The 72,089-nt window shown below is 41.2% G+C and overlaps 1 protein-coding gene and 1 pseudogene across 1 annotated transcript; both read right to left on the bottom strand.

Moving 5' to 3' along the window:
• Positions 1-1,881: 1,881 nt before the first annotated feature.
• On the bottom strand, positions 1,882-3,217 carry LOC144324598 (alcohol dehydrogenase class-3 pseudogene; annotated as a pseudogene).
• Positions 3,218-31,034: 27,817 nt separating this feature from the next.
• Positions 31,035-44,788, bottom strand: LOC144324809 (uncharacterized). Its single transcript, XM_077916205.1, has 3 exons — positions 44,736-44,788; positions 43,567-43,726; positions 31,035-42,795 (listed from the first exon to the last, which is right to left on the bottom strand). The coding sequence occupies exons 2-3, from the start codon at positions 43,702-43,704 to the stop codon at positions 31,618-31,620; spliced, it is 11,316 nt and encodes a 3,771-aa protein (XP_077772331.1). The 5' UTR covers positions 43,705-43,726; positions 44,736-44,788; the 3' UTR covers positions 31,035-31,617.
• Between the last annotated feature and the right edge of the window lie 27,301 nt (positions 44,789-72,089).

The following is a 72,089-nucleotide window of genomic DNA, read 5'->3' as shown; positions in this document are numbered from 1 at the left end:
ATTCTGCGTATGGATGTCCAATTTTCCCAGCTCCATTTATTGAAGGGCTTGTTTTAAGTGCAGCATGTGTTCTTAGAAAACTTTAAGGAAAGAATACATGTAGAAGTTGAGGAGTTCGGATATTTATTTCCTTAAGCCTTCTGGATCTGCTCTGGACACTCAACAATACCTGAATAGGCACTTCCTTCCTGGTCCTTACACTACCTTATCTCCCCTGCCAGTCTGCCAACCCTAGCAGGGCTTCTCCGGTGGGCCTGGTCTCTAACTCCCTTTCCTGCCTTCAGTCTTGCCTGGCCCAGCCCAGATCCCTGTAGCGTGGAGATGCCCTGCGGCCCTTGGGTCAGGTTCTGCTCTTCTGTGGGACCTGATATTTTTCAGATCTTTGCTATTAAAGTAATAAACCAAAAAAAAAAAAAACTCTATCCAGGGATCTAAGTGAATGAAACCAGCTTCAGGGCAGGGAGACACTCAACAATGATGGGAACTCTCATGAACTGACTCGCATGTGTCCAGTCCAGAACGAGATGACAACTATTCAGATCTGGCTGACCCAGGGTTTAGGGATATTGGGCTTGAAAGAAAACAGGAATCCAGGTACTGTATTTGGGTTATCACCTCCTGATTCCTAAAAAATTTTAACTAATATATATTTTCAATAGTGTGAACCAGTGGTTGGTGTGCAGGCCAAATGCACATACCAGTACACCTGCTAGTCAATTTTGAACTTCTGGTTTCTATATGTGACCAGTGACCTGACCTAAATTTAATACCAATCAAGTTTACTCTTTCTTCTTTTTTTCATTTTTTTACTAATAAATTTATTTTTTATTGGTGTTCAATTTGCCAACATACAGAATAACACCCAGTGCTCATCCCGTCAAGTGCCCACCTCAGCGCCCGTCACCCATTCACCCCCACCCCGCCCTCCTCCTCTTCCACCACCCCTAGTTCATTTCCCAGAGTTAGGAGTCTCTCATGTTCTGTCTCCCCTTCTGACATTTCCTACCCATTTCTTCTCTTTTCCCTAATATTCCCTTTCACTATTATTTATATTCCCCAAATGAATGAGAACATGTAATGTTTGTCCTTCTCCGATTGACTTATTTCACTCAGCATAATACCCTCCAGTTCCATCCACGTTGAAGCAAATGGTGGGTATTTGTCGTTTCTAATGGCTGAATAATATTCCATTGTATACAAAAACCACATCTTCTTTATCCATTCATCTTTCGATAGACACCGAGGCTCCTCCACTGTTTGGCTATCATGGACATTGCTGCTATAAACATCGGGGTGCAGGTGTTTACTCTTTCATCAAAGTCTCTCTCTCTCCCTCTCTCATTTCACTTCCTATACTTGTTATCTCTACTTGGTAACTCAAGCCAGACATGTAGACACCTTTGTCTCATTCAATCACTGTATAACATCTAGACCCAAATCTTTTCAGAAATATGTTCTGTATCCAGCCCCTCTTATGGACCCCAGGTAAACTCTGTCATCTTTTACCTGAATTACTATAGTAGTTTCCAAACTGGTCCTCATGCTTCCAGTCTTTCTCCACTGCCACAAAAAAAATCTTTCCAAAATGAGTATATGATCATGTGATTTTGATAATTCATTGCCTTGCAAGGCATATAAGGTTTGTTTTGACTCAGCCTCTGTCTATCCTTCTGGCATAATTTCTTGCCATGCTACCATTTACAACCTGTGTCTTAGCTATGTGGAATTATTTTCAGATTGCCTGAGCTGACCATGGTCTTTCTTACTTTAAAACCTTACACATACATCATATTATTTTTATGCAGAAATTACTTTTATTATGTTAGAATATTCCTTAATGTTTTGGCAATTATTCATGTGAAGGAGAGTTCAGAAAACAGATTTATGACTGTATTAGCCTTGTCCTTGATTAGAGATTTATGAATTATACAAAAAATATTATTCCCTAGAGAAGGTTACTCTAAAAGTAGTAGTAGAAAAGATCTAAGAGACTGTGAACTTAGAAGAGCATCTCCCTGCTTGTCTGGCTGTTCCAGGTGGACCACAAGACTTCAGTACAAGGATGGACATGTTTTCTTTGTTGAATTTAAAGCTTTACAACAGTTCGAATGCTCTTTCTTGCATGCAATAGGTCAAAGGCTTCATTAATTTGGTCAAAAGACAGACTGTGAGTCACAAATTCATCAACTTTTACCTTTTTGGACATATATTCAGACACCAACTTTGGGACACTTTCTACACTCTTCCATCCTCCAAAGGCAGTGCCTTTCCATACGCACCCTGTTACCAGCTGAAATGGATGAGTGGCGATTTCTTCACCTGAAGCAGCTACTCAGCTATGACGCTGACACCCCAGCCTTTGTGGCAGGCCTCTAGTGCTGCTCTTATGACTTTCAAGTTACCAATACACTCAAAGGAATAGTCCACTCTCCCATCAGTCATTTCAATGAGCACTTCCTGGATGGATTTACTGAAGTCCTGGGGGTTAACACATTCAGAGGCTCCAAACTCCTTGGCCCTTGAGAATTTATCTTTATTGATGTCCACACCAATGATCTGGGATGCACCAGCCACCTTACAGCCCATGATAGTCACCAATCCAACTCCTCCTAGGCCAAAGACGGCACAAGTAGAGCCAGGCTCCACCTTGGCAGTGTTCAGAGCAGCACCATAACCAGTTGAAATGTCACAACCGAGAAGGCAGACTTTATCCAAAGTTGCTAAAGGATCTATTTTAGCAACAGAGATATCAGCCACAACTGTCTATTCAGAAAATGTGCTGGTTCCCATATAATGTAAAATTGTCTTTCCTTTGCAAGTAAATCTGCTAGTACCATCTGGTATTAATCCTTTCCCCTGTGTAACTCTTATCTTCTGGCAAAGGTTTGTTTTAGGATTTAGACAAAATTTGCATTCTCCACACTGTGGGATGTAAAGTGGGATGACAGTGTCACCTGCCTTCAGTTTAGTAACTCCTTCGCCAACACTTTCCACAATTCCAGCACCTTCATGTCCCAGGATCACTGGAAAACTCCCTTCAGGATCAGCCCCACTCAGGGTGCAGGCATCGGTGTGGCAAACTGCAGTGGCCATAATCTTAATTCGAACTTCATGAGCCTTTGGGGGTGCCACCTCTACCTCTTCTATAGAGAGAGGCTTTCCTGCCTCCCAGGCAACTGCAGCCTTGCACTTGATAAGCTGGTTCGCCATGTCCTCTGCTTCCCACATACTTCATATTTATATATGCCTAGAGTAGTCTTCCCAAGTAACCCTGGATCACTCCTGCCCATTTCTCTTCTTAAGAATTATTTGAATCCTTCACTTTCAATCAGCCAGCTAATCACTTCACTGCACACATAGTCTCTTGGTCATGTGTATTACAGCACTTTCCATGACATTCATATCCGTTGCTTTCTCATATATTAGTCTCCCTGATGAACATGTAAACCCCTAAAGGACAGGGACAGTGTCTTTCTCATATTTGTAACTTTAGTACCAAGTAGAGTATCTGTAAGTAGTTATTAACTACTTTCCAATGAATGAATGAGTGAATGAATGACCCTGATGTTGCATTGACAACACCCACATTATCTGGATCATCTGGATTCTCTCATCAAACTAATCAGAGAGGAATTGCAGATTAGACTATCCCATGTTCTCAGATTACTTGTTGAGGGAGAGCTGTGGAAATGTATTTTGTCACACATAGGTGGGGCACAACCATTTTCCCCACAGGCTGGGGTGGCTGAGTCTGACGAAACTTGTCAGGAAAGATGTTAGGTGCAGTGGGACAAGATTTGGAAGAAAAGAGCAATAGGAACTAGACAATAATGTTACTGGAAAGGAAAGGCTCTCATCCCCGTACTAATCCAAATACTCAAATCTAGAGTTTATGTGTGTGCTTTCGGAGATGACATAACCCTCCTCCAGCCCCTGGAATTGCACCAATTGGATACAATTACAGGTTCTATGCATTTTTCTTTGTACATAACCATTACTTTCATCTTTGAATTCACTTTCTTGGTTTTGTCAGTGTAAACCTAAATAAAATATATCTCTATTTTTTTAAATAAATATATTTTTATTGGTGTTCAATTTGCCAACATATAGAATAACACCCAGTGCTAATCCCATCAAGTGCCCCCCTCAGTGCCCATCACCCCCACCCCCTGACCACCTCCCCTTCCACTACCCCTAGTTAGTTTCCCAGAGTTAGGAGTCTCTCATGTTCTGTCTCCCTCCCTGATATTTACCACTCATTTTTCTCCTTTCCCCTTTATTCCCTTTCAGTATTTTTTATATTCCCCAAATGAATGAGACCATATAATGTTTGTCCTTCTCTGATTGACTTTTTTCACTCAGCATAATACACTCCAATTCCATCCACATCAAAGCAAATGGTGGGTATTTGTCATTTCTAAAGGCTGAGTAATATTCCAGAAGTCAGTGGCATTTCTATACACTAACAATGAGACTGAAGAAAGAGAAATTAAGGAGTCAATCCCATTTAGAATTGCACCCAAAAGCATAAGATACCTAGGAATAAACCTAACCAAAGAAGTAAAGGATCTATACCCTAAAAACTATAGAACACCTCTGAAAGAAATGGAGAAAGACACAAAAGATGGAAAAATATTCCATGCTCATGGATTGGAAAAATTAATATTGTGAAAATGTCAATGTTACCCAGGGCAATTTACACGTTTAATGCAATCCCTATCTATGCATTTTTTTAGTGCTACCTGGAATAAATTAATTTGAATGAGGTGTGATTTGTTTATTGGTTGATTGCTTTTTAAGATACCCAGTCAGAGGAGCAATTCAACAATATCAGAGCTGATAAAATTCATCTTGAGAATTTGAGGAAGAAGATGCTTGAATGGTCTTATTAAAGTCCTCTTTACAAAAAAGAAAGATACTGCTTAGTGAGGTATTGAGAAGATGTTCATATTTTACAAATCCGAAAACTGCAAAAAAAGAACTATTGGGACTTCATCAAGATAAGAAGCTTTTGCACAGCAAAGGATACAGTCAACAAAACTAAAAGACAACCAACAGAATGGGAGAGATATTTGAAAATGACGTATCAGATAAAGGGCTAGTTTCCAGGATCTATAAGGAACTTATTAAACTCAACACCAAAGAAACAAACAATCCAATCATGAAATGGGCAAAAGACATGAACAGAAATCTCACAGAGGAAGACCTAGACATGGCCAACATGCACATGAGAAAATGCTCTGCATCACTTGCCATCAGGGAAATACAAATCAAAACCACAATGAGATACCACCTCACACCAGTGAGAATGGGGACAATTAACAAGGCAAGAAACCACAAATGTTGGAGAGGATGAGGAGAAAAGGGAACCCTCTTACACTGTTGGTGGGAATGTGAACTGGTGCAGCCACTCTGGAAAACTGTGTGGAGTTTCCTCAAAGAGTTAAAAATAGACCTGCCCTACGACCCAGCAATTGCACTGCTGGGGATTTACCCCAAAGATTCAGATGCAATGAAACACCGGGACACCTGCACCCCGATGTTTATAGCAGCAATGTCCACAATAGCCAAACTGTGGAAGGAGCCTCGGTGTCCATCGAAAGATGAATGGATAAAGAAGATGTGGTTTATGTATACAATGGAATATTCCTCCGCCATTAGAAACGACAAATACCCACCATTTGCTTCGACGTGGATCGAACTGGAGGGTATTATGCTGAGTGAAGTAAGTCAATTGGAGAAGGACAAACGTATATTCTCATTCATTTGGGGAATATAAATAATAGTGAAAGGGAATAGAAGGGAAGGGAGAAGAAATGTGTGGGAAATATCAGAAAGGGAGACAGAACATAAAGACTCCTAACTCTGGGAAATGAACTAGGGGGGGTGGAAGGGGAGGAGGGCGGGGGTGGGGGTGAATGGGTGACGGGCACTGAGGGGGGCACTTGGCGGGATGAGCACTGGGTGTTATTCTGTATGTTGGCAAATTGAACACCAATAAAAAATAAATTTATTAAAAAAATAAAATAATAAAAAATAAAAAAATCCAAAAACTATCATTTATCTATCAATTATCTATTATCTATCTACCTACCTATCTATTATCTATCTATCTATCTATCTATCTATCTATCTATCTATCTATCATCTATCTATCTATCTATCATCTATCTATCTATCATCTATCTATGTCATCTATGAATCATATATCAATCAACTATCTATCACCTACCTGCTTACCTATTTAACTAAGTGACATGAACTAACTTTTACAGGAAGGAAGGTAAGGGAAACCAACGCTGGATGTGTGCTTTCTGAGTGTCAGAGTTCTGTATTGTGTAGCCCAAGGGATAGATGATACCTGGGTTTTGGGGGCCGGCCGGTGGGGGGGTTGATCTGTCTTCGAATATTGCCTTGCTGCTTACGAGCTACATGGAATAAGTTTTTTGTTTTGTTTTTAACTTCCCTAAATCTCATTTTCTATAAGGTATGGATAATTTTTTAATACCTTTATTTTTTATTGGTGTTCAATTAGCCAACATATAGAATAACACCTAGTGCTCATCCCATCAAGTGCCCTCCTCAGTGCCCGTCACCCAGTCACCCCCAACCCCACCCACCTCCCCTTCTACCACCCCTAGTTCGTTTCCCAGAGTTAGGAGTCTCTCATGTTCTGTCTCCCCTTCGGACATTTCCCATCCATTTCTTCTCCCCTCCCCTCCATTCCGTTCACTATTATCTATATTCCCCAAATGAATGAGAACATATAATGTTTGTCCTTCTCCGATTGACTTATTTCACTCAGCATAATACCCTCCAGTTCCATCCACGTCGAAGCAAATGGTTGGTATTTGTCGTTTCTAATGGCTGAGCAATATTCCATTGTATACATAAACCACATCTTCTTTATCCATTCATCTTTCGATGGGCACCGAGGCTCCTTCCACAGTTTGGCTATTGTGGACATTGCTGCTATAAACATCGGGGTGCAGGTGTCCCGGCGTTTCATTGCATCTGAATCTTTGGGGTAAATCCCCAGCAGTGCAATTGCTGGGTCGTAGGGCAGGTCTATTTTTAACTCTTTGAGGAACCTCCACACAGTTTTCCAGAGTGGCTGCACCAGTTCACATTCCCACCAACAGTGCAAGAAGGTTCCCTTTTCTCCGCATCCTCTCCAACATTTGTGGTTTCCTGCCTTGTTAATTGTCCCCATTCTCACTGGTGTGAGGTGGTATCTCATTGTGGTTTTGATTTGTATTTCCCTGATGGCAAGTGATGCAGAGCATTTTCTCATGTGCATGTTGGCCATGTCTATGTCTTCCTCTGTGAGATTTCTCTTCATGTCTTTTTCCCATTTCATGATTGGATTGTTTGTTTCTTTGCAGTTGGTTTTAACAAATTCTTTATAGGTCTTAGAGACTGGCCCTTTATCTGATACGTCATTTGCAAATCTTATAGTTTTGTTGATTGTTTTCTTTACTGTGCAGAATCTTTTTATCTTGAAGAAGTCCCAATAGTTCATTTTTGCTTTTGTTTCTCTTGGCTTCATAGATGTATCTTGCAAGAAGTTACCATGGCCAAGTTCAAAAAGGGTGTTGCCTGTGTTCTCCTCTAGGATTTTGATGGATTCTTGTCTCACATTTAGATCTTTCATCCATTTTCAGTTTATCTTTGTGTATGGTGTAAGAGAATGGTCTAGTTTTATTCTGCTGCATGTGGCTGTCCAATTTCCGTGGCACCATTTATGGTGGCACCATTTATTCTCTCAGAAGAGACTGTCATTTTTCCAGTGGATTGTCTTTCCTGCCTTGTCAAATATTAGTTCACCTTAGAGTTGAGGGCCCATTTCTGGATTCTCTATTCTGTTCCATTGATTTATGTGTCTGTTTTTGTGCCAGTACCACACTGTCTTGATGATCACAGCTTTGTTGTACAACTTGGAGTTTGGCATTGTGATACCCCTGGCATTGGTTTTCTTTTTCAATATTACCCTGGCTATTTGGGGTCTTTTCTGATTCCGCACAAATTTTAAGATGAATTGTTCAAACTCTCTGAAGCAAGTCCATGGTATTTTGATAGGGATGGCATTAAATGTGTAAATTGCCCTGGGTAGGATGGACATTTTCACAATATTAATTCTTCCAATCCATGAGCATGGAATATTTTTCCATCTGTCTTCCTAGATTTCTTTCAGAAGTGTTCTGTTGTTTTTAGGGTATAGATCCTTTACCTCTTTGGTTAGGTTTATTCCTAGGTATCTTATGTTTTTGGGTGCAATTGTAAATGGGATTGACTCCTTAATTTCTCTTTCTTCAGTCTCATTGTTAGTGTATAGAAATGCCACTGACTTCTGGGCATTGATTTCGTATCCTGCCACCCTGCCAAATTGCTGTATGAGTTCTATCAATCGTGGGGTGGAGTCTTTTGGGTTTTCTATGTAGAGTATCATGTCATCGGCGAAGAGGGAGAGTTTGACTTCTTCTTTGCCAGTTTAAATGCCTTTTATTTCTTTTTGTTGTCTGATTGCTGAGGCTAGGACTTCCAGTACTGTGTTGAATAGCAGTGGTGAGAGTGGACATCCCTGTCTTGTTCCTGATCTTAGGGGAAAGGCTCCCAGTGCTTTCCCATTGAGAATGATATTTTCTGTGGGCTTTTTGTAGATGGCTTTTAAGATGTTGAGGAATGTTCTCTCTATCCCTACACTCTGAAGAGTTTTGATCAGGAATGGATGCTGTATTTTGTCAAATGCTTTCTCTGCATCTACTGAGAGGGTCATATGTTTCTTGGTTTTTCTCTTGCTGATATGATCAATCACATTGATTGCTTTATGAATGTTTAACCAGCCTTGCATCCCGGGGATAAATCCTACTTGGTCACGGCGAATAATCTTCTTAATGTATTGTTGGATCCTATTGGCTAGTATCTTGTTGAGAATTTTTGCATCCATGTTCATCAGGGATATTAGTCTGTAATTCTCCTTCTTGGTGGGGTCTTTGTCTGGTTTTGGAATTAAGTTGATGCTGGCCTCATAGAACGAGTTTGGAAGTACTCCATCTCTTTCTATCTTTCCGAACAGCTTTAGTAGAATAGGTATGGTTTCTTCTTTAAACATTTGATAGAATTCCCCTGGGAAGCCATCTGGCCCTGGACCTTTGTGGTTTGGGAGATTTTTGATGACTGCTTCAATTTCTTCCCTGGTTAGTGGCCTGTTCAGGTTTTCTCTTTCTTCCTGTTCCAGTTTTGGTAGTTTGTGGTTTTCCAGAAATGCGTCCATTTCTTCTTGGTTGCCTAATTTATTGGTGTATAGCTGATCATAATATGTTTTTAAAATCGTTTGTATTTCCTTGGCATTGGTGGCAATGTCTCATTTTATTAATTTGAGTCTTCTCTCTCTTCTTTTTAAGAAGACTGGCTAATGGTTTATCTATCTTATTCTTTCAAAGAACCAACTCCTGGTTTTGTTAGTCTGTTCCACAGTTCTTCTGCTCTCTATTTCATTGAGTCCTGCTTGAATCTTTATGAACTCTCTTCTTCTTCTGGGTGTAGGATCTATTTGCTGTTTTTTCTCCAGCTCCTTTGGGTGCAAGGTTAGCTTTTGTATTTGAGTTCTTTCCAGTTTTTGGATGGATGCTTGTATTGTGATGTATTTCCCCCTCAGGACTGCTTTTGCTGCATCCCAAAGATTTTGAACAGTTGTATCTTCATTCTCATTAGTTTCCATGAATCTTTTTAATTCTCCCCTAATTTCCTGGATGACTCATCTTTTAGCAGGATAGCAGGATGGTCCTTATCCTCCACGTGTTTGAAATCCTTCCAAACCTCTTGTTATTCTAATTTCAAAGCATTGTGGTCTGAAAATATGCAGGGGGACGATCCCAATCTTTTGATATCAGTTAAGACCTGATTTATGACCCAGTATGTGGTCTATTCTGGAGAAAGTTCCATGTGCACTTGAGAAGAATGTGTATTCAGTTGTGTTTGGATGTAAAGTTCTGTAAATATCTGTGAAATCCATCTGGTTAGTGTATCACTTAAAGCTCTTGGTTGTTTGGAGATGTGCTTAGAAGACCTGTCGATTGTAAAACGCGCTACTTTCAAGTCACCAAGTATAAGTATATTATTATCTAAGTATGTCTTAATTTTGGTTATTATTTGATTGATATACTTGGTAGCTCCCACATTCGGGGCATAAATATTGATTGTTAAGTCCTCTTGTTGGATAGATCCTATAAGTATGATATAGTCAAAATGGATGAAAGATCTAAATGTGAGACAAGGTTCCATCAAAATTCTAGAGGAGAACACAGGCAACACCCTTTTTGAACTAGGCCACAGTAACTTCTTGCAAGATACATCCACAAAGGCAAAAGAAACAAAAGCAAAAATGAACTATTGGGTCTTCATCAAGATAAGAAGCTTTTGCACAGCAAAGGATACAGTCAGCAAAACTAAAAGACAACCTACAGAATGGGAGAAGATATTTGCAAATGATATATCAGATAAAGGGCTAATATCCAAGATCTATAAAGAAGTTATTAAACTCAACAGCAAAGAAACAATCCAGTCATGAAATGGGCAAAAGACATGAACAGTAATCTCACAGAGAAAGACATAGACATGGTATGAATAATTTTTTATGTGCAAGATTGTTGTAGGGAAAGTGTATGAAACATAGCAAGTAGGCATTCAATAAATTTTAGTTTTCTTCTTTTAATCCACAGTGGAATGAATAACCCAAATGTTGATTGTTTTGTATTACATCAAATAATAGCAGTAGAGTAGAACTCAGTTTTTTCATTTCTAGCCCTAGTAGAATCTTGGAAGTAACGACTTTAAGCTGGCAGTAATTTGCTTACAATGGTATCTGAATTCTTGAGCTCCCTAGATCCTGTTTTTCTTTTTTTTTTCAGCCCAAGCATACCCATCTCATTTGCATATTTCAGTCTCTCTCTCTTTCTCTATTTCCTCTTTTCTAACAGCTGTACTATGGGAAATTGCTTCTTCTACCCTTCATATCTATGTTCTAATGAAGGACTTATAACCAGTTAACTCTTAAAGCTTTCATTCTAAAGAAAGGTGGTAAAGCCAGAGACAAATCTAAGCCATTTGGAACCATAGGGTGACTCTCCATTTCATTTTCTTTCTAATTTCTATACTTTATGGCAGACAGAGGACACAGGTTTTTTGTCAATGTACCTCATGAAGAAATGAGAAAATCAGCAATAGAAGAGACTTCTTAAGAGTTCTAAATAACCTTTTAAAAATGGCCAGTTGATGGCATGAGCACTGGGTGTTATGCTACATGTTGGCAAATTGAACTCCAATAAAAAATAAATTTAAAAAATAAAAAAATAAAAATGGACACATTTCCTTTGCAAATTCCATACTTCCTTGTGATAGATGGCTTTATAAAACAAAGAGAATACATGTAAACTTCTATGGTAACTCTATGTGCCTATAGGTAGAGCTTCACTCACCTTCACTTACCATGCTTACCAAAGTTTAGGTAAGATGTTGCTTAAAGTGGATTTCAGAATTCAGGTTAGTGGCCTTTTATTTTTATTTTTTTAAAAGTTTTATTTATTTATTCATGGGAGACACAGAGCAAGAGAGAAAGGGAGAGGCAGAGTCACAGGCAGAGGGAGAAGCAGGCTCCATGCAAGAAGAAGCCTGATGTGGGACTCGATCCTAGATCTCCAGGATCACAACCTGGGCTGAAGGTGGCGCTAAACCACTGAGCCTCCCCCGCTGCCCGGTTAGTGGCTTTTTAATAATGCCAAGTTGTTTATTGTCAGAGAGGGATCTACCCTCTGCTTGCTGGGTTGATTTATTTCCAGTTGAATCCAGAGTTGTCTCAGTTTTCATCCTTTCTCTTACTCAGCTTTGATCACATAGAATGCCCAACAGAGATTGCATTCAGCTTATAGTATTTTATTAGGAGGTCCTTTCTGGTTAACAAAATTCCTAAAAAACAAAACAAAACACAATTCCTATAACCAGGACTTACATTCCAACAAAGCAACCAGTGCATGTGGTGTGTCTGGTACAAACTGACCTCCAATTACCCACATCCAAAGGTTTCTTTACCTAGGAAGTTTGGAGGAAGAAGACTTTTGTCTTTGTTTCTCCTAATTTAGCCACTCAGAATTCCTCCTTGGTGCCCTGTTCTCCTCCATAACAGTACAGTCATTCTGTGAGGAATGCATTGATATTACTTGGTGCTCTTTGGCACAGAGATACTTTATCTATAGGACGCTGGCACTCAGATGGTGGAAGAGGGGAAATCTCTAGCTATACATTAACCTATGATGCTTCTTTTCCCAATGTGATTGCATCAAAGAAATTTCAACTGTTCACAGGGTTTCCACATGTGGGCACCCAGTTTCTTTTTGTTTGTTTGTTTTTTTTGTTTTTTTTTTATTTTTTTTTATTGGTGTTCAATTTACTAACATACAGAATAACACCCAGTGCCCGTCACCCATTCACTCCACCCCCCGCCCTCCTCCCCTTCTACCACCCCTAGTTCGTTTCCCAGAGTTAGCAGTCTTTACGTTCTGTCTCCCTTTCTGATATTTCCCACACATTTCTTCTCCCTTCCCTTATATTCCCTTTCACTATTATTTATATTCCCCAAATGAATGAGAACATATAATGTTTGTCCTTCTCCGACTGACTTACTTCATTCAGCATAATACCCTCCAGTTCCATCCACGTTGAAGCAAATGGTGGGTATTTGTCATTTCTAATAGCTGAGTAATATTCCATTGTATACATAAACCACATCTTCTTTATCCATTCATCTTTCGTTGGACACCGAGGCTCCTTCCACAGTTTGGCTATCGTGGCCATTGCTGCTAGAAACATCGGGGTGCAGGTGTCCCGGCGTTTCATTGCATTTGTACCTTTTGGGTAAATCCCCAACAGTGCAATTGCTGGGTCGTAGGGCAGGTCTATTTTTAACTGTTTGAGGAACCTCCACACAGTTTTCCAGAGTGGCTGCACCAGTTCACATTCCCACCAACAGTGTAAGAGGGTTCCCTTTTCTCCGCATCCTCTCCAACATTTGTTGTTTCCTGCCTTGTTAATTTTCCCCATTTTCACTGGTGTGAGGTGGTATCTCATTGTAGTTTTGATTTGTATTTCCCTGATGGCAAGTGATGCAGAACATTTTCTCATATGCATGTTGGCCATGTCTATGTCTTCCTCTGTGAGATTTCTGTTCATGTCTTTTGCCCATTTCATGATTGGATTGTTTGTTTTTTTGGTGTTGAGTTTAATAAGTTCTTTATAGATCTTGGAAACTAGCCCTTTATCTGATATGTCATTTGCAAATATCTTCTCCCATTCTGTAGGTTGTCTTTGAGTTTTGTTGACTGTATCCTTTGCTGTGCAAAAGCTTCTTATCTTGATGAAGTCCCAATAGTTCATTTTTGCTTTTGTTTCTTTTGCCTTCGTGGATGTATCTTGCAAGAAGTTACTATGGCCGAGTTCAAAAAGGGTGTTGCCTGTGTTCTTCTCTAGGATTTTGATGGAATCTTGTCTCACATTTAGATCTTTCATCCATTTTGAGTTTATCTTTGTGTATGGTGAAAGAGAGTGGCAAAGAAGAAGTCAAACTCTCCCTCTTCGCCGATGACATGGTACTCTACATAGAAAACCCAAAAGTCTCCACCCCAAGATTGCTAGAACTCATACAGCAATTCGGTAGTGTGGCAGGATACAAAATCAATGCCCAGAAGTCAGTGGCATTTCTATACACTAACAATGAGATTGAAGAAAGAGAAATTAAGGAGTCAATCCCATTTACAATTGCACCCAAAAGCATAAGATACCTAGGAATAAACCTCACCAAAGAGGTAAAGGATCTATATCCTCAAAACTATAGAACACTTCTGAAAGAAATTGAGGAAGACACAAAGAGATGGAAAAATATTCCATGCTCATGGATTGGCAGAATTAATATTGTGAAAATGTCAATGTTACCCAGGGCAATATACACGTTTAATGCAATCCCTATCAAAATACCATGGACTTTCTTCAGAGAGTTAGAACAAATTATTTTAAGATTTGTGTGGAATCAGAAAAGACCCCGAATAGCCAGGGGAATTTTAAAAAAGAAAACCATAGCTGGGGGCATCACAATGCCAGATTTCAGGTTGTACTACAAAGCTGTGGTCATCAAGACAGTGTGGTACTGGCACAAAAACAGACACATAGATCAGTGGAACAGAATAGAGAATCCAGAAGTGGACCCTGAACTTTATGGGCAACTAATATTCGATAAAGGAGGAAAGACTATCCATTGGAAGAAAGACAGTCTCTTCAATAAATGGTGCTGGGAAAATTGGACATCCACATGCAGAAGAATGAAACTAGACCACTCTCTTTCACCATACACAAAGATAGGCACCCTGTTTCTAACCTTTTTTCCTTGTAGACCACATCTGCTGCTTCACTCTATCTTTTCTTTCATCTTAGAAGTGGAATATGTGGGGATGCCTGGGTGGCTCCGTGGTTGAGCATCTGCCTTTGGCTCAGGGCGTGATCTTGGAGTCCCGAGATTGAGTCCCATGGCGGGCTCTCTGCATGGAGTCTGCTTCTCCCTCTGTCTTTCTCTCTCTGTGTCTCTCATTAATAAATAAATAAAATCTTTTAAAAAAAGAGGTAGGGCAGCCCAGGTGGCTCAGAGGTTTAGTGCCGCCTTCAGCCGGAGGCGGGATCCTGGAGACCCGGGATTGAGTCCCACGTCGGGCTCCCTGCGTGGAGCCTGCTTCTCCCTCTGCCTGTTTCTCTGCCTCTATCTCTCTCTGTGTGTCTCTTGTGAATAAATAAATAAAAACTTAAAAACTTAAAAAATAAAAAAGATGTAGAATATGTGGGAATATATATATATATATATATATATATATATATATATATATATACTCAGCTGTCAGAAAAGATGAATATTTATCATTTGCATTGATGTGAATGGAACTGGAGGGTATTATGCTGAATGAAATAAGTCAATTAAAGAAAGACAATTATATGGTTTTATTCATATGTGGAATATAGAAAACAGCACAGAGGATCATAGGGGAAGGGAAGGAAAATTGAGGGGGAAGTCATCAGAGAGGGAGAAAAACCATGGGAGTCTAAACTATAGGAAACAATGGGAGTTGCTGGAGGGGAGATGGGTGGGGGGGATGGGGTAATTGGGAATTAAGGACCTCCACGGGTGGTATCATTAATAAAATGGTTGGCCGTGTTGGGGACACCCCATGCATAGGATCTGGCGGTTATGCTGACAATGACATTGGCGCCATTTCAACAACGGGGCACGGGGAGAGCATCCTGAAGGTGAATCTGGCCAGACTCACTCTCTTCCAGGTAGAACAAGGAAAGACCCTGGAAGAGGCAGCCGACCTGTCATTGGGTTATATGAAGTCAAAGCTGAAGGGTTTAGGTGGTGTAACCTTGGTCAGCAAAGCAGGAGACTGGGCGGTGAGGTGGACCTCTGCTTCCATGCCCTGGGCGGCCGCCAAGGATGGCAAGTTGCACTCCGGAATTGATCTTGAGGAGACCAGTATCACTGACCTGCCCTAGGGCCCTGAAAATTGTATCCTAGATGCTAGCTTGGAAGGAAAGTCCAGTTTCCTGGTGTGGAGACTTGGCTTAATCAATTAGATCTAGAAGTGGAAAAAAATTAATTAATTAAGGACATTAAATAGGGCACGTGAGGTGATGAGCCCTGGGTGTTATACACCACGAATAAACTGTTGAACACTACATCTGAGATGAATGATGTACTATATGTTGGCTAATTGAATTTAAATTTTAAAAAGTAGAATATGTCACTCAATTGTTTTAGGATACTTTGGTATAACTTAAAGGAACAATTGCCTTCAGATTGACTAAAACAAATTATTGAGGGTATTAGCAATCTGGACTATAACATTTTTTGCATTACATTTAAGCTTCAAATGAATGTGGAGTCATTTCATTCAATTCAAAGGATTTTTGGAATCATTCATAAATATTTGATCTATATACATATACACATGTATAAACACTCAAACATATACAGTAAAGGTGAATTTAATTAGTTCAGTAGACTGGCAAGATTTCAGACACTCCTAAATTTATACTTGGAGATGAAAGAATGTAGTATTACAAATGTATGAACAGGCCCCCAGGCAGAGTGGAAAGAGGTTTGAGAATCAGAAACCAATACCCTGGTTGCAGCAGCACTTCTAATTAGGTGCATGATATGAACAAGTTAATCTTTTGAGAGTCATATACTTTACCTACAATGGAAATGGTTTGGATGAGATTAAACATTATTAAATTTATTTTCTTCTTTTTTTGTTTCAAGTTTTTATTTAAATTCTACTGCATTAACATATAGTGCAATATTAGTTTTAGGAGTAGAATTCAGTGATTCATCGCTTACATATAACACACAGTGCTTATGACAATGAGAGCCTTCCTTAATACCATCACCTTTTAACCCATTCCCCGCCCATCTCCCATCCATCAACCTTCAGTTTGTTCTCTATACTTAAGAATCTCTTATGGTTTATATCTCTATCTTGTTTTCCTTCTTCTATGTTCATCTGTTTAGTTTCTTAAATTCCACATATGAATGAAATCATATGGTATTTGTCTTTCTTGACTGACTTATTTCATTAGCAAATACACTCTAGTTCCATCCATGTCATTGCAAATGATCTCATTCTTTCGATGGCTGAGTAATATTCCATTAAATATTCCATTAATATATATTATATAGATAATATTCCATTATATATATCACACATTATATATATATATATATATATATATATATATATATATATATATATATCATAACTTCTTTATCCATTCCTCAATCAATGGACATTTGGGCTCTTTCCATAATTTGGCCATTGTTGATAATGGCTGATGTTGCTATAAACATTGGGGTTCATGTTCCCCTTCAAATAAGTAATTTTGTATCCTTTTGGTAAATATCTGGTATTGCGATTGCTGGGTCATAAGATAGTTCTATTTTTAACTTTTTGAGGATCGATACTGTTTTCCAGAGAGTCTACACCAGTCTGCATTCCTACCAACAGTATAATAGGATTCCTCTTTTTCTGCATCCTCATCAACATATGTTATTTCTTGTGTTGTTAATTTCCACCATTCTGACAGATAGGACATAGTATCTCATCATGGTCTTGATTTATATTTCCCTAATGATGAGTGATGTTGAGCATTTTTTCATGTGTCTGCTGGCCATCTGTATATTTTCTTTAAAAAAAATGTCTGCTTGTGTCTTCTTCCCATTTCTTCACTAGATTTTTTTTGGGGGTGTTGAGTTTGATAAGTTCTTTGTAGATTTGGATACTAGCCCTTTATCTGATATGTCATTTACAAATATCTTCTTCAATGTCATAGGATGCCTTTTAGTTATGTTAATCATTTACTTCACTGTGCAGAAGCTTTTTATCTTGATGCAGCCCAATAGTTCATTTTGCTTTTGTTTCCCTTGACTCAGGCGATATGTCTAGCAAGAAGTTGCTGCAGCTGATGCCAAAGAGGCTGCTGCCTGTGTCCTCCTCTAGGATTTTTATGATTTCCTGTCTCACATTGAGGTATTTCACTATTTTGAATTTATTTATTTTCGTGTATAGTGTAAGAAAGTGGTCCAGTTTCATTCTTCTGCATGTGACTGTCCAGTTTTCTCAACACCATTTGTTGAAGAGATTGTCTTCTTTCCATTGGATATTCCTTCCTGCTTTGTTGATTAGTTAACCATAGAGTTGTGGGTCCATTTCTGGGTTCTCTATTCTGTTCCATTTATCTATGTATCTTTTTTTGCGCCAGTACATTACTGTCTTGATGATCACAACTTTGTAGTAAAGCTTGAAGTCTAGCATTGTGGGACCTCTAGCTTTTCTTTTCAAGATTGCTTTGCTATTCAGGTTCTTTTGTGGTTCTGTACAAATTTTAGGATTGTTCTAGTTCTGGGGAAAATGGTGGTAATATTTTGATAGGGATTGAATTGAATATGTAGATTGCTCTGGGTAGCATAGACATTTTAACAATATTTGTTCTTCCAATCCATGAGCATGGAATGTATTTCCATTTCCTTGCGTCATCTTCAAATTCTTTCATAAATGTTCCAAAGTTTTCAGAGTACAGATCATTTTCCTCTCTGGTTAGGTTTATTTCTAGGTATATTATGGGTTTTGGTGAAATTGTGAATGGGATAAGTTCCTTGATTTCTTTTTCTTCTGCTTCATTGTAGGTGTATAGAAATGCAACTGACTTCTTTATGTTGATTTTATGTCCTGTACTGAATTTGTGTATCAGTTATAACAATTTTTTGGTGGAGTCTTTTGGGTTTTCTACATAGAGTATCATGTCATTTGGAAAGAGGGAATGCTTGACTTCCTTTTTGCAGATTTGGATGCCTTTTATTTTTTTAAAGATTTTATTTATTTCTTCATCACACACACACACACACACACACACACACACACACACACACACACAGTCAAAGACATAGGCAGAGGGAGAAGCAGGCTTTCTGCAGGGAACCTGATATGTGACTCCATCCCAGGACCCTGGGATCACAACTTGAGCTGAAGGCAGATGCTGAACCACTGAGCCACCAAGGCGCCCCAGATTTGGATGCCTTTTAATTTTTTGTGTTGTCTGAATGCTGAGTCTAAGACTTTCAGTACTATGCTAAATAACCGTGGTGAAAGTGGGCATCACTGTCTTGTTCCCTTTTTTTCCCAAAAAAAGCTCTCAGTTTTTACCCACTGAGGATGATATTAGCTGTGGGTCTTTTGTATGTGGCCTTTATGTTGTTGAGGTATGTTCCATGTATTCCTACTTTGTGGAGGGTATTTTAAAATCAATAAAGGGTGTATTTTTTCAAATGCTTTATCAGCATCTACTGAGAAGATCATATGATTCTTATCCTTTCTTTTATTAATGTGGTGTATCATGTTGATTGATTTGTGAATATTGAACTATACTTGCAGCTCAGGAATAAAACCCACTTGATTGTGATAAACGATTCTTCTAATATGTTGTTGTATTAGATTTGCTAGTATCTTGTTGGGAATTTTTACATCTATGTTCATTAGAGATATTGGCCTATAATTCTCTTTTTGAGTGGAGTCTTTGGTTTTGGGATAAGGTAATGCTGGCCTAAAAGAATGAGTTTGGAAGTTTTCCTTCCATTTCTATTTTTTGGAACAGTTTGACATGAGTAGGTATTAACTTTTCTTTAAAATTATTGGTAGAGTTCCCTTGGGAAGCCATCTGGCCCTGGATTTTTGTGTTTTGGGAGAATATTACTGATTCAATTTCTTTGGTGTTTATCCGTCTGTTCAAATTTCCTATTTCTTCTTGTTTCGGTTTTGGTAGTATGTATGTTTCTAGGAATTTATCGATTTCTTCCAGATTGCTCAATTTGTTGGTATATAATTTTTAAAATAATATTCTCTTAATGGCAGGGGGTGGGGGTGACTGGGTGGCGGGCACTGAGGGGGGCACTTGACAGGATGAGCACTGGGTGTTATTCTGTATGTTGGCAAATTGAACACCAATAAAAAATAAATTTATTATTAAAAAAATATTCCCTTATAATTTTTTGTTTTTCTGTGGTGTTGGTTGTGATTTCTCCTCTCTCATTCATGATTTCATTTATTTGGATCCTTTCTCTTTTCTTTTTAATAAGTCTGGCTAGGGGTTGATCATTTGTATTGATTATTCCAAGGAGCCAACTCCTGGTTCATTGATCTTGTACTGTTCTTTTAGTTTCTCTATCATTTATTTCTGCTCTAGTATTCATTATTTCCCATCTTCTGCTGCCTTTAGGTTTCATTTTGTTGTTCTTTATCCAGCTCCTTTAGGTATAAGATTAGGTTGCATATTTGAGATTTTTCTGCTTTCTGAGGTAGCCTGTATTGCTATATGCTTCCCTCATGTGATCACTTTTGTTATATCCCAAAGGTTTTGGACCATTCTGCTTTCATTTTCATTTGTTTCCATGTATTTTAAAATTTCTTCCTTAACTTTCTGGTTGACACATTCATTCCTTGGCAGGATTTTGTTTAACCTCCGTGTATTTGTGGTCTTTCAAAAATTTCCTTGTAGTTGACTTCAACTTTCATAGCATGTGCTCAGAAAATATCCATGATATAATCTCAGTATCTTTCAATTCTTTATTTAAATTTAATTTAGTTACCATATAGTGTATTATTTATTTCAGAGGTAGAATTTAGTGATTCATCAGTTGCATTAAAACACCCATTGCTCATATCATGTACCTTTCTTAACGCCCATCACCCAGTAATCCCATCCTCCCACCCACCTACCCTTCAGTGACCCTGTTTGTTTCCGATAGTTAAGAGTCTCTTATGATTTGCCTCCCTCTCAATTTTCTTTCTTTCTTTCTTTTTTTATTGGAGTTCAATTTGTCAACATATAGTATAACACCCAGTGCTCATCTCGTCAAGTGCCCCCCTCAGTGCTCGTCACCCAGTCATACTGTCCCCCTGTCCACCTCCCCTTCCACTACCCCTTGTTTTTTTTTTTCCCAGAGTTAGGAGCCTCTCATGTTCTGTCTCCCTCTCTGATATTTCCCATTCATTTTCTCTACTTTCCATTTATTTCCTTTCCCTAATTTTTGTATTCCCTAAATGAATGAGACCATATAATGTTTGTCCTTCTCCGATTGACTTATTTCACTCAGCATAATACCCTCCAGTTCCATCCACGTTGAAGCAAATGGTGGGTATTTGTCGTTTCTAATGGCTGAGCAATATTCCATTGTATACATATACCACATATTCTTTATCCATTCATCTTTTGATGGACAATGAGGCTCCTTCCACAGTTTGACTATTGTGGACATTGCTGCTATGAACATCGGGGTGCAGGTGTCCTGGCGTTTCACTGCATCTGTATCTTTAGGGTAAATCCCCAGCAGTGCTATTGCTGGGTCATAGGGCAGATCTATATTTAACACTTTGAGGAACCTCCACACAGTTTTCCAGAGTGGCTGCATCAGCTTGCATTCCCACCAACAGTGCAAGAAGGTTCCCCTTTCTCCACATCCTCTCCAACATTTGTTGTTTCCTGCTGTGTTAATTTTCCCCATTCTCACTGATGTGAGGTGTTATCTCATTGCAGTTTTGATTTGTATTTCCCTGATGGCAAGTGATGTGGAGCATTTTCTCATGTGCTTGTTGGCCATGTGTATGTCTTCTTTGGTGAAATTTCCATTCATGTCTTCTGCCCATTTCATGATTGGATTGTTTGTTTCATTGGTGTTGAATTTAATAAGTTCTTTATAGATCTTGAGACTGGCCCTTTATCTTATATGTCATTTGCAAATATCTTTTCCCATTCTGTAGGTTGTCTTTTAGGTTTATAGATTGTTTCCTTTGCTGTGCAGAAGCTTTTTATCTTGAATCTGTGCATTTCTATACAGTAACGATGAAACCGAAGAAGGAGACATTAAGGAATTGATCCCATTTACAATTGCACCCCAAAACATAAGATACCTAGGAATAAACCTAACCAAAGAGGTAAAGGATCTATACCCTAAAAACTACAGAACACTTCTGAAAGAAATTGAGGAAGACACAAAGAGATGGAAAAATATTCCATGCTTTTGGATTGGAAGAACTAATATTGTGAAAATGTCTATGCTACCCAGGGCAATTTACACATTCAATGCAATCCCTATCAAAATATCATGGACTTGCTTCAGAGGGTTGGAAAAAATCATCTTAAGATTTGTGTGGAATCAGAAAAGACCCCAAATAGCCAGGGTAATATTGAAAAAGAAAACCAATGCCAGGGGCATCATAATGCCAGACTTCAAGTTGTACTACAAAGCTGCGATCATCAAGACAGTGTGGTACTGGCACAAAAACAGACACATAGATCAATGGAACAGAATCAAGAACCCAGAAATGGGCCATCAACTCTATGGTCAACTAATATTTGACACAGCAGGAAAGACTATCCACTGGTAAAAGGACAGTCTTTTCAATAAATGGTGCTGGGAAAATTGGACAGCCACATGCAGAAGAATGAAACTAGACCATTCTCTTACACCATACACAAAGATAAACTAAAAATGGATGAAAGATCTAAATGTGAGACAAGATTCCATCAAAATCCTAGAGGAGAACACAGGCAACACCCTTTTTGAACTTGGCCACCACAACTTCTTGCAAGATACATCTTTGAAGGCAAGGGAAACAAAAGCAAAAATGAACTATTGGGACTTCATCAACATAAAAAGCTTCTGCACAGTGAAAGAAACAATTTTCATCTTATTTTATTTTCCCCCCTTCCCTTATGTTCCTCTGTTTTGTTTCTTAAATTCCACATAAGAATGAAATTATATGGTATTTGTCTTTCTCTGACTTATTTCACTCAGAATAATACACTCCAGTTCCATCCATATTGATGAAAATGGTAAAAGGATTATTCATCCTTTCTGAAGGCTGAGTAATATTCCATTGTGTGTGTATATCTATCTATCTATCTATCTATCTATCTATCTATCTATCTCTATCTATCTATCTATATCTATATCTATATATCACATCTTCTTTATCCATTCATCTGTCGATGGACATCATGGCTCTTTCTACAGTTTGGCTATTGTGGGCATTGCAGCTATGAACATTGGGATGAAAATGCCCCTTCAGATCACTACATTTGTATCTTTGGGGCAAATACCTAGCAGTCCAATTGCTGAGTCATAGGGTAGCTCTATTTTTTAACTTTTTCAGGATCCTCTTTGCTGTTTTCCATAGTGCCTGCAACAGTTATCTTCCGACCAAAAGTCCCTCCACATCTTTGCCAACACCGTTATTTCTTGTGTTACTAGTTTTAGCCATTCTGACAGGTGTGAGGTGGGATTTCATTGTGGTTTTGATTTGTATTTCCCTGATTCCAAGTGATTTGGAGCATTTTTTATGTGTCTGTTGGCCATTTTTATGTCTTTTTGGATAAATGTCTGTTCGTGTCTTTTGGCCATTTTTGGGATGGATTTTTTTGCATTTTTGGGGGGTGCTGAGTTTGATATGTTCTTTCTAGATGTTAGATCTTGCCCTTTATCTGATATGTCATTTGTTGCTTTTAGATTTGTTGATTGTTTCCTTTGCTGCATAGAACTTTATCCTGATAAAGTCCCAATAAATCATTTTTTTTTTGCTGCATTTCCCTTTGCTTTGGAGATGTCTAGCAAGAGGTTTGTCTATCCTGGGTCTCTTCTGGTTCCATATATATTTAGGATTGCTGATTACAGCTCTGTGTAAATCAACAATGGTATTTTGATAGAGATTGCATTGATGTGTCAATTGTTTTGGGTAATAAAGTCACTTTAACCATATTTATTCGTTAGTCCATGAATGTGGAATACTTTTCCTTTCTTTGTGTCTTCCTCAATTTCTTTCATGAGTGTTCTATAGTTTTCAGAGTACAGATAGTTTGTACTGCCTATCTGTACAAACTAGCTTGAGTTAGATTTATTCTTAGGTATCTCATGGGTTTTGGTGCAATTGAAAATTATATCTATTCCTTGATTTCTCTTTTCCGTTTCATTTTTCTGGTGTACAGAGGTGCTACTGACTTCTGTGCATTGATCTTATATCTTGAGACATTGCTGAATTCCTGTATCTGTTCTAGTAATTTTTTTGCTTGAGTCTTTTGGGTTTTCTACATTGAATATCATGTCATCTGAGAAGAGAGATGTTTGAATTCTTCTTTGCAAATGACATGATACTGTATATAGAAAGCACAAAAAACTCCACCCCAAGATTGCTAGAACTCATACATCAATTCAGCAATGTGGCAAGATACAAAATAAATGCACAGAAATCAGTGGCATTTCTATACACTAACAATGAGACTGAAGAAAGAAATTAAGGAAACAATCCCATATACAATTGCACCCAAAACCATAAGGTACCCAGAAATAAACTTAACCAAAGAGATAAAGTATCTATACACTAAAAACTATGGAATACTTCTGAAAGAAATTGAGGAAGACACAAAGAGATGAAAAAACATTCCACGCTCATAGATTAGAAGAATAAATATTGTGATATGCCTATGCTACCCGGGCAATTTACACATTCAATGCAATCCCTATCAAAATACCATGGATTTTCTTCAGAGAGTTGGAACAAATTATTTTAAGCAGCCAATTATTCTTGTTTCCCATTTCTGTATGAACTCTTTGTTCACCCAATCATATGACTCAGCATTTTTATCTCAGACAAGCAACTGAGTTTCAAAACACTAAATTTTATGGGCTCTTGCAGTGTGAAGCTGCACTGTTCCTCCTGGAGGAGGGAGGGGAAAGCCTCACCACACTTCTGCCTTTTACTAGATCCTGCCAGGAAAGCAGTTGCACAACCATGCAGCAGTTCACATTTGCAACACAGAGAAGAAAGCCTAGACTTCCTGTTTTCAGCTGGCTTCCCCACTTTTTTGCCTGGGAACTCTGCCACACTCAGGCACCCCCGTTCTTGTGACCCTGGGAACCCTGAGACCACACTGTCCCACCTGGGATTCCACCATGCCTCAGCACCTGAGCACCTTTAAGCCAGGGATGTACCTCACTGTAGCAGACTTCTTTTTTTTTTCTCTTTTCTTTTTATTTTATTTATTTATTTATTTTAATAATAAATTTATTTTTTATTGGTGTTCAATTTACCAACATACAGAATAACACCCAGTGCTCATCCCGTCAAGTGCCCCCCTCAGTGCCCGTCACCCATTCACCCCCACCCTCCGCCCTCCTCCCCTTCCATCACCCCTCATTTCCCAGAGTTAGGAGTCTTTATGTTCTGTCTCCCTTTCTGATATTTCCCACACATTTCTTCTCCCTTCTCTTATATTCCCTTTCACTATTATTTATATTCCCCAAATGAATGAGAACATACAATGTTTGTTAGTTCTGATTTTGCGCTTGCTGCTTATAATAGCCTCTTTAAGCAGGCTTATCCTCCTCCCCTAATATCCTCTAATATATCACCTGGAATTCAAGTTCCACAACTCCTACCTTGCAAAAATTGGTCATTTAAAGAACGTTTTATTTATTTATTCATGAGAGATACACAGAGAGGCAAAGACATAGGCAGAGGGCTCCCTGTGGGGAGCCTGATGTGGGACTTGATCCTAGGACCACGGATCATGACCTGAGCTGAAGGAAAACACTCATCCACTGAGTGAGGTGTTCCTTGCTTTTCTAATTATAGAGTTACTGCACTTCTCAGCTCTCTGATTGATCTCCCAGGTGTTCAGAATGATTTTATAACTAACTGTATTGAGAGCCAAACTTAGGTCCCATACTCCTCCACCATCTGAACTCCCTCCCAATCTCAATCTTTTTGTATTTATCAAGGCCTGATTTGTGACCCAGTATGTAATCTATTCTGGAGAATGTCCCCTGTCCACTTGAAAAGAATGTGTATTCTCTTGCTTTAGGATGAAATGTTCTGAATATATCTGTTAAATCCATCTGGTCCAGTGTGTCATTCAGAGGCATTATTTTTTTGTTGATCTTCTGCTTAGATGATCTGTGCATTGCTGTACGTGGGATGTTAAAGTCCCCTACTATTGTATTATTATCAATGAATTCCTTTATGTTTGTTATTGTTTTGTATCTTTGGTTGCTCCTTATTTGGGGGCATAAATATTTACAATTGTTAGATCTTGTTGAATAGACCCCTTAATTATGTACTGCCCTTCATCTCTTGTTGCAGTCTTTGGTTTAAAATCTAGATGATCTAAGTATTGCTACTCTGGATTTCTTTTGATGTCCATTAGTATGATAAATGTTTCTCTATCCCCTCACATTCGGTCTGCAGGTGTCTTTAGGACTAAAATGAGTCTCTTGTAGGCAACATATAAATGGGTATTTTTTAAATCCATTCCTACACCCTATGTCTTTTGATTGGAGCTCTTAGTTTATTTACATTCAGAGTGATTTTTGATAGATATGAATTGTGCCATTTTGTTACTTGTTTTGTCATTGTTTCTGGAGATATTTCTCTATTCCTTTCTAGTCTTTGTCACTTTTGGTCTTTCCTTCCCACTTACAGAGTCCCCTATATTATTTCTTGCATCTCTGGTTTAATGATAATGAACTCTTTTAGTTTTTGTTTGTCTGGGAAATTCTAATTTCTCTTATTCTGAATGACAGCCTTCCTGTTTAGAGTATTCTTGGTTGCATATTTTTCCCATTCAGCACATATCATTTCACTGTCTTCTGGTCTGCAAGTTTCTGTAGAGAGATCTTCTGCTAACCTTACTTGTCTTCCCTTATTGGTTTGGAATATCTCTTCCCTTACTACTTTTAAGGTTTTTTCCTTATCTCTATATTTCAAAAATTTTACTATGATCTGTCTTGTTGTTGGTCTGCTTTTATTGATTTTTTTCTTTTATTGATTTTGATGGGAGTTCTCTTTGCCTCCTGGATTTGAATGTCTTTTTCCTTCTCCAGGTTAGGGAATTTTCAACCATAACTTGCTCAAATAAACCTTCTGCATTCTTTCCCTCTTCTTCTACTTTTGGAATTCCATTTTTAAATTTTTTAAAAAGATTTTATTTATTTATTCGGGAGAAACACACAGAGAGAGGCAGAGTCATAGGCAGAGGGCTTCCTGTGGGGAGCCCAATGTGGGACTTGATCTCAGGACCCTGGGATCACAACCTGAGCCAAAAGTATATGTTCAACCACTGAGCCACCCAGGCTCTACTTCTGAAATTCCTATGATATGAATGTTATTATGCTTTACTGAGTCACTGAGTTCCCTTAGTCTATATTTGTGATCCACCATTTTTCTTTCCCTCTTCTTTTCAGATTCATTATTTTCCATAATTTTATCTTCTATATCACTTATTCACTCCTCTGCTTCTTCCATCCTTATGGTTATTATATACAGTCAGTTTTGCATCTCAGTTATAGCATTTTTAATTTGGCCTGATAGTTTTTAGGTCTTTTATCTCTGCAGTAAGCTATTCCCTGGTGTGTTTTCTATGCATTTTTAAGCTCAGCTAGTATCCTCATGTTTGTTGCTTTAAATTCTGTATCAGGTGTATTACTTATATCTGTTGTGATTAGATCCCTAGATGTGACCCATTGTTCTTTCTTTTGGGACGAATTGCTTTATCTTGGCTTTTGGTTAATGTCTCTGTCTTCTCTATGTCAGGAAAGCCCATTATGTTTACAGCTCCTAAGAGTAATGGTTTTATGAAGAGGAGGTCATATACTGGCTAGCACTTGGTGCCTCAGGAAAGATCTGTGGTGTATGCTGTGTGCACTGTGCTTCTCTTATGACTGCTCTATTCCTCAGGTCAGTCCTCTGCAGAGTTTCTCTTTGCCTGCAGTGGGGAGTATTTGGATCTTGTCTAGAAAGTGGAAAGTTTAACTAGGTGTGTTCTGGTCTACTCATTAAAAGAACTTTAATGCCTTTTACCCTAGAGCTTAAATTTTGCAGCACTCTATGGTTAGTAGACTTCGTTCATGTGGGGGGCTTGTGTTGGTCTTCTGGGGGTGTGACCCACTGTTCTGTTTCTTAGGCACACTTGCCCTAATAAAGAATTAACTGCAGAGCATCACTGTGCTACTCACTGAAGTCAGTAGTGCTGATGGGTGGGGGAGAACAATAGTACCAGCGTCTCTCTCATCCCCAGAGAGTAAAGTTCATATCTGCTGTCTGGGAAGCCCTCATGGGAGAGCAAACAATATTCTCTTTTATGTCCCAGGTGTCCCTCACATCCCTGCCTTCACTCTGTTTGTATCTGGGGTATCTGTATGTATGGCAGTGCAATGCACTGGTGTTTTGTCCCAGGTAGGCCAGCTGAGTTTCAAAACTCCAGAGTTTAGGGACCTGGAATGGCATGGACCCACACTGGTCGTCTCAGGGAGGGTCTTGCTGTGCTGGGACTGATGCAGATATATTCCAGAAGTACAGTTGCACTAATGTGCAGGAGCCTTGAATTGAGTAAAGTGAAGCAAAAGTCAGTATCCAGGTTAGCTGTCCTCAGCAGCTGTCTCTGCCCCTATGCTTTAGTGGTGGGGGATGCAGTGTCAACTGCTGGATCTTTTGTCCCCTGGGAGGCAATGCTACCTCTCCCAGATCACTCCAGGAAGGGGGAGCCATTCCTCTCAATGTATCCCGGGGGACTCCTAGATCACACTGTCTGCTCCCATGCCTTTGCCATCTTTCTCTATAGGAGCACTACAGGGCCTGCCAGACTCAAAACCAGCCATGACACAGACGTGTAAAACTCCAGTCTTTGAGCTCCACTGGTTGTAAAATCTCTTGATTATCAGCCCCTCTCATATTCCCAGTCAATGGCTTTAGGAAAGTGTTTTCCTTGTGTGATCTCCGGTGTGATCCACTCTATCTCTCTCTCTCTCTGTCTCTCTGTCTCCATTTGTGTTTCTCTCTCTCTCTCTCTCTCTCTCTCTCTCTCTCTCACACACACACACACACACACACACACACACACACACCTTTTCCGTGATCAGGGCTCCCTCCTCTCCACAACACCTGCAATCCTTTTCTCCCCCAAATCACATCTCTGCACCTTCTACCTTCCATGATGTGGTCTCTTTTCTTCCTATAGTTGTGGAGTTCTTAGTCCTCAGATTGATTTTTTTGGGTGTTCAGAATGATTTTGTATTTATCTAGCTGTCTTGAGGGACAAAGCAAGCATAGGATCCCCCTACTACTCTGCCATCTTAGCTCTCCCGCCCAATATTTAAATTTCTAATGATGCTTTTTAAAAAATATTATTTCTTTAAGTTCAATTTAATTAACATATACTGTATTATTAGTTTCAGGGGTATAATTTGGTGATCCATCAGTTGCATATAACACCCAGTGTTCATCACATTACGTGTCTGTTTCTTTCTTTCTTTCTTTCTTTCTTTCTTTCTTTCTTTCTTTCTTTCTTCTTTCTTTCTTTCTTTTTATAAATTTATTTTTTATTGGTGTTCAATTTGCCAACATATAGAATAAAACCCAGTGCTCATCCCATCAAGTGCCCCCCTCAGTGCCCCTCACCCAGTCACCCCTACCCCCCCTCCCACCTCCCCTTTCACCCCCCCTAGTTCGTTTCCCAGAGTTAGGAGTCTTCCATGTTCTGTCTCCCTTTCTGATATTTCCCACTCATTTTTTCTCCTTTCTCCTTTACTCCCTTTCACTATTTTTTATACTCCCCAAATGAATGAGACCTCCTTAATGCTCATCACCCATTTACCCCCATACCCCCACCCACCTCCCTCCAGCAACCCTTAGGTCGTTTCCTAGAGTTAAGAGTCTCATGATTTCTCTCCTTCTTCATTTTCATCTTATTTATTCATTCATTCATTCATTCATTCATTCATTCGAGACACAGAGAGAGAGACACACACACACAGGCAGAGGGAGAAGCAGTCTCCCCACAGGAACCAGACATGAGACTTGATCCGGGACTTCAGGATCATGCCCTGGGCCAAAGGCAGGCGCTAAATCACTGAGCCACCCAGGGATCCCCCTGTTTTCATCTTATTTTATTCTTCTTTCCCTTCCCCTATGTTCCTGTTTTATTTCTTAAGTTCCACATATGAGTGAAGTCATATGGTATTTATCTTTCCCTGATTTATTTTGCTTGGCATAATATCCTCTAATTCCATCCACATCATTGCAAATGGCAAGATTTTATTCTTTTTGGTGGCTGAGTCTTTATCCATTCATCTGTTAATGGACATCTGGGTTCTTTCCATGTTTTGGCTGTTGTGGGCATTGCTGCTATTGCACTACTAGGCATTTATTCAAAGTATACAAACAGTGATTCAAAGGGGCACATGCACCCCAATGTTTATAGCAGCAATGTCTAATGATGTTTTGATAACTAGTGTTTGTTCAGATAATAAATGTTGATGGATAGATTTGTATGAATTGATTTCTATTTAGGATTAACTATCATATATATAGTTATTTTTATGTGTGCATTTATAGTATAACAATTGTTTTATTTACTTTCCCTAGTAAACTAATATGACTACTGTCCTGTTGATCACATTGCACAGTGATCAAAGTTTGTGTAGTCTTTCTTAAAACATTTATAAGTAAATATAATATATTCTGAGTCTAATCAGAAAACTTAGCCCATGTTTTGATTTTTCCATAGAATTCTGCCCCCAGTAGGAGCTTATGATATTGAACACTCATTGATGAATTTCACTTTAGTTTGAATTTCAAAAGTGAAGGTGGAAGAAAACAGAATGCTTATAACAGCAATATATATGTGTGTGTGTGTGTGTGTGTATGTGTGTATATATACACAATATACATTACATATATATATGTAATGGAATATTATCCATCAAAAAGAATGAAATCTTGCCATCTGCAATGACATGGATAGAACTAGAGGGTATTATGCTAAGTGAAATAAGTCAGTCAGAGAAAGACAAATACCATACGATTTCACTCATATGTAGAATTTAAGAAACAAAACATATGAACATAGGGGAAAGAAAGGAAAAATAAAATAAGATGAAAATAGAGAGAGAGGCAAACTATAAGAGATTCTTAACAATAGGAAACAAACTGAGGGTTGGGATGCCTGGATTGCTCAGTGGTTAAGTCTCTGCCTTTGGCTCAGGTCGTGATCCTGGGGTTCTGGGATTGAGTCCTGTAACGGGCTCTCTGCAAGGAGTCTGCTTTTCCTTCTGCCTGTATCTCTGTCTGAGTGTCTCTCATGAATAAATAAATAAAATCTTTTAAAAACTTGAGGGTTGCTGGGGGAATAGGGTAGGTGGATGGGGTAATTGAGTGATGGCACATGATGTAATGAGCACTGGGTGGTATATGCAACTGATGAATAACTGAACTCTACTAATGATACACTATATGTTAATTAATTTAATTTAAGTAAAATAATTTTTTTAAAAAAGAAATGTGCATCTGATCCTGTGGCAAGGAGATATGTTTGTTTGTGAAGATGAAAGAGAAAAGAAACTATACCTTGATGGAGAGTTTATTCACAATTTTTATGCAATACAGGAGTCATGACAATAAATTCAAAAGTATTAGTACAAAGTTCCATGGTAACAGAAAAGATACAAATATTCTGACTCATCAACTACTACAACATTCTTTGCTCAGGACATTGAATATGTTACAATATTGTTAGAGAAATTTTGACTCCAAAATCTTGTTTCTTAGCTCCTGGATAGGTTTGTCAATGGTCAAAATAAAATCTGGAAAGGCCAAACTCTGAGTCTCAGACATTTTTTAATGCTTATTTTATACCAAAGCACTCAAATCATTATGTCATACAATCTAAATATAGTTCCAAGTGCTATTTACTCCTTCCATTCACTGTTTTCTAACCAAAGACCTTAGTGATTATGGAGTCTTACAAAAAAAAAAAAACCCTGCACAAAACAAGAGGAATAGAGTACAATGCTATATATAGTTAAATAAAAGACACATATACCCCCACTACCAAAAGAAAGGATCATGGTAAATATTTTAATTCCATGTTGAATTCTCATTTCTTCTTTGGGTTAGTTCTTATCTTGGGTTAGTTGGCTTCAAATTATTATTCAATGTAATAACACCTTTGTTCTTGGACATATTCATAGAGTGGAGTGTTGCTATCTAAATAACAGGAACCTGAGTCTGTTCTCTCCCTTCTATGGCAACCTCTGGCCTCAGTGTTTCTTGTCTGCTTATCATCCACATTTTGACTATATATTCTGGTGCTTCTAAATAAACTTGATTCGGGACCTTGCTTTTGCCTGTCCCCACTCCACATGGTTGGACCATATTCTTCAATTCCTGCAGGGTCTTGGCTATCATGAGAGTGACTGAAAATGATTCCTTGACTTCTGCTATTACTTGACTTCCCATAGCTGTCACTTGATTGGTCATGGCTATCTACTCGGCTTTCATTAGTGCTGAATCCAGATTGACCCTGGATGTCCCCTGATTTTCTATTACTTGATCCCTGTCTTACTAAACATGTGTTGTATCTTACCTGCTCATGAGAAGTTGTATCTGCCAAATGCTGCTGGTTGGATCTATGGATACTAATAATATTGAATTCAGACTGTCCATGCCTAGATCCTGATGGTTCATGAATCTGTTTCCCCCAATCTTCTGAATGCTCTTTATTATCACTATGAAAATCCTGCCTTAAGGTTGAATTAGACTCTGGATGGCTGCGAGCTGATATGAATTGTCCATGGCTGGATACAGAATGGTTGCTTGACTGCCTACGAGTAGTAGATCCCTCCCTTCCAAATTGAACATGGGTGTCAATTGATGATTCATGACTTACTATTGAATGCCCATGAAAAGATCCCTGCCTTCTATTTACACTGGATCCAGACTTATTGTGGGAATCAATTGACTGTCCATGACTTGACCTTTGTCTTCCGATTATTTCAATTGCTTTTGATCCTGTATGGTCAGGCCTAGAAAATGATTGTCCATGTGTAGACACTTGATTGTTTTCAGCTTTATCCAATGACCTTAAAGGGCTAGAATTTCGGCTGCTTGTTCTGCTGCCCCCAGAAGGTCCATACCCAGACTGCCCATAGTCATATTCTGCACTTCCATAACTGCCATGTTTCCATCCTTGATCTGATCCATGTCTTTGTTTTCCGCTATGTTGTGATTGAGAATGACTCACTCTAGATTGGTGATGAATGCTATGTGACTGTTTACTTATGTTATCCTTAGACAGCCTATGAGTATCATGTGACTGTGTATGACTGGACCCAGAATGTCCACTGTTGCCTCTTGAATGTCCATGAGTACTTCCCTGTCTCCTTCTAATTGTGGATCCTAACTCTCCATGTAAAGATCCAGTATGACCATGAGGGGATCCTGTATGGGTCAGTGGGACTCCTGAATGTCTTTCAGTGTCACTAGACTCAGTGCCACTAAATCCCTTTCTTTTACTCCTACTGGATTCTGTCCTGGTGGCTTGTCCATGACCAGAATAAGCATTACCAGTGGTGTCCTCTGACTGTCTATTAGTAGTGACCTGTCTCCTTTTAATTGTGGATTCTGACTCTGGATGTTCGGATCCAACCTGGCCATGGAGGGAACCTGAGTGTATCTGTGGGGCTCCTGAGTACCCCTGAGTGTCACTGGACTCACTGAGAGTAGATCCCCTTCTTCTAGCCCTACTGGATTGTGTCCTAGTAGCTTGTCCATGAACAGATTCGGCATGTCCACTGGTGTCCTCTGAATGTTTATGAGTATATTCCTGTCTCTCTTTGGTGGTGGAATCTGACTCTCCATGTTGAGATCCAGCCTGCCCATGGGGAGATCCTGAGTGTACCTGTGGGACTCCTGAATGCCCCTGTGTGTCACTGGACTCACTGCCACTATATCCCCTTCTTCTAGTCCTACTGGATTGTGTTCTGGTGGCTTGTCCATGGCCAGACTGGGCATGCCCACTGGTGTCTCCTGAAAGTCTATGAGTTGTTCCCTGTCTTCCTTTAACTGTTGATCCCAACTCTCCATGTTGAGATTCAGAATGACCATGAGGGGATCCTGCATGTGCATTTGGGACTTTTAAGTGCACCTGAGTGTCATTGGATTCACTGACAGTAGATCCTCTTCTTCTAGTCCTACTGGATTGTGTTCTGGTGGCTTGTCCATGACCCGACTCGGTATGTGTAGTGGTGTCTCCTGACTGTCCATGAGTAGTTCCCTGTCTTCCTTGTGCTGAGGACCCTGACTCTCCATGTTGAGATCCAGCCTGACCACGAGGGGATCCTGAGTGTGCCTGTGGGACACCTGAGTGCCTTTCAGTGTCACTGGACTCACTGCCACTAGTTTCCCTTCTACCAGTCCTACTGGATTGTGTCCTGGTGGCTTGTCCATGGCCAGAGTGCGCATGTCTAGTAGTGTCTCCTGACTGTCTGTGAGCAGTTTCCTTTCTCCCGTGTAGTGAGGATCCTGACTCTGGATGTTGAGATCCAGCGTGAGTACGTGGGGATTCTGTGTGTGTTTGTGGGATTCCTGAGTGCCTTTCAGTGTCACTGGACTCACTGCCACCAGATTCCCTTCTACCAGTCCTACTGGATAGTGTCCCGGTGGCCTGTCCATGGCCAGCGTGGGCATGTGCGCTGAAATCTTCTGACTGTCCATAATGTGTTCCCTGTCTCCCTTTAACTGTGGAACCCAGTTCTGGATGTTGAGATCCAGCCTGACCATGGGGGGAACCGGTGTGTGCCTGTGGGGCTCCTGAGTGCCCCTGAGAGTCACTGGACTCACTGACAGTAGATTCCCTTCTACCAGTCCTGCTGGATTGTGTCCTGGTGGCTTCACCATGGCCAGAGTGGACATGTCCACCTGTATCTCCTGACTGTCTATGGGTAGTTCCCTGTCTCCCTTGTACTGAGGATCCCGACTCTCCATGTTGAGATCCAGAATGACTTTGAGGGGATCCTGTGTGTGCCTGTGGGACTCCTAGGTGCTCATGAGTGTCACTGGACTCACTGACAGTAGATCCCCTTCTTCTAGTCCTACTGGATTGTGTTCTGGTGGCTTGTCCATGACCAGACTGGGCATGTGTAGTGGTGTCTCCTGACTGTCCATGAGTAGTTCCCTGTCTTCCTTGTGCTGAGGACCCTGACTCTCCATGTTGAGATCCAGCCTGACCACGAGAGGATCCTGAGTGTGCCTGTGGGACACCTGAGTGCCTTTCAGTGTCACTGGACTCACTGCCACTAGTTTCCCTTCTACCAGTCCTACTGGATTGTGTCCTGGTGGCTTGTCCATGGCCAGAGTGCGCATGTCTAGTAGTGTCTCCTGACTGTCTATGAGCAGTTTCCTTTCTCCCTTGTAGTGAGGATCCTGACTCTGGATGTTGAGATCCAGCGTGAGTATGTGGGGATTCTGTGTGTGTTTGTGGGATTCCTGAGTGCCTTTCAGTGTCACTGGACTCACTGCCACCAGATTCCCTTCTACCAGTCCTACTGGATTGTGTCCTGCTGGCTTGTCCATGGCCAGAGTGGGCATATCTACTGGTGTCTCCAGACTGTCCATGAGGAGTTCCCTGTCTCCCTTTAACTGTGGAACCCAGTTCTGGATGTTGAGATCCAACCTGACCATGAGAGGAACCTGTGTGTGCCTGTGGGGCTCCTGAGTGCCCCTGAGAGTCACTGGACTCACTGACAGTAGACTCACTTCTTCTACTCCTACTGGATTGTGTCCTGCTGGCTTGTCCATGACCAGACTGGGCATGTGCAGTGGTGTCTCTTGATTGTCCATGAGTTGTTCCTTGTCTCCTTTGTAGTGAGGATCCTGACTCTGGATGTTGAGAACCAGCGTGAGTATGCGGGGATCCTGTGTGTGTCTGTGAGACACCTGAGTCATTTTCAGTGTCACTGGACTCAGTGACACTAGATTCCCTTCTACCAAACCTGCTGGATTGTGTCTTTGTGGCTTGTCCATGGCCAGAGTGGGCATGTCTACTGGTGTCTCCGGACTGTCCATGAGGAGTTCCCTGTCTCCCTTTAACTGTGGAACCCAGTTCTGGATGTTGAGATCCAGCCTGGCCATGGGGGGAACCTGAGTGTGACTGTCGGACTCCTGAGTGCCCCTGAGAGTCACTGGACTCACTGACACTAGATCCTCCACTAGTCCTAGTGGGCTGTGACCTGCTGGCTTTTCCATGACCAGACTGGGCATTTGTAGTGGTGTCTCCTGATTGTCCATGAGTAGTTCCCTGTCTCCTTTGTACTGAGGATCCCGATTCGCCATGTTGAGATCCAGCCTGGCCATGAGGAGATCCTGTGTGTGTCTCTGGGACACCTAGGTGATTTTCAGTGTCACTGGACTCACTGCCACTAGATTCCCTTCTACCAGATCTGCTGGATTGTGTCCTGGTGGCTTGTCCTTGGCCAGAGTGGACATGTCCACCTGCATCTCCTGACTGTCTCTGGGTAGTTCCCTGTCTCCCTTGTACTGAGGATCCCGACTCTCCATGTTGAGATCCAGAATGACTTTGAGGGGATCCTGTGTGTGCCTGTGGGACTCCTGAGTGCCCCTGAGTGTCACTGGACTCACTGACAGTAGATCCCCTTCTTCTAGTCCTACTGGATTGTGTCCTGGTGGCTTGTCCATGCCCTGACTCGGCATGTCCTGTGGTGTCTCCTGACTGTCCATGAGTAGTTCCCTGTCTTCCTTGTGCTGAGGACCCTGACTCTCCATGTTGAGATCCAGCCTGACCACGAGGGGATCCTGAGTGTGCCTGTGGGACACCTGAGTGCCTTTCAGTGTCACTGGACTCACTGCCACTAGTTTCCCTTCTACCAGTCCTACTGGATTGTGTCCTGGTGGCTTGTCCATGGCCAGAGTGCACATGTCTAGTAGTGTCTCCTGACTGTCTGTGAGCAGTTTCCTTTCTCCCGTGTAGTGAGGATCCTGACTCTGGATGTTGAGATCCAGCGTGAGTACGTGGGGATTCTGTGTGTGTTTGTGGGATTCCTGAGTGCCTTTCAGTGTCACTGGACTCACTGCCACCAGATTCCCTTCTACCAGTCCTACTGGATAGTGTCCCGGTGGCCTGTCCATGGCCAGCGTGGGCATGTGCGCTGAAATCTTCTGACTGTCCATAATGTGTTCCCTGTCTCCCTTTAACTGTGGAACCCAGTTCTGGATGTTGAGATCCAGCCTGACCATGGGGGGAACCGGTGTGTGCCTGTGGGGCTCCTGAGTGCCCCTGAGAGTCACTGGACTCACTGACAGTAGATTCCCTTCTACCAGTCCTGCTGGATTGTGTCCTGGTGGCTTCACCATGGCCAGAGTGGACATGTCCACCTGTATCTCCTGACTGTCTATGGGTAGTTCCCTGTCTCCCTTGTACTGAGGATCCCGACTCTCCATGTTGAGATCCAGAATGACTTTGAGGGGATCCTGTGTGTGCCTGTGGGACTCCTAGGTGCTCATGAGTGTCACTGGACTCACTGACAGTAGATCCCCTTCTTCTAGTCCTACTGGATTGTGTTCTGGTGGCTTGTCCATGACCAGACTGGGCATGTGTAGTGGTGTCTCCTGACTGTCCATGAGTAGTTCCCCGTCTTCCTTGTACTGAGGACCCTGACTCTCCATGTTGAGATCCAGCCTGACCACGAGAGGATCCTGAGTGTGCCTGTGGGACACCTGAGTGCCTTTCAGTGTCACTGGACTCACTGCCACTAGTTTCCCTTCTACCAGTCCTACTGGATTGTGTCCTGGTGGCTTGTCCATGGCCAGAGTGCGCATGTCTAGTAGTGTCTCCTGACTGTCTATGAGCAGTTTCCTTTCTCCCTTGTAGTGAGGATCCTGACTCTGGATGTTGAGATCCAGCGTGAGTATGTGGGGATTCTGTGTGTGTTTGTGGGATTCCTGAGTGCCTTTCAGTGTCACTGGACTCACTGCCACCAGATTCCCTTCTACCAGTCCTACTGGATTGTGTCCTGCTGGCTTGTCCATGGCCAGAGTGGGCATATCTACTGGTGTCTCCAGACTGTCCATGAGGAGTTCCCTGTCTCCCTTTAACTGTGGAACCCAGTTCTGGATGTTGAGATCCAACCTGACCATGAGAGGAACCTGTGTGTGCCTGTGGGGCTCCTGAGTGCCCCTGAGAGTCACTGGACTCACTGACAGTAGACTCACTTCTTCTACTCCTACTGGATTGTGTCCTGCTGGCTTGTCCATGACCAGACTGGGCATGTGCAGTGGTGTCTCTTGATTGTCCATGAGTTGTTCCTTGTCTCCTTTGTAGTGAGGATCCTGACTCTGGATGTTGAGAACCAGCGTGAGTATGCGGGGATCCTGTGTGTGTCTGTGAGACACCTGAGTCGTTTTCAGTGTCACTGGACTCAGTGACACTAGATTCCCTTCTACCAAACCTGCTGGATTGTGTCTTTGTGGCTTGTCCATGGCCAGAGTGGGCATGTCTACTGGTGTCTCCGGACTGTCCATGAGGAGTTCCCTGTCTCCCTTTAACTGTGGAACCCAGTTCTGGATGTTGAGATCCAGCCTGGCCATGGGGGGAACCTGAGTGTGACTGTCGGACTCCTGAGTGCCCCTGAGAGTCACTGGACTCACTGACACTAGATCCTCCACTAGTCCTAGTGGGCTGTGACCTGCTGGCTTTTCCATGACCAGACTGGGCATTTGTAGTGGTGTCTCCTGATTGTCCATGAGTAGTTCCCTGTCTCCTTTGTACTGAGGATCCCGATTCGCCATGTTGAGATCCAGCCTGGCCATGAGGAGATCCTGTGTGTGTCTCTGGGACACCTAGGTGATTTTCAGTGTCACTGGACTCACTGCCACTAGATTCCCTTCTACCAGATCTGCTGGATTGTGTCCTGGTGGCTTGTCCTTGGCCAGAGTGGACATGTCCACCTGCATCTCCTGACTGTCTCTGGGTAGTTCCCTGTCTCCCTTGTACTGAGGATCCCGACTCTCCATGTTGAGATCCAGAATGACTTTGAGGGGATCCTGTGTGTGCCTGTGGGACTCCTGAGTGCCCCTGAGTGTCACTGGACTCACTGACAGTAGATCCCCTTCTTCTAGTCCTACTGGATTGTGTCCTGGTGGCTTGTCCATGCCCTGACTCGGCATGTCCTGTGGTGTCTCCTGACTGTCCATGAGTAGTTCCCTGTCTTCCTTGTGCTGAGGACCCTGACTCTCCATGTTGAGATCCAGCCTGACCACGAGGGGATCCTGAGTGTGCCTGTGGGACACCTGAGTGCCTTTCAGTGTCACTGGACTCACTGCCACTAGTTTCCCTTCTACCAGTCCTACTGGATTGTGTCCTGGTGGCTTGTCCATGGCCAGAGTGCGCATGTCTAGTAGTGTCTCCTGACTGTCTGTGAGCAGTTTCCTTTCTCCCGTGTAGTGAGGATCCTGACTCTGGATGTTGAGATCCAGCGTGAGTACGTGGGGATTCTGTGTGTGTTTGTGGGATTCCTGAGTGCCTTTCAGTGTCACTGGACTCACTGCCACCAGATTCCCTTCTACCAGTCCTACTGGATAGTGTCCCGGTGGCCTGTCCATGGCCAGCGTGGGCATGTGCGCTGAAATCTTCTGACTGTCCATAATGTGTTCCCTGTCTCCCTTTAACTGTGGAACCCAGTTCTGGATGTTGAGATCCAGCCTGACCATGGGGGGAACCGGTGTGTGCCTGTGGGGCTCCTGAGTGCCCCTGAGAGTCACTGGACTCACTGACAGTAGATTCCCTTCTACCAGTCCTGCTGGATTGTGTCCTGGTGGCTTCACCATGGCCAGAGTGGACATGTCCACCTGTATCTCCTGACTGTCTATGGGTAGTTCCCTGTCTCCCTTGTACTGAGGATCCCGACTCTCCATGTTGAGATCCAGAATGACTTTGAGGGGATCCTGTGTGTGCCTGTGGGACTCCTAGGTGCTCATGAGTGTCACTGGACTCACTGACAGTAGATCCCCTTCTTCTAGTCCTACTGGATTGTGTTCTGGTGGCTTGTCCATGACCAGACTGGGCATGTGTAGTGGTGTCTCCTGACTGTCCATGAGTAGTTCCCTGTCTTCCTTGTGCTGAGGACCCTGACTCTCCATGTTGAGATCCAGCCTGACCACGAGGGGATCCTGAGTGTGCCTGTGGGACACCTGAGTGCCTTTCAGTGTCACTGGACTCACTGCCACTAGTCTCCCTTCTACCAGTCCTACTGGATTGTGTCCTGCTGGCTTGTCCATGACCAGACTGGGCATGTGCATTGGTGTCTCTTGATTGTCCATGAGTTGTTCCTTGTCTCCTTTGTAGTGAGGATCCTGACTCTGGATGTTGAGAACCAGCGTGAGTATGTGGGGATCCTGTGTGTGTCTGTGGGACATGTGAGTGGTTTTCAGTGTCACTGTACTCACTGCCACTAGATTCCCTTCTATCAATCCTACTGGATTGTGTCCTGGTGGCTTGTTCATGGTCAGCATGGGCATGTCCATTGGTATCTCCTGAGTGTCCATGAGTACTTCCATGTCTCCCTTGTACTGAGGATCCTGACTCTCCATGTTGAGATCCAGAATGACCTTGAGGGAATCCTGTGTGTGCCTGTGGGACTCCTGAGTGCCTTTCAGTGTCACTGGACTCACTGCCACTAGATTCCCTTCTACCAGTCCTACTGGTTTGTGTCCTGGTGGCTTGTCCATGACCTGACTGAGCATGTCCAATTAGATCTCCTGACTGTCTATGGGTAGTTCCCTGTCTCCCTTTAACCGTTGATTCTGACTCTCTATGTTGAGATCCGGAATGATCTTGAGGGGATCCTGTGTGTACCTGTGGGACTCCTGAGTGCCCTTGATTGTCACTTGACTCTCCAACACTACTCCTACTAGTTATACTGGATTCTGTCCTGGAGGTTTGTCCATGACCAGACTGAGCATATCCACTGGTGTCTTCTGACTGTCCATGAGTTGTTCCCTGTCTTCCTTTAGCTGTTTCTCTTCTCTGAGTTTTAGCTGAATCTGATTTTGACTTTCTACATTGTTGACTCCCTTTTCCTGAACTAGTCTCATAGCATTCCTGTCCACCTACCCTAGTTTGTTGATTGTCACAGCCAGAGGATTGAATTGAGCTAAAATCACGTTGATTTTTACTAGATGACTTTCTTGAGCTAGATTCATGTTGATCTGGTTTAGAGGAGTTGCCTGAGCAAGATCCATTGCCAAAAGTTGAGGATTGCCCTGAACCGGAACCATGTTGACCATAGCTAGACTGGCGTGCTGTAGATTCTTGTCCAGAGCCCAACAAATGACCTGAGCCAGTCCCAAAACTAGGGGACTGATGTGTGCTAGATCCAAATCCAAAGCTGGAGGATTGACCTGAGCTATATCTATGTTGTCCTGAGCTAGAAGTTTGATGGGTACCAGACCCATGTTGTCCAAAACCAGAGGACTGTCCTGAGCCAGACCCACATTGTCCAAAGCCAGAGGACTGTCCTGAACTGGAAGACATTTCTGAGCCAGAGCAATTTTGTCCAAAACCAGAGGAAAAACCAGAGGACTGTCCAGTGCCTGACCCATGCTGACCAAAACTGGAAGACTGACCTGAGCCAGACCCATGTTGTCCAAAGCCAGAGGACTGACCTGAGCTAAACCCATGTTGTCCAAAGCCAGAGGACCGTCCTGAGCCAGACCCATGCTGGCCAAAACCAGAGGACTGACCTGAGCCAGACCCATGTTGTCCAAAGCCAGAGGACTGCCCTGAGCCAGACCCATGCTGACCTAAACCAGAGTACTGACCTGAACCAGACCCATGTTGTCCAAAGCCAGAGGACTGTGCTGAGCTAGATACATGCTGACCTAAACCAGAGTATTGACCTGAGCCAGACCCATGCTGGCCAAAGCCAGAGGACTGACATGAGCCAGAGCCATGTCCACAGCCAGAGGATTGACCTGAGCCAGACCCATGTTGTCCAAAGCCAGAGGACTGTCCTGAGCCAGACCCATGTTGACATAAACCAGAGGATTGACCTGAGCCAGACCCATGCTGGCCAAAGCCAGAGGACTGACATGAGCCAGAGCCATGTCCACAGCCAGAGGATTGACCTGAGCCTGACTCATGTTGTCCAAAGCTAGAGGACTGCCCAGAGCCAGACCCATATTGTCCACATTTAGAAAATCCATTTGAACCATACCCTTTTTGATGAGAGTTTGAAAAGTGTCCACAAGAACCAGATCCATGTTGACCATAACTAGAAGACTGACTTGTTTCAGACCCATATTGTTCACAGCAACAGGACTGATTTGAACCTGTTCTCTGTTGTCTTCCACCATTCTGTGTTTGACCACATGCTCTAGATCCATATTTTCTCTGACTAGAAGACTGGCTACAGGATCTAGGCTCATGTTCACAATATCCAGAGGACTGACCTCCTGAAATACATCCATGATCTTGTCCTCCACTACTTCCTGATTGATAACCTGATTGGGTACAGCTAGATTGATTTCCTTGCCCTCCAAATCTACCTTCCTGACAAGAACTAGAAGCATTTTGTGGCTTTCCACACCCACCTGAATTGCTGGAACCACATGCATAGTTTTGGCTTCCCTTGTCTCCTGAACCTCTAGAGCTAGATCCAAGCTTTTGTCCTCCACTCTTTCTTGACTGAGTAGAGTTTGATTTGTGCCCACTAGCATCCAATCCATGTGATAGACTGCTATGACCTTTCCTTCTCCCACTCTTTGATTCAGATCCAGATTCATATTCCTTCTCAGATTCCCTAGAGGGGCTAACATATGACTTGTTTCTTCTTTCCTCCAGTTCTCCAGAGCTGGAGCCATGTCTTTCTTTGCCACTACTCCATGAATGACCAGAGCTAGACCCATGGCGTCTTTTCTCAAGTTGCTCTTGGTTTCCAGAGCTAGATAAACCACCTTGCCTTCCCAGCCTCCTGGAGTTTGATCCATGTCTATGTTTCACACTTCCCCTTAAGCCCTCAGAACCATATCCATGCTCCTCTCCCTCACTCCAACTTGAATGTCTGTAACCTGATTTCCGTCCCTGTGTATCTTCTTCTTCCTCTTCTGTTTCACTTTCTTCCTTTTGGTGTCGATGACCACGCCTATGCTTCTTTGACCCTGAAGCTTTGCAGTATTCCTTGCTGAGAACCTTGTTGCAGGCCATAGCCAGCTTGAATACCATCAGAAGAAACTCAGTAAAGTCCAGTCTTCGGTCATGATCTCGATCTAGCATGTGCATGATAACATCCACTGTGTCTGGATCATCTGGGTTCTGTATACAAGTGACATACCAAAGGAGACCTAGTCAACCTAGCCCACATAGTCAGGTAAAATATTTGGATAGAGTTGTGGAACTGTGGATGTTTAACATTGGCATTTAAATCCAGCCAAGGGTTACTTTAAAGTAACACAGCCTAATAATACCCAGCAGGTAATAAGAGGTAACAGAAAAGAATAAAAACTATTGGGATCCCTAGCAGAATACCATGCAAGGACCTAAGCTAGTGGATTAGGTACTCAGGTAGAGTATAGAATACAAAAATGAGTTGAATAAATCAAAATTCAATACCTGGTATATTTTAGTTTTACGTACATTTTAAACATTACATGCTAATATATTCTATGTTAGGATCTATAATGCTAAAGTTAATAGCTGAGTCCTTCCCAAGTAGATGGAAAAAAAATGTTTGTTTTTGTCTGCAGTTTTCCCTGTAGACATTTCCCTATCTATACTTTTTCTTCCAAATTTGACAGGATAATCTTTTAACTCATGTTTTAGCACATATTTATATACTATTTTTTTCAGAAGGGGAAGCCTGGGGGCATGAAAAAGTCTGAAGGTCTACATGGTGGGTGTACACAGGAAAAATAACATTTTTTCCAAAAATAATGCCCCAGCAGACTTTATGATGTTCCCAAAAAGTATATCCATAGAGTTTGCCCAAAGACCATTGAGAGTATGTACTTTTAAACTAATCTTTGGCCACATAACAGAGAATGTACAAAACCTTAGCAGTATTCAGCTGAGGTGTATGGTTCTCACCTTCAGAATTGGACGAAACTCTTTTTCCAGAAGTTCCTTTAGCTCATCCTTGCTCAGTGTGCCACACTCTCCATCTTGCTTGGTATATTTGTAGAAAACATCAATGACTGTGACAACACTTCTCAAGAGATCGGTCATCTTTTTGCAAGTTTAAGTGAACCTGAAGAGAAAAAAACCCAGAAGATCCTATTATTCATTTTTTCTTTTAATTTATAAGCAATTCTTATTTTAATAATAATCATGATGATTTTTCAAAACTCTTGTCTCTTTTAAACCTAAAATACTTCAACAAGCAAGGATGGTTGGGGATCTTTCAGTACAGTGAAAACTTTGTTAACTTCCTATTACTTTGCTAAGATCAAGTTATTTCATGTTGCTGACTGAACTGAGGTTAGAGCTCAGATCTCCATGTCCTGGATATTCTTTACGTAATGTCTCTGTACATTGTGTACTTTGGTGTTTGGGGTGTTGTCCTGGAGCTTCCAAAGTTTCCAGAACCACTCAGATGTATTGTCCCAGTCTCTCTGGTTAGTTTCACTGGCTCTCTTGAGTCAAAAGTGACAGACCTTCTATAATATCTCCTCCTTTGGGTACCAGAAGCTAACCAGGATTGTTAAGGCCTTAAGCAAGTAAAAATAGGCAAGTGGGCCAACATTAGCCTGGTGCTTCAGAAACATGAGATAGTCCTCATCAGAGCTCAGGAACTATCCTAATTTCAGCTTCAACCAAACACTATTCTTTTTCAATAACAGGGAAGAGAAGCTCAGCAATGCAAGCAGTAGTTTGACTAGTGGCTGATTTGATCTTGGAGCCCCAGGGACTGACACTGAACAGGGAAGGAACTCTACACCAGTGCTGACCTCCTTTCTATTTAATCTGGACAACCCAGAAAAAAAAGGCATGCAAAAAACCAGGAAAAAGTGTGAAATGGGCTAGAAGAAAGTGAACCTCTTGCATTATTCATCTTGACAACAATAAATTTATTCTAAAAAGACACAAGATAAATGAAACTAACCAAATAAATAAACAAATGAAAAGAAAAAGAAAAAGAAACAAGAATGAAGTGGCCAAATACATATAGCTCTGACTTAGCTCTTACTCCTGAATTTCTAATGTGGACAGTAATCAACCAAATACCCATCAATGTAGCTGGATGAATTTGCTCTCACCTGGTTCACCAAAGGAACACGTAGGATAAAGCCTGATGCAGCTTGCAGGGTGACCAGTGGATTGAGATAATGGCCCTTATATAGCTAAAAATGTGTGGGTGCTGCCATCTGTGGGATGGACTGATTCATTTCTAATAAAATCTAACCCCACCTCTGTCCATGTTTATCTTCCTACTTCTTTACATTCTTATCTTTGAGATGATTGCAGAAAGGATGGTGCTGGTCCAGCTTCCAGTATGAGGACATGTTGTAGGACACTTTTTCAGGGTCATATACTTGTGAAAAGCAGAGAATATGTTTTAGAAGAATTGAGTAGTTCATTCCCTTTATCTAGCACCCACAATAAGTAACAAAGTGTAAAATACTTGGCAGATGTGCAGTAAATGCATATTCAATTGAAAATAAATGTATGCTATGAGGCTTACCTAATTCATATCTTTTTTAAATAATGATAATTATCACTTATTGAGAATTTACTATGTGCTAGATATTGTGCTGAATATTTTTCATACATCATCTCATTTAATCTTTATAAGATTTCTATGAAATTTGATTGTTCATCCCATGAGAATTGTTCAGGGAGCATGAATCTTCTTCAAGGTCACACAGCCTGTAGGTGGAAGAACCAGGGTTTGAACCTATACCTTACTATAAGGTCTTTTTACTTAACTATTATCCTAGCTTACCTCTGTGTATCTATCACGTACACCTATTATGTGGAAAATTATGCACTACTTTAGGAGTGTCAGGCACACACAAACACAAAAAATAGGAAAGAGTGATATAAGGAGTACTGTCAGACAGGAAGACAAGAAACATTCTTTGGCCCCATGAAGGCTCTTTTCTAAGCTGCAAAAGTATACATTAGTAGGTTATACACAAAAGCTATGTTTTAAGAACTGTTCAGAGTGACTCTAGGGTGAGCTTTCTTCTTGGTTTTTTTTTAGCATTCTGCTATCCATTGGTTAACCTGGCAGCTTTGCATCTAGGCCTTTGGGAAAATGTCATTTATATACATGCAGGTATATAATAGGCATAGGTATATATGTGTGTATATATATATGCACACACATATATACCTATAGGTATATAAGGTATAAAATACTTTAGGGAAGTGAAAATAATCAGAAAGTTGTATTAGGCATGAAGAGGCAGCTTTTCTGTACTTTGCCACCAGGTGATGATTCTGCTGCTGCTGCAGATACTGTCTTCTAGTACAGCAACTGTGTAAGGTCAATATTAATGCCATTCTCATTTTACAGATAAGGAAATGAAAGCATAGAAAAATTCAATAATTTGTCCAAAATCACAGGTAGTAAGTGGCAGCACTGAGATAGAAACCCATGCTGTCCATTGTGCAAGCTGGGCACTTAACCATATCTATAGCACATACCTGGGGTTTGAGGAGGGCTGATTCCTATCTGGGTGTTCCTCCAGGGAAGCCATCTTACATTATCATCTAGACAGTGCCTAGAACTTAGTAATACTTAGAATGGGTTCACAAATTAATGGTTATGCTGCTGAGATACATCCATTGCTCTCACAGCCAGGGAGCCCTAAGCCAAAAGGGCCACACAGAAAGTTGTGCTGTCCCTTGGATATTGTAGTCATTTTCAATGGTAGGCATCTTTTGTAACAGTGCTTGTTTTTGCTAAGATGACTACAATGTCAGGAAGATTTTCAGAGCCCAGTCTCCATACCAAGACCGGTTTCAAAGCCCTCCTTGTATGGCAACTCCAGTTTAGGACTTTGCAGCCAGTTCCATTTTTTGCCTCTGAGAAACTCCAGCACACACTTTGGGGTTTTTTTGTTTGGTTTTGTTTTGTTTTTATTTATTTATTTTTATTTTTAATTTATTTTTTTATTGGTGTTCAATTTGCCAACATATAGAATAACACCCAGTGCTCATCCCGTCAAGTGCCCCCCTCAGTGCCCGTCACCCAATCACCCCCACCCCCCACCCACCTCCGCTTCCACCATCCCTAGTTCGTTTCCCAGAGTTAGGAGTCTTTCATGTTCTGTCTCCCTTTCTGATATTTCCCACTCATTTTTTCTCCTTTCCCCTTTATTCCCTTTCACTATTTTTTATATTCCCCAAATGAATGAGACCATATAATGTTTGTCCTTCTCCGATTGACTTATTTCACTCAGCATAATACCCTCCAGTTCCATCCACGTTGAAGCAAATGGTGGGTACTTTTCGTTTCTAATGGCTGAGTAATATTCCATTGTATACATACACCACATCTTCTTTATCCATTCGTCTTTCGATGGACACCGAGGCTCCTTCCACAGTTTGGCTATTGTGGACATTGCTGCTAGAAACATTGGGGTGCAGGTGTCCCAGCGTTTCATTGCATCTGTATCTTTGGGGTAAATCCCCAGAAGCAGCACACACTTTGGTGTATTCTGTGTGTTCAGGTCTCTCTTCCTCTTCTGTGCACGGAAGAATAGACTCATCAGTAAAAACTTTGAAAATTTTGAGCTCCAATCTGAGCTTTATCTTTTCCTGGCTATGTTCCTTAGTCAGTTATCTAATCCTCTGAGTCTCAGTTTCCCAACTTTATAAAAGTGGAAATAATGACACCAACCTCACTGGTGGAGATTGCTAAAGATAACATCACATATAGGAGGCACTTAATCATGTTAGATAATTAAATTAGGAGCCAACAGCAGGCCTTTAACAGCAGAAATAATACTTCTCTATTAAAAGCATGAAAATTCAGGATTCTTTTTCTTTAGAAAAACAATAATTTTATTTAGATATAATTAATATATCATAAAATTCAACCTTTTAAATTGCACAATCCAATGATTTTTTAGTATAGTGACAGAGTTGTGCAACTAAGTCAGGCTTGTTGTGGTGTCTGTGTCATTAAGTGATTTCCTTCACTTGTCAGTGCTTCAATTTTCTCTCTAAAAAACCATAAATAAGTGTGAGTGTTAGACTGCAAGTGGACTCATGTCAGACCATTTTAGCTGCAATTCTGGGGAATTGTTATGGTCCTACTGGAACCCTTTTGGAAAGAAACCAGAGTGATGGTCTCTAAGGATCAATTGGATGACACCTGTAGAGAACTTTGTCTGCCTGGGTTCCGAAAGGTGGTTTAGTCCAGTGAAACAGAATCCTGCAGCCTAGAGTGAGAGTGCAGTCTCAGCTACATTTCTCTGGGTCTGGGCCTCCTTCCTGCCCTGTCCTACTTATCACCTTCTGGTCATTCCACATTTACACTGCTCTGAGCTCTCTTTGATTTTAGACCTATTTGGTAAAACTTGTGTATTATTTGCCACTGGATTATCTTGAGGTAGAAGCAATAATTTGGAATGTTAAAAATACATATAATTATACCTGTGAAAGTACCAGCTTTTTTTCCCCACTGAATGTGAGCTGAATTTTGTTTCCATGGCTCATCCTATTCAAGGGTGGCAGAGCTTCTTCAAGTTAAAGTACTTCTGTTTTGGTTTCCTATTACATTCAAAATTCCTTAAGGACTTGCTTTAGAGCCTAAGTGAGGTTGTGCCTGTCATAACAAGCAAGTATTTTCTCTGGGCTGGGACTCTTAAGAGCCTCAGTTTTGGGGTTTTGCATTGAACTCACCTTAGAGCTGACACAGGGGTGCTTCTCTAGGGCACCAGAGGATATTAAATGCCTCTTTTCTTTAAAAGTGGTTTAGTGAGCTGTCCTTGGCTCATGGTATGATTCATCAGGAAGTATAAGCTCTGCCATACCCCCTATAATACCTTGGGCACGTTTTTAAGTCTCTGTCTCTGTTTCTGTACTTGTGGGATAATTAGGATAATATCAGACATGTGGGAATTAGGTGAGATAATATTACAATACTGATGAATATCTGATAAGGATTTAATGCATTCTCTTTTCCTTTCTTTCTTTTTTTTAAAATTTTTATTTATTTATGATAGTCACAGAGAGAGAGAGAGAGAGAGGCAGAGACACATAGGCAGAGGGAGAAGCAGGCTCCATACACCGGGAGCCCGATGTGGGATTCGATCCCGGGTCTCCAGGATCGCACCCTGGGCCAAAGGCAGGTGCTAAACAGCTGCACCACCCAGGGATCCCCTCCTTTCTTTCTTATTCTCAAGGTTCATCTGTTTAGTAGAAGCAGATAACATATGGGGCTCATGGCTACTGGATATGATTCTTAACTATCTTCCCTCCTGGTAGCCTCTCTTCCAAAGTGAAATCAGAGGCCAATTGGGTTGAACTGTTGGAACCCATTCTTCAAAAAGAGTTTTACATTTCTTTTAAGAAAAGTCCATGGTGAAGATGGAATCAGTAGCATTCCTGGCTGAGAATACCCCCACCTGGGGGCGGGGCAAGACGGCTGAGGAGTAGGATCCCCAAGTCACCTGTCCCCACCAATTTACCTAGATAACTTTCAAATAATCCTGAAAAACTACGAATTTGACCTGAGGTTTATTTTTTTTTAATAATAAATTTATTTTTTATTGGTGTTCAATTTGTCAACATACAGAATAACACCCAGCGCTCATTCTGTCAAGTGCCCCCCTCAGTGCCCGCCACCCAGTCACCCCCACCCCCCGCCCTCCTCCCCTTCCACCACCCTTAGTTCGTTTTCCAGAGTTAGGAGTCTTAAGTTCTGTCTCCCTTTCTGATATTTCCTACCCATTTCTTCTCCCTTCCCTTCTATTCCTTTCACTATTATTTATATTCCCCAAATGAATGAGACCATATAATGTGTGTCCTTCTCCGATTGACTTACTTCACTCAGCATAATACCCTCCAGTTCCATCCACGTTGAAGCAAATGGTGGGTATTTGTCACTTCTAATGGCTGAGTAATATTCCATTGTATACATTAACCACATCTTTATCCATTCATCTTTCGATGGACACCAAGGCTCCTTCCACAGTTTGGCTATTGTGGACATTGCTGCTAGAAACATTGGGGTGCAGGTGTCCCGGCGTTTCATTGCATCTGCATCTTTGACCTGAGGTTTAAAGAGAAAACAGCTGGAATGCTACAGAGAGAAGTTTGCACTTCTAACAAGGTAGGAAGGCAGAAACAAAAAATCAAGTGGAGGAGTGGCTCCCAGAAAGAGCTGGGCTAAGGCTGCAGCAAGAGCCTCAGGGACTGGAAAGCCCAGTCCCAGAGACACCGGAACTTTGAAAAATCTGCACCGGATTCTTCACGGAAGGAAAGTCGCTCAGCAGGGAAACCGGGTAGCGCCACAGGAGGGGTAGTGGAGCCTCCAGTCTCCTGGGGTCACTCACAGAGGAAGGGAGCCCAGGGGAGAGGGCGCCCAGACCAGGGGCGATCTCGGGAAAGGGCTGGAGCGCGCCCAGCGGGGCCTCGGGAGCAGTTCAGGTGGTGGCTCCCGTTGGAGGGGGCTGCACCCTTCTGCCTTTGGGAGCTTAGGCCCTGGGAGCACAATTCCAGCAGCCTGGGCCCCGGGTCCCAGGGCACCAAGTGGACACAGTCCAGGGTCTGGCGCTCCCCCTCAGGACAGGCAGAGGCAGGGAGGGCACAGGACGAGGACTCTCCTGCCACCGGATGTCCCAAAGCTGTGCTGGTCAGCATGCCTGCCACCTTGAGCATCCCGGCCAGTGGGGACTGGGGTGGGGAGAGGGGCTGCTCCAGGGCTGGAGAGCTAGCCGCCGCAGTTATGGTGGTTCCTCCTGGTGTTACCCTTTGCCTGAGATGAAGCAGGACTGGCAGAGTACAGAGGCCTCACGGGGTCAAGAGCTCCCACTGAGCTGTGCACACGCCTGAGAACCAGCACAACAGCTCCCTCCCCCAGAAGACCAGCTGGAAGGACAGGGAAAGAGCAAGTTCTGCCGAGCAGTGCTGGAAAGCTCCAGGGGAAGTCGAGGGATTTATAGTATATAGAACCAGGAGATACCCCTCCTTGTTTTTTTTTGTTTTGTTTTTTATTTTTTTCCTTCTATTTTCAGTACTTGTTTTTAGCCACTCCGCACTGAGAAAAATGACTAGAAAGAACTCACCACAAAAGAAAGAATCAGAAACAGTACTGTCTGCCACAGAGTTACAGAATTTGGATTACAACTTGATGTCAGAAAGTCAATTCAGAAGAACAATTATAAAGCTACTGGTGGCTCTGGAAAAAAGCATAAAGGATTCAAGAGACTTCATGACTGCAGAATTCAGATCTAATCAGGCCAAAATTAAAAATCAATTAAATGAGATGCAATCTAAACTGGAGGTCCTAACAACGAGGGTTAATGAAGTAGAACGAGTGAGTGACATAGAAGACAAGTTGATGGCAAGGAAGGAAGCTGAGGAAAAAAGAGAAAAACAATTAAAAGACCATGAGGAAAGGTTAAGGGAAATAAATGACAGCCTCAGAAGGAAAAATCTACATTTAATTGGGGTTCCAGAGGGCGCCGAGAGGGACGGAACACCAGAAAGCATATTTCAACAAATCATAGCTGAGAACTTCCCTAACTTGGGGAGGGAAACAGGCATTCAGATCCAGGAGACAGAGAGGTTCCCCCCCAAAATCAATAAAAACCGTTCAACATCTCAACATTTAATAGTGAAACTTGCAAATTCCAAAGAGAAAGAGAAAATCTTTAAAGCAGCAAGAGACAAGAGATCCCTAACTTATATGGGGAGAAATACTAGATTAACAGCAGACCTCTCCACAGAGACCTGGCAGGCCAGGAAGGGCTGGCAGGATATATTCAGGGTCCTAAATGAGAAGAACCTGCAGCCAAGAATACTTTATCCAGCAAGGCTCTCATTCAGAATAGAAGAAGAGATAAAGAGCTTCCAAGATAGGCAGAAACCAAAAGAGTATGTGACCACCAAACCAGCTCTGCAAGGAATATTAAGGGGGACTCTGTAAAAGAAGGAGGACACCCTCCTATACCTGTCATCATAGGTATTATGATAACACTAAATTCATAGCTTTCAATAGTAACTCTGAACATGAATGGGCTTAATGATCCTATCAGAAAATATCAGTGAGGGTGACAAAACATGAGAGACACCTAACTCTGGGAAATTAACAAGGGGTAGTGAAAGGGGAGGTGGACAGGGGTTGGGGTGATGGGTGATGGGCACTGAGGGGGGCACTTGGCAGGATGAGCACTGGGTGTTAGGCTATATGTTGGCAAAATGAACTCCAATAAAAATTATTTATTTATTTATCTTTTAAATTTTTTTAAATAATAAATTTATTTTTTATTGGTGTTCAATTTGCCAACATACAGAATAACACCTGGTGCTCATCCCGTCAAGTGCCCCCCTCAGTGCCCGCCACCCAGTCACCCCCACCTCTCGCCCTCCTCCCCTTCCACCATCCCTAGTTCGTTTCCCAGAGTTAGGAATCTTCCATGTTCTGTCTCCCTTTCTGATTTTTTAAAAAAGGAAAAGAGAACTTAAAAAAAAAGACCCAGGGTTTCAGACTGGATAAAAAAGCAAGACCCATTTATTTGCTGTCTACAAGAGACTCATTTTAGACCTAAGGACACCTACAGCCTGAAAATGAAAGGTTAGAGAACCATTTACCATTCAAGTGGTCCTCAAAAGAAAGCAGGGGTAACAATCCTCATATCAGATAAATTAAAGTTTATCCCAAAGACTGTAGTAAGAAATGAAGAGGGACACTATATCATACTTAAAGCATCTATCCAACAAGAGGACCTAACAATCATCAATATTTATGCCCCTGATGTGGGAGCTGCCAAGCATATCAATCAATTAATAACCAAAGTTAAGACATAATTAGATAATAATACACTTATACTAGGAGACTTGAACACAACACTTTCTGTAATTGACAGATTTTCTAAGCACAACATCTCCAAAGAAACGGATTTAAATAAGATTTCATTAATTTATTTATGAGACACACACACACACACACACACACACAGACGTAGAGACACAGGCAGAGGGAGAAGTAGGCTCCATGTAGTGTGCCTGACGTGGGACTCGATCCCACGTCTCCCAGGACCACGACCTGGGCGGAAGGCGCCACTAAACCGCTGAACCAGCCAGGCTGCCCAATATACTCCAGTTCTATCCACGTTGAAACAAAGGTGGGTATTGTCATTTTTTTTTAAGATTTATTTATTTATTTATTTTATGATAGACGAGAGAGAGAGAAAGAGGCAGAGACACAGGAGGAGAGAGAAGCAGGCTCCATGCCGGGAGCCTGATGCGGGACTCAATCCCAGGACTCCAGGATAAGCGCCCTGGGCCAAAGGCAGGCTCCAAACCACTGAGCCACCCAAGGATCCCCAGGTATTGTCTTTTCTAATGGCTGAGTTATTCCTTTTTTTAAAAAAAGATTTTATTTATTTATTCATTCATGGGAGGCACACAGAGAGAGAGAGGCAGAGACACAGGCAGAGAGAGAAGCAGACTCCATGCAGAGAGCCTGGTGTGGGACTCGATCCCAGGACTCCGGAATCATGCCCGGGGCCAAAGGCAGGCGCTCAACGCTGAGCCACCCAGGAGTCCCATGGCTGAGTTATTCCATTGTATATATAGACCACATCTTCTTATTCTTTCATCTTTGGATGGACACCGAGGCTCCTTCCACAGCTTGGCTATTGTGGACATTCGTGCTATAAACATCGGGGTGCAGCTGTCCTACAGTTTCACTGCATCTGTATCTTTGGGGTAAATCCTCAGCAGTGCAAATGCTGGGTTGTAGGGCAGGTCTATTTTGAACTCTTTGAGGAACCTCCACACAGTTTTCCAGAGTGGCTGCACCAGTTCACATTCCCACCAACAGTGCAAGAGGGTTCCCCTTTCTCCACATCCTCTCCAACATTTGTTGTTTCCTGCCTTGTTAATTTTCACCATCCTCCCTGGTGTGAGGTGGTATCTCATTGTGGTTTTGATTTGTATTTCCCTGATGGCAAGTGATGCAGAGCATTTTCTCATGTGCTTGTTGGCCATGTCTCTGTCTTCTTTGGTGAAATTTCTGTTCATGTCTTTTTCCCATTTCATGATTGGATTGTTTGTTTCTTTGCTGTTGGGTTTAACAAGTTCTTTATAGATCTTGGATACTAGCCCTTTATCTGATACGTCATTTGCAAATATCTTCTCCCATTCTGTAGGTTGTCTTTTAGTTTTGTTGATTGTTTCCTTTACTGTGCAGAAGCTTTTTATCTTGGTGAAGTCCCTATAGTTCATTTTTGCTTTTGTTTCTCTTGCCTTCATAGATGTATCTTGCAAGAAGTTGCGGTGGCCAAGTTCAAAAAGAGTGTTGTCTGTGTTCTCCTCTAGGATTTTGATGGATTCTTGTCTCACATTTAGATCTTTCATCCATTTTGAGTTTATCTTTGTGTATGGTGTAAGAGAATGGTCTAGTTTTATTCTGCTGCATGTGGCTGTCCAATTTCCATGGCACCATTTATTGAAGAGACTGTCATTTTTCCAGTGGGTTGTTTTTCCTGCCTTGTCAAATATTAGTTGACCATAGAGTTGAGGGTCCACTTCTGGATTCTCTATTCTGTTCCATTGTTCTATGTGTCTGTTTTTGTGTCAGTACCACACTGTCTTGATGATCACAGCTTTGTAGTACAACTTGAAGTTTGGCATTGTGATACCCCTGGCACTGGTTTTCTTTTTTTTTAATGATAAATTTATTTTTTATTGGTGTTCAATTTGCCAACATACAGAATAACACCCAGTGCTCATCCTGTCAAGTGCCCCCCTCAGTGCCCGTCACCCATTCACCCCCACCCCCCGCCCTCCTCCCCTTCCACCACCGCTAGTTCGTTTCCCAGAGTTAGGAGTCTTTCTGTTCTGTCTCCCTTTCTGATATTTCCGACACACTTCTTCTCCCTTCCCTTCTATTCCCTTTCACTATTATTTATATTCCCCAAATGAATGAGACCATATAATGTTTGTCCTTCTCCAACTGACTTACTTCACTCAGCATAATACCCTCCAGTTCCATCTATGTTGAAGCAAATGGTGGGTATTTGTCACTTCTAATGGCTGAGTAATATTCCATTGTATACATAAGCACTGGTTTTCTTTTTCAATACTCCCCTGGCTATTCAGGGTCTTTTTTGATTCCACACAAATCTTAAGATGATTTGTTCCAACTCTCTGAAGAAAGTCCATGGTATTATTTTAAAGGATCAAATTATTTTATTTTTTAAGAATTGTATTTTCAAGCAATCTCTACACCCAACATGGGGCTTGAATTAAAAACCCAAAGAGCAAGAGCCGCATACTCCATTGACTGAGCCAGCTGGACACCCCAAAGATCAAATTTTTAGAAAGGAACAAAAACAGTCTTATAACACTATCCAAAAGCAAAGAAGTGACTGGCACTGAGTGGGGCACTTGACGGATGAACACTGGGTGTTATTCTGTATGTTGGCAAATTGAACACCAATAATAAATAAATTTATTATTAAAAAAACATTCTTGAAAAAAAACAAAAAACAAAAACAAAAGCAAAGAAGTTGCATAGACAATTTTTAACAAAGAAGCTCCAAATGACCAATAAACCTACAAATACAGTCAGCCTCACAGGTTCTAAAATAATGCAAAGTAAAGCTCATTAGCATACCCATTTTCATCTATTACATACATTTTTTTTCATGTGAGCTCCCAGACGAGAGAAGATAATGTGTGTATGTTTCATGCACTGCTATTGCAAGGATGTATTTGCAATCATGGCTTGGTCTGGATTTTTCTCATTTATGTGGAAACACAGTTTAAGATGTCTCATCTTAAAATAAAAGGACCTGCCTTCACTTCACTATTTCTCTCTCCACAGCTAATACCTTATTTGTGGACTCTCATTAATGAATAAGATCCTTGCCCCTCAGTTCTACTTTTTTTTTAAAAGCTTTTATTTATTTATTCATGAGAGATACACACACAGAGAGGCAGAGACACAGGCAGAGGGAGAAGCAGGCTCCACTTAGGGAGCCCGACATGGGACTCGATCCAGGGACTCCAGGATCGTGCCCTAGGCTGAAGGCAGGTGTTAAATCGGCGAGCCACTCAGGGCTCCCTCAGTTCTACTTTTATTGGAAGCACATTATATGCCTCCCCATTCCTTTTAACTGGGCTTCCATTTACACCATTTAATTGTCAACATTGATACTGCACTTCTGATTGCAAGGTTTACTTTTCTTTTCAGCATCCTAAATAAATACACTCACTTGCCTGTAAAGCCAGCAAACAACTACAGTGATCTCTGCATTCTGGGCTATGCTGAATGGATTCTCAGTGGCCTCAGGTACAAGTTCTTGCCTTCAGATCCCTTTGACCCTCTCCTGCAGTGTCTGTTGGGCTATTGAACTCACCTGCATGGGAACTCAGAGAGCAAGCTTTCCCTTTGCAAGTCACAATTCCTCCATGATTAGTTGATGATGGAGATTAAGCTCTGTCCCCAGACAAGACATCAGGACAGCATCAGGCATTGGTTTCCCAGCCAGACTTCAAAAGCAACAATGATGTTCTGTCCAACCAAAATACACACTCTGAGGTTCTGTAGCAGAAGAGGTATTTGCAGTTCCCCACATTGCTCATTAGTCACATTTCTCTTGGCACTCCAACCTTTAAGTGCATGTTTTCTCCTGGGGACACTGGTCTGGAAAGAATGGAAATATTTCTGATTCTCTGTTCCTAGGAGACCCCATTGTATGCTAGGTGAATTCCGTTTTTATTATGTTTTCTCCATTAATTTTCCTGTTTCCAGGGGTCTAAACTTCCCAGCACTTGATCACAACCCTGACTGAAAGTTTTCTCCAAAATTTAATACTGAAGAATTCATCTGACTAGTTCTGTTAGGTTTTCAAACATTGAGTTATGGTGGAGACACCACCTCTGATATCTCTAGAAAATGACTATTTCCTTCCTAAAGAAAGGAGAGGCAGTTGTTCCTTTCCTCTAAAATCTTGGATGCTAAATATATCAATCAATTAATAACCAAAGTTAAGGCATACTTAGATAATAATACACTTATACTTGGTGACTTCAATCTAGTGCTTTCTACACTCGATAGGTCTTCTAAACACAACATCTCCAAAGAAACGAGAGCTTTAAATGATACACTGCACCAGATGGATTTCACAGATATCTACAGAACTTTACATCCAAACTCAACTGAATACACATTCTTCTCAAGTGCACATGGAACTTTCTCCAGAATAGACCGCATACTGGGTCACAAATCGGGTCTGAACTGATACCAAAATATTGGGATCGTCCCCTGCATATTCTCAGACCATAATGCCTTGAAATTAGAACTAAATCACAACAAGAAGTTTGGAAAGATCTCAAACACATGGAGGTTAAGGACCATCCTGCTAAAAGATGAAAGGGTCAACCAGGAAATTAAGGAAGAATTAAAAAGATTCATGGAAACTAATGAAAATGAAGATACAACCATTCAAAATCTTTGGGATGCAGCAAAAGCAGTCCTGAGGGGGAAATACATCGCAATACAAGCATCCAAATGTTGGAGAGGATGTGGATGCACTGTTGGTGGGAATGTGAACTGGTGCAGCCACTCTGGAAAACTGTGTGGAGGTTCCTCAAAGAGTTAAAAATAGACCTGCCCTATGACCCAGCAATTGCACTGCTAGGGATTTACCCCAAGGATACATGTGCAGTGAAATGCTGGGACACCTGCACCCCGATGTTTCTAGCAGCAATGTCCACAATAGCCAAACTGTGGAAGGAGCCTCGGTGTCCATCAAAAGATGAATGGATAAAGAAGATGTGGTTTATGTATACAATGGAATATTATCCATTAGAAATGACAAATACCCACCATTTGCTTCGACGTGGATGGAACTGGAGGGTACTATGCTGAGTGAAATAAGTCAATCGGAGAAGGAAAAACATTATATGATTTCATTCATATGGCGAATATAAAAAATAGTGAAAGGGAATAAAGGGGAAAGGAGAAAAATAAATGGGAAATATCAGAGAAGGAGACAGAATATGAGAGACTGCTAGCTCTGGGAAACGAACAAGGGGTGGTGGAAAGGGAGGTGGGCAGGGGCTGGGGGTGATTGGATGACGGGCACTGAGGGGGGCAGTTGATGGGATGAGCACTGGGTATTATGCTATATGTTGGCAAATTGAACTCCAATAAAAAATAAAATAAATAAAATAAATAAAATAAAATAAAATAAGGATGTTAAAAAAAAAACAAGAAAAGGTAAGGAAATGGATTCTCTCTTAGAACTTATAGAAGGAATACAGCTTTGCCAACACCTTGATTTTAACCTATAAGACCCATTTTGGGCTTCTGACTTCCAGAACTAGAAGAGAAAATTTTGTGTTGTTTTAACCTATATCATACTATTACCACTATACTTGTGGTAATTTATTATTACCACTATACTATTACCACTATACTTGTGGTAATTTATTACATTGGCAACAGGTAACTAATATAGTAATATTTACTGTTAGTCTGTGTTAGTGTTGTATAGACCATTAGATACTGCAGATGAGATGATTCTTATCTGTTCACTTCCTAGATCCCATGCCATCCTTAGTCATCAATTTTAGGGTAGTAAAATTGATGTAGTTTGAGAACTACTTATTAATTGATTTCAGTAACATTGATGTAGGTACTCAATAAGTATCTATTGGTTAACTGATATGCATTCTGGGTTCTATAAATATGAATGCCCAAAATCAAATACAGAAAGTTAAATGGCAGAGTAGTAAGAGGACCCCATGCTTGCTTTGTTCCTTGACACAGGTAGATAAATATCAAATCATTCTGAATACCTAAGTAATTGATCTGAGGACTAAGAGAACAAATCACACAACTAGAGGGGAGAAGAGGCCATATCATGGAAGGTAGGAGGTGTGGAGTTGTGATTTAGGGCAGAAAAGGATTGCATGTACTGTGAAGAGGAGAGAGCCCTGATCACAGACAGAAGAGAGAGAGACACACAGAGACAGAGACAGCAACAGAGAGACAAGGGATCACACAAGAAAAATACTTTCCCAAAAACATTGACTGGAAAAACAAGAAAGGCTGACTATTGTGAGTTTACAACCAGCAGAGCTCAAACACTGGAGTTTTGGACGTCTGCACTGAGGTCAGTATGGATACAGTGGTACTCCTGTGGAAAAGGAAGACAGAGGCCTGGGAGCAGAGGACACAATCTGAGGATCCCCTGGGATATACTGGGAGAGACAGCTTCCCCTTATTGCACCTCTGATAGAGGTTCCATTGCCTCTCAGAGGACAAAAGAGCAGGTGGACAATATTGCAAGGCCCTGTTCCTTAGCATAGAGGCAGAGACACCTGCTGAGGACAGCTAACCTGGATGCAGGCTTTTTGCTGCATTTAATTCTAAATACCAAGCTCCTGGGCATTGGTGTGACTGCCCTTCTGGGACAAACCAGCACCAGCCCCAGCACTTCAAGACCATCTCCCAGAGGATTAGTTGAGTACACACTGCACTGGTTTCCTAATGTTTGGACTTGAAATTCAGCCAGTATGCTTGTGATTAAACACAGGTGCACTGAACTTCTGTGTAGAAAGATGGCTCAGACACAGACAGGGTAAATGCAGTGATCTGAGGGACACATGAGATGCACAAGGGGAGATTATCCTCTCTTCTATGAGGGCTTCCTGGACAGCAGTGGATGTGAGCTCGCCTCTCTGGGAGAGGGCTGGTACCATTGTTCTTGCCCACTTATCAGCACAGATGGACTTCAGTGAGCAGCACAGCACCCCAGTGAAAGCCTGAGGTGCTTATACCAATCCCTACTCTCTTGTCCTTTACAGGTGCTTCTTTACTAGGTAAAGTGTGCCTGAGAATCCAAGCAGTGTGCTCCTCTCCCAGAAGACCAGCATAAACCCCCAACATGCACCAAGCTAATGGCCACAGAGTGCTGCAAAACTTCAGCTCTAGTGGAAATAGGCTCTGACCTCTTATAAGAAGCAGACCAGAGCATACCTAGTTAAAACTCCCCACTTTTTGGACAAGATCCAAACACTCACCACTGTAGGCAAGGAGAAACTCTGCAGAGGACTAACCTGAGGGAAAAAGCAGCCAAAATCAAGCAACAGAGTGCATATAGCACACACCAGAGACACTTCCTGAAGTACTAGGCCCTGGACAGTATATGACCCCTTCTAAATAAAGCCATTACTCTCAGGACTAAGAAACATAGCTAGCTTTCCTAACACAAAAAGAAGACAGAAATGAATAAAATGCAAAGACTGAAGAATTCATCCCAACAGAAAGAACAAGAAAAGGCCATGGCCAGGGATCTAATAAAAACAGATGTAAGTAATATGCCTGATCCAGAATTTAAAAGAATAATCATAAGGATACTAGTGGGCTTAAGAAAAGCATGGAACACCAGGGAGTTTCTTAGAGTAGAGGTAATGGACCTAAAAATTGCTATAACTGGAATGCAAAACTGACTGGATATAATGACCACAAGGATGGAAGAAGCAAAGGAATGAATAAATGATATAGAAGATAAAATCATGGAAAATAATGAAGCCTGAAAAGAAGAGGGAAAGAAAAATATTAGACTTAGGGAGCTCAGTGACTCCATGAAGTATAACATTTGTATCATAGGAGTCCTAGAAGAAGAGAGGGAGAAGGGGGGAGAAGGTTTATTTGAGCAAATTATAGCTGAAAATTTCCCTAATCTGGGGAAGGAAACAGACATCCAAATCCAGGAGGCACAGAGAACTCCCATCAAAATAAAAAAAAAGCACACCAAGACATATTCTAGTAAAATCTGCAAAAAACAGAGATAAGAAAAAAAAATCCTAAAAGCATCAAGGGAAAAGAAATGCCTAATTTACAAGGAAGGACAAATATGGTTATCAGCAAATCTCTCCACTTAAATGTGGCAGGCCAGAAGGGAGTGGAATGGTACATTCAATGTGCTGAATGAGAAAAATCTGCAGCCAAGAGTGTTTTATGCAGTGAGGCTATCATTTAGAATAGAGAGATAAGGAGTTTCCCAGACAAAGAAAAAGTAAAGGAGTTCATAACCAATAAACTAGCCCTGCAAGAAGTTGTAAAGGGGACTCTTTAAAAGGGAAAAAGCTTTCCCACTGCAGTCAGGGACAAGACAGGGATGTCCACTCTCACCATTGTTACTTGACATAGTACTGGAAGTCCTAGACTCAGCAATCAAACACAAAGGAATAAAAGACATCCAAATCTACAAGGAAGAAATCAAACTTTCGCTATTTGCAAACAACACAGTACTCTATGTGGAAAACCCAAAAGACTCCACCAAAAAATTGCCTAAACGGGCACCCAACTGGCTCAGTCAGTTGAACATCTAACTCTTGATTCTGGCTCAGGTTGTGATGTCAGGGTCCTGGGATTAAGCCTCATTCAGGCTTCATGCTCAGTGGGAAGTCTGAGATTCTCTCTCTATCTCTGCCCCCTTCTCTCTCTCTCTCTCTCTCTCTCTCTGTTTCTCTCTCAACTAACTAACAACTAACTAACTAACAACTAACTAACTAACTAACTAACTAACTAAATTTGCTAGAAGTACTGGAAGTGATGCATGAATTTAGTAAAGTCCTAGGGTACAGAATCAATGTTCAGAAATCTGTTGTGTTTCTACACACCAATAATGAACCAGAAAGAGTAATCAAGGAATCAATCCCATATATAATTGCACCAAAACTCATGGTGATACCTAGGAATAAATCTAAACAAAGAGGTAAAAGACCTGTACTCTGAAAACTATAGAACACTTATGAAAAAAATGAGGAGGGCACAAAGAAATGGAAAACCATTTCATATTCATGGATTGGAAAACATTGTTAAAATGCCTATGCTACCCCAAACAATCTACACATTTAATGCAATCCCTGTCAAAATGCCACCAGCATTTGCCACAGAGCTAGAACAAACAATCCTAAAATTTGCATGGAACCAGAAAAGACCCTGAATAGCTAAAGCAATCTTGAAAAAGAAAACCAAATCTGGAAGCACCACAATTCCTGACTTCAAGCTCTACTACAAAGCTGTGGTCATCAAGACAGTATGGTATAGGCACAAAAACAGACACACATATTAGTGGAACAGAGTAGATAACTCAGAAATGGACCCACAACTATATGTTCAACTAATCTTCAACAAAGTAGGAAAGAACATCCAATGGAAAAAGACAGTCTCTTCACAAATGGTGTTGGAAAATTGGACAACTACATGCCAAAGAATGCAACTGGACTACTTTCTTACACCAAATGGATAAACTCAAAATGGATGAAAGATCTAAATGTGAGACAAGATTCCATCAAAATCCTAGAGGAGAACACAGGCAACACCCTTTTTGAATGCGGCCACAGTAACTTCTTGCAAGATACATCCACGAAGGCCAAAGAGACAAAAGCAAAAATGAACTATTGGGACTTCATCAAGATAAGAAGCTTTTGCACAGCAAAGGATACAGTCAACAAAACTAAAAGACGACCTACAAAATAAATTTAAAATGGTTGAAAGACCTAAATGTGGGATAGGAAACCATCAAAATCCTAGAGGAGAACACAAGCAGCAACCTCCTTGACATTGCCCACAACAACTTCTCACTAGACTGGATTCCCAAGGCAAGGGAAACAAAAGCAAATATGAACTATTGGGGCTTCATCAAGATAAAAAGCTTCAGCACAGTGAAGGAAACAATAACACTAAAAGACAACCTATGGAAATGTAGAGGATATTTGCACATGACATATCTGATAAAAGGTTAGTGTCCAATCTACAAAGAACTGATCAAACTCAACACCCAAAAAAAACAAGTAATCCAGTTAATAAATGGGCAGAAGACATAAATAAACACTTTTACAAAGAGGAAATATAGATGGCTAACAGACAAATAGAAAGATGCTCAACATTACTTGTTATCCGGCAAATATGAATCAAAACTATAATGATACCACCTCCCACCTGTTAGAAGTGCTAAAATGAACAACACAAGAAACAACAGATCTTAGTGAGTATGTGGAGAAAGAGAAACCCTCTTATACTGATGGTGGGAACTCAAATTGGTGAAGCCACTCTGCAAAACAGTATGGAGATTCCTCAAAAAGTTAAAAATAGAACTACACTATGACCCACTAATTGTACTGGGTGTTTTGAAAGGATACAAAAATACTAATTTGGGAGTACATGCACCATGATGTTTATAGCAGCATTATCTATAATAGCCAAATTATGGAAAGAGTTGAGATGTCCATTGACAGATAAATGGGTAAAGAAGATGTGAGATATATATAATGGAATGTTACTCAGCCATAAAAAAAATGAAATCTTGCCATTTGCAGCAAAGGTGATGGAGCTAGAGTGTATTATACTAAGCAAAATAGGTCAGAGAAAAATATTTATTTTTCCATATGATTTCATCTGTATGTGGAATTTTAGAAACAAAACTAATGAAATAAATACTCCTAACTATAGAGAACAAACTGAGGGTTGCTGGAGGGGAGGTAGTTGGGTAGATGTTTTAAATGGTTGATGGGTATTAAGAAGGGCACTTGTGATGAGTACTGGGCATTATATGTAAGTAATGAATTACTAAATTCTAATCCTGAAACTAATATTGCACTAGATGTTAATTAAGTAGAATTTAAATAAAAACTTGAAACATTAAAACAGAAAGGTCAAGGGGGGAGAAACATGAAGACTCCTAACTCTGGGAAATGAACTAGGGGTGGTGGAAGGGGAGGAGGGCGGGGGGTGGGGGTGAATAGGTGACAGGCACTGAAGGGGACACTTGACGGGATGAGCACTGGGTGTTATTCTGTATGTTGGCAAATTGAACACCAATAAAAAATAAATTTATTATTTAAAAAAAGGGTATAGGGAAACTCTGTACTACTTTTGCAACTCCTTGTGCATACATAGCTATTTCAAAATAAAAAGTTTTTTTAAAAAACAGAAAAAAACCCCACCAAACATCATATACAAAATGTGACCTCATGATCTTTGTCTGAGACTATGAACTCTGGAACAAGATTTGTTTGTTGTTTCTCCACCAGAGAAATAAACTCAGTATATAATGAATCCAGTGGAAAGATTAACTAATAGAGACAGAAAATATCACTATGATAAGGATTTTTCAAGGGCCAATGTGGAGTCTTTCTGCAATCCAACCCAATTGTTACAGCTCTCAATTTGGATGTAAGTGAAGTTGCACAATATCTGAACTCTAGGTATCTGCTGATCAATTTTCCTTATTCCTATCAATTTTACACACACATGGAAATAGTCTTTTTAAAAATTTCTCTTAATATTTACCACTTTCTTTCTCTGTATTCCTCTAGCTTTTTGTTTAACCATTGGCAGAAGATAGAATAGTGACTGCACTAGACAATTTTTTCATAAGAAAATAAAATATTGTTTTCCCTTGTTTGAGAATACTGACCTATTTCATCACTTTGTTTTGGTTATAAGTGATTTTAAAAAGGAGGAATTAGAAGAGTCTGGATAACTGTATCAGGACATATTCTAATATGCTGTTAGTCCCTAGGGTAAAGTGTCTTCCTTGACCTAGTGGTCAGGAAAATTCCATTTGGAACAGAAGTGGGAGGAATTGACAATAAATGAGTAAATATATGATATGACACATGAAGATAAGTACTATGGAGAAAAATAAAGTAGGATAGGGAACAGTGGGAGTTGGCGGTTATTTTATATAAGGTGTTCAGAGGAGGGCTAACTTAGAAAGTGACATGGGCAAAGGCAAGAAGGTAATGAGGGCTCAAGCTATGCTCCCAGGGGAAGAGTTTTATGGATAGAAGAATAAGGGAAAGGGCCCTGTGGTAGGAGCTATATTTAAGGCATAGCAAGGAGCGAGTGTGGCTGGAGTGGAGTGAGCAAGGAGATAGGCATAAAGGATAAGGTTAGAAAGTGGTGGGAGCAAGATCTTATATCATAAAACTGTAGTCAGGTAGGAAAGTTTTGAGGTGTAAGCTAGGCCAACCTGTAAGCTTAACTAGGCACAAATAAAACAGTTATTTCAGATGTATAATAAATCAGGAGAAGGGGAGGATAGAGAGTATGCATGTCAAGCTTAGGCTGAAGCATTCTCATTTGCTCCATAGTTGTGATAAAACTGATGTAATGGCAATAAAAGAATGAGTTGAAAGAGAAATCAGATTTTATTGCAGTCAATAAAGTTATAATTACCATGTGCTTTTTATGTGCCAGGAATATATTGAGCACTTGAAATAATCGTATTTCTTTAATCCTCATTACTATTATCCTTTCTTTACAGGCGAGTTACAGAGAAGGTAAGCAGCTTTCCCCAAATGAAATCAGGATTTAACTTTAGGTAGTCTGGCTGCAGAGTCACAATAGTAGGCAGCCGCTCCACTTGGAATAGGAGAAAGAGAACTGACTGCCAGAGAAGATTCAGAAACCCAGATTCTGTACAACTCAAGTGCCTTAGGCCCCACTGTGTGCCCTGAATGAAGCAGGACTTACCTGTTAGGCTAGGTAAAGGTGGCTCTTTAAACTCTGCCACATGTTAATAATTTGCTGAGCTCTGTGTATACAGCTGGCTTTGGAGCTAGCACTACCTGAGGCATGAGATTCCCAATAGTACAGTAAAGAATCTTCTTGTTCTCTAAACAAGGTGACTGAGTATGATCATAATGAATCATTTCTTAGGAAGGTGTTAAAGAGGACCCAGGGTCAGCTCATGGTGTAATCAAATCCCATACCCACTGCCTGGTCCCATGTAATTAGCATTGCCAAGAATGCAAGGGTTTTGTCTGAGATGATGGCATCCAATTACGCAGGAGCATTTAGGAATGATTGGCACCCAAGAAGTCGGCTTTCAAGAATGCAGGAAGCATTTTCGGGTGATGGGATCCAAGAATCCAAGGCAATTGAGGCTAAGGAGGTGTCCCCATTTATTTTTCCAAATGACATTGCCAAGGAAAATAGAGATGACTGGAGGTCAGAATAATTAATTTCTTTTTTTTTCTCTCAAAGAAGGTGGGGATAGCTATGCCAACACAAGGCCTAGTGTACCCATCTGATTTCGACTAGGAAAACAGAGCCACTATGAATATTATGGGAATAAGAGACTTAATATAGGAATAAGAGATTATGAAACTGTGGGAGGAGCTGAGAGAATGAAGGTCTTCCAAGGATGGGGGATGAAGCCGCTGTGGGGAAATTCTAGAAGCTATCATGTCTGGTCACCTTGACCTCTTTTTTTTTTTTTTTTTAATAAGTTTATTTTTCATTGGTGTTCAATTTGCCAACATATTCTCTTGACCTCTTAAGAATAATGGCTCCCTCTTTTCTCCCACTTTTCAAATTTCACACAGAGCTCTTTCATTAGCAAACTACAGTTGGAATTTATATAGGAAGAGGTTCTGGAAAATACAATTCTTAAATTTAGAAAGGCATGGTGGTGGTGATGGTGCCAAGTTTGTCGTAGACAATGTGACAGATGTGGTATAAAATCTTTAAGAATGTAAGGATGAAGAGAGTAATCCACTAACTGTTCTTCCAGTACCCTCTGCTTTTTGACCTGAATCATTATATCACACTTGCTTCTCAGAATCCCTATTTGGGACCTCTATTACCATCTACACCCTCCTATTGTCTACACACGGAGGAAATCATTTAACTCCACCTCCACTCCAACATTGTTTTTTGTTTGTTTGATTTCTCTATGTAGTTCCTTATTCTTCCTAGGATAAAAAATGCTCAAGTCTCTGCCATCTTAAAAACAATGTATTCCTTGACTTCATTCCATTTCTTTATTTTCCTGCAGAATGCAGCTTCATGGAGTAGTCTCCCCTTGACTCCTCCTCCTCTTTTCCTGATTTTACAACATTCGTTTCAGTATAACTTTGATTCCCTTTCTGCCACACACCACTCTAATCTTAAAATCAAGATCACCATAATTGCTAAACTCAAAAGCTATTTTCAGTCTTGACATTTTCTTGATCTCTCTGTGGCATTTGAACATTTGACAGCCCCATTGTTGATACTATCTCCTCTCTTAGCTTCTGTAATATAACACCTCTATTTCTCTTATTATTCTTTCCTACTTCATTATAATATCATCTTCTTTTCTCCGTGAATACTTTAAGGATTGTATTCCCCTCTGTACCATCTGAAGTCCTTTTCTTTATCTGTACAGTTTTTTAAAAAGATTTTATTTATTTATTCATGAGAGACACAGAGAGAGAGGAGAGAGAGAGAGAGGAGAGAGAGCGGGAGAGAGAGAGGCAGAGACACAGGTAGAGGGAGAAGCGGGCTCCATGCAGGGAGCCCGACATGGGACTTGATCCCGGGTCTCCAGGATCATGCCCTGGGCTGAAGGCAGCGCTAAACTGCTGAGCCACCCAGGCTGCCCTATCTGTACAGTTCTTATGACTTATTCATATCCATGGCTTTGATCTTAACCGAATTTAATTGTCTTGCTTTATGATTTGATGATTTTTTTGGTAGTGATATACTTTTATTTTCAATTTAAAATCAATTAATCAACAAATAGTGTATTATTAGTTTCAGAGGTAGAGTTTGGTGATTCATCAGTTGCGTATAACACCCAGTCTCATTACATCAAGTGCCCCCTCCTTAATTCTCATCACCCAGTTACCCCATACCCCAACCTGCCTCTCCTCCAGAAACCCTTGGTTTGTTTCCTATTGTTAAGAGACTCTTATGGTTTGTCTCCCTCTATGATTTTGTCTTATTTTATTTTTGTTTCTCTTCCCCTATGTTCATCTGTTTTGTTTCTTAAATTTCACACATAAGTGAAATCATATGGTATGTTGTCTTTCTCTGACAGACTTATTTCACTTAGCATAATACCCTCTAGTTCCATCCACATCATTGCAAATGGTGTTATCACTTTCTCCATCTATTTGTCAATGGACATCTGGGCTATTTCCATATTTTGGCTATTGTGGACATTGCTGCTATAAACATTGGGGTGCATGTAGTGATATACTTTAATTCTTTTCTCTCTTTTTTTAAAAAAGATTTTATTTATTCATGAAAGACACACACAGAGAGAGAGGCAGAGACACAGGCAGAGGGAGAAACAGGCTCCATGCAGGGAGCCTGATGGGGCACTCAATCCTGGGTCTCCAGGATCACACCCTGGGCCAAAGGCAGTGCTAAACCACTGAGCCACCCAAGCTACCCCTAATTCTTTTCTCTTTATCTTTTTTATATCTGTTCTGGATTTTTTCTTTGTAGTTACCATGAAGCTTGAATAACACTTCTTATTGTTATAACAGTCTCTTTGAGCTAATAATAATCTAAATTCAATCACATACAAAACCTTTATACTTTTACTACTTCTCCCATCTACCACACACATTATGTTATTGATGTCAGAATTTTCTTCTTTTTATATATAACCAATTTTTGTGGTTAGTTTTTCTTTATACTTTTGTCTTTTAACATTTATACTAGAGTTAAACATGATTTATGCACTGCCGTTAAAGTATTGTTATTCTGTATTTGCCTATCTATATACTTACCTTTACCAATGAGATTTATACTTTAATATGCTCTCATGTTTGTGTTTAGCATTCTTTTGTTTCAACTTGAAAAACTCTCTTTAGCACTTATGCAGATATGCATCTAGAGTGGTGATGAGGTCCTTCAGTTTCTCTTTGTCTAGGAAAATCTTTTTCTATCTTTCATTTTTTAAAAATATTTTATTTATTTGACACAGAGAGAGAGAGAGAGAGAGAGACAATCAGGGGGAGGGGCAAAGAGAGAGGGAGAAGCAGACTCCCCACTGAGCAGGGAGCCCGATGTGGGGCTCAATCCCAGGATCCTAGGATCATGACCTGAGCTAAAGGCAGAGGCTTAACCTACTGAGCCACCCAAGTCCCCAGTCTCTCTTCATTTTTAAGGACAGTTTCATTGGTACAGTATTCTTGGTTGGCATTTATTTTTCTTTCAACACTGTGTTTTTTTTATTAGTTATTTTTATTTATATTTAAAATTTTTTTACTATCTTCTGGTTTGACGGTGTCTTTAATTATTATTTAATTTATTTATTTAAATTTATTTAAATTAAATAATTTATTTATTTAAATTATTTATTTATTTTTATATGTATATATTTTTAAATTGGAGTTCTATTATATCATCCCACACTTTGCTGTAAAGTTTCTGTTGAGAAATATGCTTATAGTCTTATAGTCCTTATAGAAATCTGCTTATGGGGGTTCCTTTGTATGTGACAAGTCATTTTTCTCTTGCTGTTTTCAAAATTCTCTCTATGTCTTCAGCTTTTGACAATTGAATTATAATTTGTCTTAGTGTAGAACTCTTTATATTCAACCTATTTGGGATCTTTGGGGCTTTCTGAATTTGGATGTCCAGTTCCCTCCCTAGATTTATGAAGTTTTCAACAATTATTTCTTTAAATAAGCCTTCTACTCCTTTCTCTTTCTCTTTTCCTTCTGGGACTCTGAAATACGCATTTTGGGTTATTTGATGGTATCTCACAAAGTCTTGTTGACTTTTTTTACTCCTCATTTTTGTTGTTGTTGTTGTAGATAATTTCAACTGACTTGTTTTCAAGATCACTATCATCACAATCATGTACCATCTTTTTTTTTTCTTCAGTTTGATCAAGTCTGCTGTTTTTGTTTTTATTTAATTTTTCAGTTCAGTCATTGTATTCTTCAGCTTTAGAATTTCTGCTTTTTAAAATATAGTTTCTAACTCTTTGTTGAATTTCTTATTTTGTTAATGTATTATTTTCCTGATTTTGTTTAGTTGTTTATCTGTGTTCTCACTGACATCTCTCAAATGCTCTTTCAGAGCATCTCTCAATTCTTTGTCAGGCAGTTTTCAGATTTCCATTTCTTTATGGCTAGTTATTAGAGCTTTATTTTGTTCCTTTGGTGATATCATGTTTCCCAATTCTTCATAATTCTCATGGTCCTGCATTAGTGTCTGCACATTTGAAGAAGTAGTTACCTCTTCCAGTCTCCACAGACTGGCTTTGGCAAGGAAAGTCCTTTACCAGTCAGCTTGGTTAGAGATCCTGGAAAGTCTGGCCAGGAGGGTCCATGAGTGATCGGGCTACCAGAGCCATAGGTGAGCAGGCAGGGTACCTGGGTCTTCAAGAAGACAGGCTTGTTGCCTGGGGCTATGGGCAAGTAAGTCTGGTTCCATGGTCAATGGGTGGTTCTAGGTCCACAGAGAGACCTATGCCTGGGTCCATGATGGTAGGCTTGGCACCAGAATCCACTAGAGTGAGCCTAGTGCCCGTGTCCATGCTGAAGTTGAACTTTCTCTTTGCTCTTTTCTCCAGAGGAGAACTCCGGGGCCAAGGGAATCTCTCTTGGTGCTCTACTGCACAGGCTAGGGGGTAAAGTGATAAAGTGATACTCTTCTTTTGTTTCCTTAAATGCTGTCCTCTCATTTCTCATTTCTGTCCTCCATCTGGGTGCTATAATCTCTCACCTAATTACTAGAGCTCTCATGAAGATATTTTTAACTCTGGATGGTTGTCAAATTGGTGTTTCTGTGGGGACATGAGAGCTAGAACTTCCTATTTTGCCTTCTAGATGGTGTCATGCATCCTATCCAGTTTGGTTATGACCATAAATCTCATCTTTTCCTGGCCTTCAGATCAGTACAGTCAACTGTCCACTTCATATCCACTTAGATGTTATGAGACAGGCTAAGCTACTGTAACAAAAGACTAAAAATTAATGGCTTAGCACTACTGGGGATTTACCCCAAAGATACAGATGCAGTGAAATGCCGGGACACCTGCACCCCGATGTTTCTAGCAGCAATGTCCACAATAGCCAAACTGTGGAAGGAGCCTCGGTGTCCATCGAAAGATGAATGGATAAAGAAGATGTGGTTTATGTATACAATGGAATATTCCTCAGCCATTAGAAACGACGAATACGGGAGGGTGGGGCAAGATGGCAGAAGAGTAGGGTCCCCAAGTCACCTGTCCCCACCAAATTACCTAGATAACCCTCAAATCACCCTGAAAATCTATGAATTTGGCCTGAGATTTAAAGAGAGAATAGCTGGAATGCTACAGTGAGAAGAGTTCACGCTTCTATCAAGGTAGGAAGACGGGGAAAAAGAAATAAAGAAACAAAAGGCCTCCAAGGGGGAGGGGCCCCGCGGGGAGCCGGGCTGAGGCAGGGGCAAGTGTCCCCAGGACAGAAGAGCCCCGCCCCGGAGAAGCAGGAGCTGCACCAACCTTCCCGGAGGAAAGGGGCTCGCAGGGAGTTAGAGCAGGACCCAGGAGGGCGGGGATGCCCTCGGCTCCCGAGGACACTAACAGACACCTGCGCCCCAGGAGAGTGCACCGAGCTCCCTAAGGGCTGCAGCGCGCAGGCGGGACCCGGTGCAGCTGGAGGGGCTCGGAGGCGGCTCCGCGGAGGGGGCTGCGGGGCGGGAGCACGAATCCACCAGCGCAGGCCTCGGAGCACAGGGGGCCGGGACACAGCCCAGGATCCGGCCTCCCCCGGGACAGGCAGAGGCCGGGAGGGCCCAGGACAGCAAGGACGCTCGTGCCCTGAGCTGAGCAGATCAGCGGCCCCGCCCCGGAGCCTCCAGGCCCTGCAGACCGAGAGCTCCGTGGTGACTGCGGGAGCTGACTCCAGGGCTCCAGAGCTGGCCCCGCCCCTGTTGTTGTTCCTCCTGGGGCCTCACGGGGTAAACAACCGCCACAGAGCCCTGCACCAAGCAGGGGGCAGAGCAGCTCCCCCAAGTGCTAACACCTGAAAATCAGGACAACAGGCGCCTCCCCCAGAAGACCAGCTAGACGGACAAGGTCCAGGGGAAGTCAAGGGACATAAAGTATACAGAATCAGAAGATACTCCCCCGTGTTTTCTTTCTTTCTTTTTTTTATTTCTGTTTGATTCCCCCACCCTTTTATCCTTTCTTTTTCTTTCTCTTCTTCTTCTTCTTTTTTCTTTTTTTCTTCCTTTTTTCTTTCTTCTTTTTCTCTTTTCTTTCCTTCTTTCTCTCCTCTCTTTTTCTCCTTTTCCCAATATAACTTGTTTTTGGCCACTCTGCAATGAGCAAAATGACTAGAAGGAAAACCTCACCTCAAAAGAGAGAATCAGAAACAGTCCTCTCTCCCACAGAGTTACAAAATCTGGATTACAATTCAATGTCAGAAAGCCAGTTCAGAAGCACTATTATACAGCTACTGGTGGCTCTAGAAAAAAGCATAAAGGACTCAAGAGACTTCATGACTGCAAAATTTAGATCCAATCAGGCAGAAATTAAAAATCATTTGAATGAGATGCAATCCAAACTAGAAGTCCTAACAACGAAGGTTAACGAGGTGGAAGAACGAATGAGTGACATAGAAGACAATTTGATGGTAAGGAGGGAAACTGAGGGAAAAAGAGACAAACAATTAAAAGACCA

Source organism: Canis aureus, chromosome 12, assembly GCF_053574225.1.
Source record: "Canis aureus isolate CA01 chromosome 12, VMU_Caureus_v.1.0, whole genome shotgun sequence".
Lineage (NCBI taxonomy): Eukaryota > Metazoa > Chordata > Mammalia > Carnivora > Canidae > Canis > Canis aureus.
Note: the sequence above shows the minus strand (reverse complement) of the source record. Positions and strands in the feature narration are given on the sequence as shown.

Bases quoted from the DNA above. Each gene is read 5' to 3' on its own strand.
- LOC144324809 (XM_077916205.1), bottom strand. From the start codon at position 43,704: ATGACCGATCTCTTGAGAAGTGTTGTCACAGTCATTGATGTTTTCTAC. The intron at 42,796-43,566 runs GTGAGAACCATA...ACTTGTATACAG, and splicing joins AGTTTCGTCCAATTCTGAAG to AACCCAGATGATCCAGACAC.